General features: G+C 37.7%; 3 protein-coding genes and 1 long non-coding RNA gene across 5 annotated transcripts; 2 read left to right on the forward strand and 2 right to left on the reverse strand.

Moving 5' to 3' along the window:
• Positions 1–18,361: 18,361 nt before the first annotated feature.
• Positions 18,362–19,827, forward strand: LOC133792759 (SWR1 complex subunit 6). Its single transcript, XM_062230697.1, has 4 exons — positions 18,362–18,670; positions 18,765–18,867; positions 19,224–19,330; positions 19,447–19,827. The coding sequence occupies exons 1-4, from the start codon at positions 18,566–18,568 to the stop codon at positions 19,648–19,650; spliced, it is 519 nt and encodes a 172-aa protein (XP_062086681.1). The 5' UTR covers positions 18,362–18,565; the 3' UTR covers positions 19,651–19,827.
• Positions 19,828–19,872: 45 nt separating this feature from the next.
• Positions 19,873–22,436, reverse strand: LOC133792758 (laccase-3-like). Its single transcript, XM_062230695.1, has 6 exons — positions 22,306–22,436; positions 22,067–22,218; positions 21,689–21,933; positions 21,440–21,568; positions 20,384–21,337; positions 19,873–20,276 (listed from the first exon to the last, which is right to left on the reverse strand). Exons 1-6 carry the CDS (start codon positions 22,423–22,425, stop codon positions 20,146–20,148), a joined length of 1,731 nt encoding a protein of 576 aa, XP_062086679.1. The 5' UTR covers positions 22,426–22,436; the 3' UTR covers positions 19,873–20,145.
• Positions 21,183–22,815, forward strand: LOC133792760 (uncharacterized). The gene is made up of 2 exons (XR_009874275.1): positions 21,183–21,322; positions 21,497–22,815. It is a non-coding gene; the product is annotated as an uncharacterized LOC133792760 (long non-coding RNA).
• A 1,562-nt stretch (positions 22,816–24,377) lies between these two features.
• LOC133792761 (N-terminal acetyltransferase B complex auxiliary subunit NAA25) lies at positions 24,378–34,087 on the reverse strand. Of its 2 annotated transcripts, XM_062230698.1 has the most exons (19): positions 33,816–34,087; positions 33,356–33,512; positions 33,138–33,256; positions 32,925–32,999; positions 31,403–31,496; positions 31,176–31,294; positions 30,680–30,750; positions 29,973–30,114; positions 29,687–29,862; positions 29,175–29,377; positions 28,683–28,813; positions 28,501–28,577; positions 28,347–28,421; positions 28,057–28,249; positions 27,347–27,466; positions 27,116–27,254; positions 26,883–26,923; positions 26,390–26,644; positions 24,378–25,643 (listed from the first exon to the last, which is right to left on the reverse strand). In XM_062230698.1, exons 1-19 carry the CDS (start codon positions 33,960–33,962, stop codon positions 24,951–24,953), a joined length of 3,027 nt encoding a protein of 1,008 aa, XP_062086682.1. In that variant the 5' UTR covers positions 33,963–34,087; the 3' UTR covers positions 24,378–24,950. The 2 variants fall into 2 exon arrangements, with proteins under 2 accessions (XP_062086682.1, XP_062086683.1); XM_062230699.1 differs by lacking the exons at positions 33,356–33,512; positions 33,816–34,087 and having other exon boundaries at positions 32,925–32,995; positions 33,138–33,252.
• Between the last annotated feature and the right edge of the window lie 38,002 nt (positions 34,088–72,089).

The raw sequence follows: 72,089 nt of genomic DNA on the forward strand, positions 1-72,089 counted from the left end.
CTTTAGGAAAGAGATTGGCGCATAACTTGGATGATGACATGGTAAGGGTAAAAGTGGTTTTGAGATGGTGAAGCTTTCTCTAAGGGGGTTAGAGAGTCGGGTACCAATTATGGGACCTTCACATACATATCTATACATATATATATGTACAGAAAGAGAAGGACAAGCACGGTGATAAATTTCACGCCAAAAAAAAAAGATGGAATCACACAATATAATGTCAAATATTGTGAAATAAATGAAAGAATAAGTATATAAATGAAAGAATAACCACAATAATGACAATCACCCCCAACAAACTAAGATCGGTTTACTTAAGTTAACAATGAACACCCAACTTAATCAATTTTGGATATGTTGGGCTGCTAGTGCATGGTAGAACCCTAGTAGTGTGCACTTAGGTTTGTCTCACCTGTAGATGAAGCATATGCTCCTAGACACATAGGATCTATGAAACTTTCTCACCAACTCCAAACTTTCTCACCAATACCACACAAAGTCCAAGTGAAAAAGCATATTCAAAGTGGATATGCTAGAATAAGGTACCAAAATCTTTGTGGTTCAAGTAAAATTGTTCAAAAATTACATGACTACTGATAAACAATTGGTACAAACAATAAGTAGTAGTTTATCAGATTTTCATGGAATGTATTTAATTACCTTGTTCCTTAACTTGTGAAACTCTTATTTTGGAATGAACCTTGATTAAATTACAAGCCCTTCCTGGTAACTTATAAATGAAACCTGGGGAGTGAAGCTCCTTCTGCTGATTTCCCTGTTGGTTATGCCGAAACCACGTTTGAGTAAGACTCATCATCTTTCTCTCTCTCTCTCTCTCTCTCTCTCTCTCTATATATATATATATGTATATATGTATATAGAGAAACTGGCTTTTGCCTCATTTATTGTTAGGTTCAGGTTTGTTGTGGGAAGATTTGATAGCATTAATTATGCTATTTTTTTGTCCATCACGTCCTTCTTTGATGAGCATTCTCCATTAATTACATCACATAGTTTTACACTGGTTAATTTGCAGAAGGTTCATTTTATCAATTGAGTCAATAGTATTAATGTTTCCTATGGAGGAGCTGCCATTTTATGTAACTTAAAGTGATGTAAGAATTTTATTCGTCTTTCTACCATTAGAAAGTTACTTAGGTGTATTATATGCATGGTTGATTTTGGATTTAATTTTCCATATATTTTCAACAAGTCAATGAAGAAGAAGGGACATAACAACCATAATCAGATATTCTAAGGGTTCACATTGTGGTAAATTGAACAAGATTAAAAAATGGTTAGGTAACAGCACAAATTAAGATAGAGGTGAATTATTACGCTAAATCTGTAGGATAATATATATTCATACAAAGACAAATGTTAGATAATAAAACCTAGACATCCATGGCACACGATACATAGTCATACACACACACATATATATATATATGTATACGTAGAGAAAGAGAGAGAGAGAGAGAGAGAGAGAGAGACGATACACATAATATAACACGACAAAAGTGGCATGTAGTTTATAAAGAAGATATTAAACAGATGGAGTGGCCACCCACAAAAGAACATATCCATGATTGAGGTTTGGTTATAAGCACACAACCTCTGAGTCATTACACACTTATTGATATACATAAGCTATTAGAAAGACATCTTCTACAAGTACACAATATATTACTGAGTTGGTGGCTTTGGAGCTTGAGCAAACAATGTGTACATGGTGATATAGCTGTTGCGGAGTTCCTCGATGGCACATGCCACAGCTTCGAGGTCCCTTCTAACTAATGATTCCAACGCCAAAAACTTGGCCTTCATATCTTCCAACGTCCCCTTCATGGACTGCACGTCGGAGTTGAGTGTGGTGTTACAAAGGAGCTCGGCACATAACTGGTTCTGTATATCACTCCGCTCGGTGGCAATCCTAAGGTTTTCTTGTGCAATGTGGTTCATGTACTGCATTTGGTCTACGTTTAGCTCGTCAAAGTTTGGACAACGAAAAACTACAGGATTTTTGGAATTTGTAGGCTTCATTGTAGCTCCTCAATATGTTGACTTCAGTTTGTGATGTGATGAATTTCAAAACATGAATATGGGTATTTATATAAGACAAGTAGGAGGAGATGATGGGGTACGTGGATGGGGGTTACTTCTGGACAAGCTAAATTTGTTAATCCAATGTCATTTAAAAATAATGACAATTATACATCATTTAAATATTTTATTCAGTTAGAAAGGCATGCATAAGTGTAATATCACTAAATCAGTAGTAATGTGGCGCAAGTCAGAAGTTACATTTGGACACCTAATAGGAACGTGGTAAGGCCGAACTCATTACGTGTACCCTATTTCAGGAAAAGCATGTTTCGGGTAATGCCAAATTCATTGGGGAAACAGTTCACATTTGACTTTTGGTAGAAAATAATCTATTTTTAGACACTCCACACACAGGAATATGTCATAAATTTAAAGTTGGAGTAAGAGACATTTCACCAAATGATTTCATGAGATGAAGAATGATTGATTAAATGAAAAAGTGGGACCCGTGATATATATAAATATTAAACTTGGTTTGATTATTGGAGTACAATTTTTATTCCATTAAACCAACTAGTAACTTTTGGCCTACAACCCTTATATTAGTCAAGTTTGACTTGAATGTTGCGTGTGGCTTTAAGGGACATTGTTGTCTTTGGTGGGCCCACGTAATATTACTTCCATATTTTTTAACAATATATTTTCATAGATTTCTTTTAGTTATAGGGGGAGCTTGAATTTACATTATACTGTACCTATATCGGTGGTTATAAGTTTTCTTTTCCTCTTACATACTATTGATATCTAATTTTTTTTCCTTGTGCCAGGGGTATGGATTCTAAATCTTCACTCAATTCATGCAATCTTGAGTTCCTCCACAACTTTCCCAAAATGAAATTAGATGACGTCGACTGGGATGAATTCACTCAGTTTAAAATTACAAGCCTCCCCCCACAACCTATCGACTACATTAACGATCTGAAAAGGAGGTTGGAGGAGAAAGAGTATGAGATTTTCTCAGTTAATGTGGACAAGCGTCTTTTGGAGGAAATGAACAAGTCAATGAAGGAGAAGATTGTGTAGTTGGAGGTGGTGGTTGCACAAAAGACAAAGACATTACAAGGAATGAAAGATGATGCTTGGAACTCATTAAACGAGTCCAAGGCGGACTATGAAAGACTTTGGGAAGCAGTCGTACATTTGAAGACGAAGTCCATGAGTAGGTACCAAGAATATCTAGGGGAGAAAGTTAATCATATTGTGGGTGATTGCTACATACCAGGTGGTAGAGGATGAGGGTCCTCCATGTTACCCCTACTCCAATAATATTATATTTATTGTTTGATAGATTATTGTTATATTACTACTATTTTGGAGTGTTAAATTTGTGTTCGACATGTTATTCATGAGGAATAGAACTATATTGCTTTTTAATTAACTCTGTTTAAGTTATAACAATAAAATTTATTTAACTTCAAACTTGTTTCATTTTGTAAATCTAATATTTTTCTACCTCAATTTGCTACTGAAGATAGGCAATAATTGTAGTTGTCGTGTCCTTCACCAATTTGGGAGGAAATACTAGTAAAACTTGAAATGATGGCCTAGAAAAAGCATGGTGAGGCCATCCAATTGTGACTAGAAAATAGTACCACTCACTAATCTTTCAAGGTGAAGGAAAGTCATGGAGTGGGTGGTTGTAACATTATTGAGGTCATGAGGATTTACTTCTTGTCAGAAGAAACCATTAAAAACCTATGATACTACTATTGCCAAAATTTGTGGACAAAATATTTACTAGTATTGCCAATGAGTGTTACGTGTATGAGTTAGGGGTTAGGTGGGCAATTCATAATAATTTGAATAGGTTATGTGGGATTTAGTTACTATAACTTAGGTGGTAGAAATATATTTGTCATATGTGAAGTACAAAAGTGTAAGAAAGCATTTCTCTAACTTGACCATTTTAGGATTTACTCCATTTTTTTATTTACTGCATAAATCATGAATTTAAACTAATGACAATTATAAAAGTCATTTTAACATGGTGAAATATGGGCATTTCGAAATTTCTAAATAGTTTATTTCACTTCAATATAGATTTTTTTTATTTAAATGAACGGTACCATTAATGTCTAGCTACACGTATTTTTGGTTTTGGCCCAGATAATTAAATAAATGTGCACCGTATTTTAAGTTTTGTAAGATGTAATTTTTGGCTTTCCTATTTCAACAGTGAATCTATAAATCATCTTCTTACACATAGGATCTATTGTCATTAATCTTAATAAAAAATTTGAATAATGAATTAAATAGTGGAAAACTAATTAAGAAACCATGCCTACAGTGGCGAATAACAACCTAAATCCAAAATAATAACTATTTCAGCTATCCAACTTGAAACATAGTTAACTTTTGCTTATATATTACATATATTTTCTTAGTGAATAATCACTTATAAATGGTCATCTATTTTGTTTTTTTTATTTAGTGTTATATCATTTTATATGCAATCAATGTCATATTAAATCATGTGATAAAATGTGAATTGTCACACCTTGTGACATTGAGAGTTACCAAAGCGGTTCATATGTCTGTCTCTTTCACGAATCATATTTTAGAGTTACAAAATCAGATACAAAGTTGTAATTCCCCAATATGACCTAATAATGTGTAGATTGAGAGGTACACATTCATGTTTCAATTGCATAGAGTCATTATATAATATGGTTATTAATGACATGTTTTGAACTCCCTGGGTCTATCGAGATTACTAAAGCATGTGGGAAAGAATTTTAAACGTTTTTCAAAATCAAAATATTTAGAGGTGGAAACGGCCTTGCGGCCGCGACGACACGCTTCCCAGGCCGCAGCCTTGTGATAACTCTACAAAATAGAGTTATTTTACCACTTTTTATGTGCTAATTATTGCTTAATTCTTGAGTTTTTAAGTAATTTATTAAGTTTTTAAGTAATTTTGAATTTATTAGGTTTATTTTAATTTTTTAGATTTTTGTGTGTTTTTATAGTTATTTTGTTGTAAAATATTTTAGTTAATTATTTGAATTATTAGTGGTAAAAAAATATAGTATTATTGAACTTAAATGTAAAATATAATTAAGTTATAATTAATATTTTCAAATAATTAAATTGATTTATTTTATAATTGAAAATATTGTATTATGATTTATTTTATATTTATTTTGTAGGGAATTTATGCTCTTGAAAAGCAATGAAAATGATGAAAAAAGATGGCATTTTTGTGAAGAATAGCAAAGGAAATTGGCATTTTCCCAAGCAATTTGGGCCCATCAGCACAAGGCCCAATGCCAAGCTTCACCAAGCTCCTTCATTCCTCTCCATTACACTTCCTCAAGTCTTCCACGCCTGGCATCACAATCAGCATGCTCCAGCCATTTCATTGATTGATGCCACTCGAAGCACTCTTTCCACCATTCAGCCTTCACATGTGGCCTTGCTTCTCCATACCCATCTGACCATTTCCTTTCCAGCCTTCATCACCCAGCCGCATGAAGCCAAGACCCTCACGCCTGCCAGCCAAAAACCCATTTGCATGCTATGTTGTTCTTGAGCCCATAAATTGTCCAAAAGCACATTTGTCTCCTATGACAAAAATACCACTTTTTACCTCACTTTCTACACATTTTACCCCAAAACATCATAATTACACCATATAATTTACCCCTATTTGCCATATTATAATTAATTAATTTAATTTAATCAATTTAATTAATATAAATTGATTATTTTAATACCACTTTTTTGGCTATAAATAAGGGAATTTGGTGTCCATTTTGGGGAGAGGACTATACCAAAAACTCTACACATTTCAAAACCTCTCCATTCTCTTCTTCTTCTTCTTCTTTTTATTATTTTCTATGTATTTTTAGAGGAAATTTTGGGGGTTTCTCCTCCAAATTTTCCTATTTATGTTTGTAATTTTTAGTGTGTATTTGTTATTCTAGTTATGTGTTTCTAATCTTTTTAAGATTATTAAGGTGATGATGAAACATTTTGTAACTAGATAGTATTTATGTTGTATGTTGATTTCCCTTGTAATACAACAAAGTTTATGGATTTTTCTTCTACATATATTTCTTTCATCTTAAATATCTTGTATTTTAGATTGTTAGAACATATTTACACTTTGTTCTTCATTAGTGCATAAACATAATATTCTTTGTGTAAGATGTGTCATTAAATTGTACACATCCATGCTTAGAACAAAAATATTATGTTTTGCCTTATAAATAATGTTCATTGATTTATTTGTTATTTCATTAGATTGATTTACACTAAATGCTTTGAAATTATAATTTTGAAAAGTGAAGAAAAATCCTATCTTTTTATAAGGAATTTGTGCTTAAAATTATAAATCTTTTTGGAAAATGATAGTTTAAATTATTTTAACTATCACTAAAACTTGGGAATCAATATACTAATAAATATTATTAAACTTACATTTTGTGGATTCTAGTATCTTAATAAACTTTTCTTGTAACACTTATTGTCAACTCATTATTGCTTTATTTTTATTCTCTTAAATAGCTTTATTTTACAATCTCTTAGTTTATGTTCATAATATTAAAACTCATCAATCTTTGGAACTAGGTTAGAATTTATTACTTTTGATTTACAATAGTTTTCTTTTTTATTTTAGACAACTCCTTTGGGTTCGACCTCGTGCTTACACGAAAACTATTCTATAAATACGATTCGTGCGCTTGCGAGTATAAATATTTAAAACATACCCGCTTTGGGTCCATCACCTCGGAGTTAGTATCCAGCGACCGAGACAAAGCATGGGCCTGGAGTGGTAGAAGCGTAGAAGAATTTTTCAATTTTTTCCAATTTTTTTCCAATTAGAGTCGTCTTGGGTGCCCAAGTAAATAAGAAAAATTCATTTTAATACGAAAACCATGCAACTAAAATTTTTAATTCTTTAGTCCTTGTGTATATCCTAATTTCAGTACGAGTCTTTTACTCAGATTGTGTATAGCTGGCAAATGACTGCAGGGAAGGAATAGCTTATAAATCCAAGTATTATTTACATTAACGGCATGGTTCTCGTGTTGATTGTGCGAGCTTGGGATACCTAAGTTGAAAAGCGCGAGCTTTTAATATTTATGAGGCATGACCTCCATGACACAAGATCGATGGTGTATTCATCTTGTGGTAGATTGAGGATATGGCGTGTCCGCGGATCCCCGAAGACTCGGATGATTTATACGATCGTCTATGGGCAGCCTATGATTTTTAATGTCCCAGATATTAGGAATCTATATATTTCATGATCAAATCGTATCCTAATATAAATGGGAATATCTTATAATAAATTTAATATATATATATATATATGCAAATCTGTGATTAACTCATGCGGTTACCCAAACCTATCCAAGGAGCTTCTCTATAAATGTTGAGAATATGGGACAAGAAGAGGGATCATTATTCTGTAATACCAAGACTCTGTCAAAATTGAGAGAGAAAAACAGTAATAATATAGACTCGTGGACTAGGTGGATTTTAACCACTGAACCACATAAAAAAGGCCAGTGTTCTTGAAGAGTAATTTTCTTATTTCGGTTTTCCATTAAGCACTAATTTATACTTGTTATTTTCTGGATTCACTGTTGGCGAAAAACCGCGTTAACACCTTGCAATTAAAAATTTTCATTCTTTTGTCGATCTTGTTAATATTGTTTATACTTTGTGAAACATATTTTAAAAACAGAGTGTACAAAGACAAAACATATTTTATACACTAGTGTATGGTATAACAATTACATCACCTAATTATTAACAAAACCTACCTGCAAGAAGTAGATGCATCCTCCCACAAACTGGGTTGGTTTGGCACGAAACTGTCGAAGGCTTTTCCACAAATACTTGTACGACATTGAGGCCCAATTAACCCGAGCGACAGTTGCAATGTCTTTTATGGCAAGTATAGGACCTTCGAACTCCCACGAAATTTTTAGTCCCTTTTTCGGCATCGGAAAGGAGGAGACAAGGAACAAAAGGAAGTCTTGAATGAAAGAAATGTTCGTTGATTGGTTTTCTTTCAGTTTAACCTCTAGAACTAACATAGATAATCTTTCCCCCTTCTCATCGCCACTAACACTGTCCACTAAATCTTGAACTCTGTTCTTAACACCCATGGTAGCAGTAAAATTTTTACTATCCAACTTAAATTGTTTACCGTGGACATCCAAACACCCATCTTCAACGTTGAACCTGGACACCAACCATGTTATCAAATTTCTTCTAATAGTACAATCTTTCATCCCCAGAAGTGTGCCGAACCACATTTGTTTTACCACCTCTTTCTGTTCCCCATTCATATTGGAAAATTTTGAGAAAAGCCAATGAGGCAAGCATCTATAATCCAATTTCTTTGGATCAACCATTTCGAAATCCTGTCCAGCAGCCAACGATAACCTAACACAAGAAACATAAGTAAAATAGTCAAACAAAACTAAAAACTAATAATTACTTTTCAATATGGAAAACAATTCACCAATCAAATAATTCTACAGTCAATTCACAACATAAAATGCACAAACTAACCCTACAATAAAACCACTAGCAGCTTTTAAATTCCAAAAAATTTGTCCAAACTTGGTGCACCAAATTTAAAAAAAAAAACATCAATATAAATTGGAACCACAACTTCAAAGCAGACCAATAATTTGAGATAAAAATGAAAAACTGTGCATAACCATCAATCATGTCCAAAATAGTGTGCATTTGATAATAAACCAAATGGGGGAGAACTGACACTCGGGAGCCAGGTATTTCTTAATCTTTGTTGATGATTTTTCTAGACAGCTTTGGGTTTATATTCTGAAGAATAATAATAATGTATTTGAGACATTCAAGCAATGGAAAATGCTCATTGAAAACCAAACTAGTAGAAAAATAAAAAGGTTAAGAACTGACAATGGCCTAGAGTATTATGCATATGTGTTTACTGAATTTTGCAGGAATGAAGGAATAGCTAGACACAAAACTGTTGCTAGAACCCCACAACAGAACAATTTTGGAAAGGGTGAGGTGCATGATGTTAAGTGCAGGCTTACCTAAAGTGTTTTGGGCAGAAGCTGTCAACACAGCTGTGTATTTGATCAATAGATGCCCATCCACAGCTTTAGGATTCAAGACTCCTAAGGAAGCTTGGTCTGGACATCCAGCAAAGTATGAAAATTTGAGAGTGTTTGGCTATGTCTGTTATGCTCATGTGAGACAGGACAAGCTGGAACCAAGGGCTGTGAAATGCATTTTTCTTGGCTACCCGGAAGGTGTAAAAGGTTGCAGACTTTGGTGCATGGAATCTGGTTTTAAAAAATGCATTGTGAGTAGATATGTGGCTTTTAATGAGTCTGAAATGGGGTATAAGCAAGAGAGTGTACAGAACAGTTCAGAAAGGAACAATACTGAGAGACAAAGATCTCAGGTTGAGGTGGAGACTCTCAGATCCGATAAAAATGACACAGATCAAATGGAGACAACTGAATTGAGAAATGATGCTACTGAAGGTACAAGTAGAGGTCAAGAAATTCAAGATATTCATGACTACAGGTTAGCCAGGGACAGAGTGAGAAGGGAAATCAAGGCACCAGAAAGATTTAGATATGCAGACCTTATTGCATATGCTCTTAATGTTGCTGAAGAGGAAATAGAGAAACAACCACTGAGTTATAAGGAAGTTGTGAATAGCAAGGATAGCCATGAGTGGATTGAAGCAATGAGAGAGGAAATGAGATCTTTACACAGAAATCAAACTTGGGAGCTGATTGATAACACTGCAAAGCCCAGAACTGTAGGATGTAAATGGGTGTTCAAGAAGAAGGAGGGTATCCCTAGGGTTGAGAAGCCTAGATTCAAGGCTAGACTAGTTGCAAAAGGTTTTTCACAAAAGGAAGGTGTAGATTATACTGAGATTTTCTCACCTGTAGTTAAACATAGATCCATTAGAATTGTGTTAGTTGTCGTTGCTTATCATGACTTAGAACTAGAGCAATTGGATGTTAAAACTACTTTTTTGTATGGAAATCTGGAAGAAAGAATTCTGATGAAGCAACCAGAAGGTTTTGAAGAAAACGGGAAAGAGAATAAGGTGTGTTTACTAAAAAGGTCATTGTATGGACTTAAGCAGTCCCTAAGACAATGGAAGAAGAGATTTGATGAGTTCATTGTAAGTATCGGGTTCAAGAGAAACAACTTTAACACCCGTGTGTATCTAAATCATGCAAATGGTAGTGATATGATGTACTTGTTATTGTATGTGGATGACATTCTCATAGCAAGAAAGGACATCAAAGAAATTGATAGATTGAAACAGAAATTGAAAAATGAATTCGACATGAAAGATCTTGGAGCAGCTAGCAAGATTTTGGGGATGGAGATAAAGAGAAATAAAAAAAGTAAGATGTTGTATCTAACTCAAGAAGGGTACTTAAAAAGGGTTCTAGACAGATTTAGAATGATTAACTCTAAGGCTATGGTAACACCTTTGGCTCAACATTTCAAACTCAGTTTGAGTCAGAAGCCTCAAGATGATGCTGACAGAAACTATATGGCAGTTGTACGTTATGCTAGTGTTGTAGGATCAGTCATGTATGCCATGGTCTATACAAGACCAGATTTGACTTATGCTCTTAGCATGGTGAGTAGGTTTATGGCAGACCCAGGAAAGGAACATTGGCAAGCTCTTAAATGGATTTTAAGAGACATTAAGGGATCCATCACTAAGGGTTTGGTTTTTGGTGGAGAGAAACAAATCTGGAATTACCTGAACAGTGTTAAAGGATATGTTGATTCGAATTATGCTGGCTGTTTGGACACCAGAAAATCAATTACTAGGTACATTTTTACTATTTTTGGTACAGCTGTGAGTTGGAAGGTTACATTGCAGAAAGTTGTAGCTTTATCTATAACTGAGGCAGAATATACTGCTATAACTGAGGCAGTTAAAGAAGCTTTGTGGATGAAGGGACTGATTGAAGAATTGGGGATTCGGCAAAGAGCTTGTAACGACCCAAAATTACTAATAAGGCTTAAGGGCCTTGATTAGTGTGCCGGGAGGGCATAATTGGAGGTTAAGAGAATTAATGGTAGAAAGCATGAATATGGGTATTGGATAAGTAATGCGGGCCCTGTTTGGATGGTAAGGGCTTAATCGCAATTTTGGCCGTTAGGGCATAAATGTGAATGTGTGTGATAAATTTCTGAGACCACATTATTATGAGGGTAGATTGATAAATATATATACGTGTGCAGGTGTGTGCATTTGTAACTATCGACACGAGGCGGTCCTAGGGAGCAGGTAGCGGGAAAAGTCACAACGGGGCTTAATAGTTGACTTTGGATAAGTCAGTGATATTATAGGTATCGGGTGGTTATTTAGACTATCGGGTTATGAAAATAAATATATGGAGATATATTTGAGGTTAGAAAGTCTAAGCGGGAATATTGGGAAAATTTACTGTTTTGGCCTCGGGGACGGTTCCGGCACCCCGAGCCTTGGGAATTAACTTAGCAGATAAGATAAACTTAAGGAAACCCTTAGAGGAAAATAAACCGACTCTTTTCAGCTTTATACTCTACTCTCTCTCTCTTAAGGAAAAAACAAGGCAAAGGAACACTGAAATCTAAAGGGAAACAAGCTGGGAATTTCTGGAAATTGAGGCTGGATCTTTGGGGCTTAGTTCAAGAATCATCCAAGGAATAGAATCAACACCAAGGTAAGCTATAAGTGTGTTTAGATAGTTAAATTCTGTGATTATGCTGGGTTTTGAAGTGATTGTGGATTTTGACATTTAAGGGTTGAATTGAGGCTTGGAGCTTGGGAGTTAGCTCAATTTTATTTAGGGGATTGATTCTGCAGCAAAGGTGAGTTTGGAATTAAGGTTTTAATGTTTGAATTTCTGAGATTTTCTTACTAGTTTTGAAGTTCTTGGGTGTGAGAGTTTCATAAATTAAAATGAGGTGTTGAGGGGTTTTAGCCTAGATTTCTGCTGGGTTTTACTGATTGGAAGCATGCTAGAGTGTTGGGATAATTGAGTTGTGTTAATGGGATTTTTTATAATGGGTTTGGATGAGGTTTTGGATGTTAGAAATGGGGGAAATTCTGGGTTCGAAGGGAAGGGTCGCGGCTCTGTTCTGGAGCGCTGCGGCCCTAGCTTGAAGATGAGCCAAGGAGGCTCGGCCAGGGGCAAGCGCCGCGGCGCCCAAGGCAAGGGCCGCGGCGCATGTCTTCTTCCAGGAAGGGCTTAGGTTTTGTTTTGGTGCAAGGCCGCGACTAGGCTTCAAGGGCCACAGCCCTTAGATGTATACTTGAACATTTGGAGTTTTAAAGCATGGGAATCATACCTAAAGTGCTCGGGATCGATTTCACCACCGTGCTTGGTGGGATTTGTTTTCCCGGAAGCTAGTTTTGTACCCGAAAACCTATATGTGAATATTAATGGAATCCATTATCTTGGTTGTGACTAGGTAATAAGCTAGGGCTCGGGAATGGATCGTGCTCGGGGGTCGTCCTTTCTAATTAAAGCACTTGGAATCAAGGTAAGAAACTGCACCTGTGTATGTGGATAGGATGGGACTAAGCGTTCCCTATATTTGAATGTATTTTTATGTGATCATAATAAACCATGTGAATATGTTGGGACTAAGAGTTCCCTATAATCGTATGAATGTCATAAGGTGGTATTATGCCACGGGGACATGTGGTAACGGCCTAAGGGTGCCGAAATCCACACTTGCGCATATGGCGCGGCTCGGACACTGGTATCCGAGGATAGCTTATTAATCACTGAGCTCGGTTAAGCTGGCCGGAGTCAGTGGGCATGTCACTGGAGTTGGCCTAAGCAAGCCAAAGGCGGTGAGTTAAACAGAGGGTGCGGCCTGCGGGCATTAACCCTAGTTATTGCTTGATATGCGTTTATTGTGGATTATTGTCTGTGACTTAATGAGTATCTGGAGCTGGATTAATGATTATTGATCAGTGTGTTGCCTTGAGTGAATTTTATGGCTCGATGGAACCGAATAGTACTTTGTGGTTATTGGACTATTCTCTGTGAACTGTTAGCCGTTAATACTGTTATGTTATGATATTATGTTTTCTTGCTGGGCTTCGGCTCACGGGTGCTACATGGTGCAGGTAAGGCAAGTTGGCCATGGGTTGGAGAGCTCTGGGGGCGAGGTGTACATTGTCAGCTGCTCGGCCACTACGGACGAGGATTTGTACAGGAACGGGAACCTAGACTGTGTATTTTTCCATTAGAGTGGCTTGGTTGTTTATTTGTTAACAATAATTTTATATTTACGTTATTTAAACCTTGTTTTGGGATCCCATGTATCAAACATGTATTTTAGTAAAATTTAATCATTTATAACCAAAATTATTTTTAACCTAGCTTGTTATGCCATTAGTTACACATTATGATTTAAATGACTTGATTAGCAAGTCTTGCACTACTTCAAACACACAGTGTAACGGTCTTGGTTATCCAGGGCGTTACAGAGCTATGACAGTATTTTGTGATAGTCAAAGTGCCATTCATTTGTCAAGGAATCATGTCCATCATGAGAGGACAAAGCATATTGATATTAAGCTGCATTTTATTAGAGAGAACATTCAGGGAGGGACTGTTTTGATTGATAAAATATCTACAGAAGATAATCCTGCAAACATAATCACAAAACCTTTACCAAGTAGTAAGTTTGAACACTGCTTGGATCTTATTGGACTATAATGCAGCTAAAGCCCTTCGGGGCCAGGGGGAGTAAACTTAAGGCAAAGCTATTATCAGGTGGAGAATTTGTGGAAGTAATTAGAACCTTTGCCATATGTCATATTGTAACTAGCTAATCCTAATCTTGACAGTTAAGTTAGTTACTGGTCCTAAGCTTTATATATTTGTACTCTAGCTCATTATTAAGTAATGTAATTCATATTTGAGCGTGAGAGAGAAACAGAACAAGTTAGATAGTTGTTGATTTGAAAGAGTAGCTGGTAGTGTTTGTAACTTGAAGCTTGAAAGGAATAAAGATATGTGTTGCTCCCCGAGGAAGTAAGTCATTGCACAAGGACTAAACCTCGTTAATTATTGTCTTTGTTATTTTTTTGTTTACTGTTCTGGTTTTGCTGGTTTATCTGAGATCTGTTACTAAGGTTTTCTCTATTCTTGTGAGCTATAAAATTTTGTTCTTGCACAACAACCCTGGGCGACACACGTGCTACAATGGCCAGGACAAAGGGTCGCGATCCCGCGAGGGTGCGCTAACTCCAAAAACCCGTCCTCAGTTCGGATTGGTCCATAACAATTCTGCTATCAATGGTTGCCAAGTTTGATCTAGAATTGGAGCAAATGGATGTTAAAACTGCCTTCTCATATGGAGAACTGGAAGAAACCATTTACATGAGACAACCTGAGGGATTTATAACTGAAGGAAAGGAATACTTTGTGTGTAAACTGAACAAGTCCCTATATGGTTTAAAGCACTCTCCAAGGCAGTGGAATAAAAGATTTGATGAGTTCATAACTCGCATCAAGTTCAGGATGAGCAAGTTTGATAACTGTGTCTATTTCAAGTTTGCCTCGGATCATAATTTTGTCATTCTGTTGCTATTAGAATGTAGATGACATCCTAATAGCAAGCAATAACAAGGATGAAACAGACAAAGTAAAGGTAGACTTAAAAAGAGAATTTGAAATGAGAGATCTGGGTGGAGCTAAAAGAGTATTGGGTATAGAGATCAAGAGAGATAGAGACAAGAAGCTAATGTTTCTATCTCAAGAGATGTACCTAAACAAAGTCCTAAACAGGTTTGGTATGTCAGATGTTAAACCTGTCACAACACCCTTGTTCTAACAATTAAAATTTAGTATGGATCAAGCTCCTGAAAGCAAAGAAGATAAGGAGTTCATGTCTGAAGTTCCTTATGGAAATGTAGTAGGTTAACTCATGTATGTCGTGGTATGCACTCCACCTGACCTTGCATACTCAGTTAGCCTTGTAAGCAGATTTATGGCAAATCCTGGAAAGGCACACTAGCAGGCTCTAAAACGGATCCTAAGGTACATAAAAGGTGTAAATTGGAAAGAGTCTAATATATGGAGGAGTTGAGGGTCACTAGGAAAACACTGTTGTAATAGAGGGGTTTTGTAGATTCTGATTTTGCTAGTTGTTTGGACACTAGAAAATCCCTCACAGGCTATGTATTTACTGCATTTGGGACTGCAATTACCTGGAAAGCTAGTCTTCACAATATACTCTGCATTGTCCACAACTAAAGCAGAGTATATTGCTTTGATAGAAGCAATAAAAGAAGCTCTATGGTTAAGGGGAATAGCTCGAGAGCTGAAGCTGCAAGATCGAGTTATCACTGTCCATTGTGATAACCAAAGTGCTATTCACCTCTCAAAGAACCAGGTTTATCACGAAAGGACAAAGCATGTAGATGTGAAGCTACATTTTGTGAGACAGACTATTGCTGAAGGAGCTGTGTTTGTGAAGAAAGTCTCCACTGAGCATAATCCCTCTGATATGATCACTGAAGTTCTACCAAGCAGCAAGTTTTTCTACTGCTTGGACCTTATAAATTTGAAGTAATGTCAGCTAGTCTGATGTCAAAAAGGGCAGTCACTCTGATCTTTGCTTCGTTATGTAGCCAAGGTGGTGATTTGTTGATTAGTTGGTCCACATAACTAAAGCCTCTAATTCCTAAGCTTTTCTATTTTAAGCTAGTAGTTAAAACAATTGTAACAAACTACTAAAAATAGTGTGTTGTCCATTTCTAAAAACCAGTATAATAGCTCAGCTACTCTTTAGCTTAGGCATCGATTTTTTTTCAATTCTCTCTCTAGAAAAACTCTCTGTAATCTGAAATTCATCTTGAGAAAGAAAGTGAGTTGTAACCGAGATTGGATTGTGATCAATAAAGTCACTTTCATACTCATTTTTCTCATGATTTTTCTTTACTTGTTTGATTAAATTTCTAATTGCATTCTTAAGGTTTATTGCTTGAATTCAGTTCTGAGTTTCTTGTGTATCAATTCTGTGACACTTTGCACAACAAAGTCCAACCTCAGTTCACCAAATCTCAATGAAAAACCAAACCATAAAATTCAAACACAACTCCAAACAAGACCCAAAGTTCTAAACCATAAAAATTAACAATCTCAACAACCACCACTCTTGCGATTAAAATGATGCACTTGAGCAACAAAGAAAATATCAACGGTCTCATTCCAACGTCCACTTTAGAAATCTAGAACAATTTTTATTTCAATGACATACCAAGTAAAGAAAAATAAACTAGATTGTACTCTTAAATGTACAAACGCCAACTACAGTGCATTACTAACAAGTTAGCTTTAGTAACAGATCAAAGGTCGTTGCTTGGGTAACATGTAATTATCAAAAGCAAGATGCAGAAATGGAAAAATGGTATTTACTCAATTTATAATAAAACTTAACCACTACCATAAGTTGCTCCCATAGTGATCAATTTTGACATATGTACCTAGAGTGGGTGTGTGTGTCTTCAAGTTAATATTCCAAGCAACCAATAAAGGCGTGTCATTTCTTTTATCAGCATGCTTACATTCAAAATTTACAAATATTTAGATGACTTAATCCAAGTACAAAGTCCAAGTAAAAGCACAAACCTGGATCTTTAATACATAGAAATATGTGGTCAACAACAATAGATACGAGACAATGGCCAGAGCATTCTATGGACCTCTGCAACAGATTCAAACAACATAGTTCACAGTTCAAATAATAACTTGGGAAACAGAAAGATATTTTTTCTAATTGAATAAAGGGAACAAAAATATGTTGACCAATTCGATTAACATCTCTTCTATCTAGACAACGTATAATATAGTCATAAATCGGAGAAGTGCACCTAATCCTGCCACATTCTTATACATCAGCATCATGGTACAAGTTTCATACATTTAGTTCAACAAAGTTACATAACAAACTCAATAAAGCATAATTTTTTTTTAAAAAAATCAACATTATCACAAATTTCACTTACATTAGTTTTTCCAGCTATTCCTTCGATAAAGCGCTCAACACAAAAAAAACCTCGCTTTGCACCATCATCAACTTTCTGGTTCTTCTCTCTTCTGACCTTGCACCAAATTTAATTGAAAACCCACAACATAAAAGCCAAGCACAGCATAAAATACTTTGCCTAACCGTAACTCAAGCCCAAAATAGTGTGCATTTCACGGTAAACATAACAAAGCACAACTGATAAGTAGTTCACTCAAGTTTACATTGATATTTTTTCAAACTTCTTTTAAAAGTCCGAGCTTCAATCATATTACAACTAATCCTATATTATCATTTCACAAGCAACCCTATTGTACTCATCTCTTGTTTTTTCTCGGAACCATCTTACCATTCTCAAATTGGGCAAATCAATCTTCAACTTCAAACATAAAGTCCAAATTTTTTATTTAAAAAAAAAAACTCTTCCCTAAAGTCGAACACCAAATATCCCAACTTTGAAATTTTGTGTATTGCCATACAAATTACTTACTCAAAAAAAAATCAGAATGCATAATCAAGAAATCGGTTAGAGGAAACTCACCATGAATGGAACAACTACACGAACCCGAACACTAAAGCCCCAAGAAAATGTCGTCCTACCTAATAAACAGCCATTCGTTCAACCCAAAACCGCGAAGCTACTCCACTTATTCCTAACGAAATTTGGCTTCACAAAATGTGAATGATAACTCAGGGGAGGGAATGAGTGACACGAAAGAGAACATTAAAAAAAAACCCACCAACTTATCGACCAAGCCAACGAACGCCCCGAGCTTCAATTCAAACCAAGAACCCAACACAAATATTCTTCATTAGGGGTTTTCCTCTTCAAATAATGTCTCTTATCAAAGTCGGAGGAGGGGAATAACCTTGTTCGGTTAGTCGGGGGAGGGAAATAAATTGATTCAGTTTTCATAAGTTTTTTTGAAAAAAAAATGAAGTTAAGGCCTGAAAATAAACGGTAGCCAGTTAAAGGGTTTATATGTGGGGTATTTCAATATTTTTGCACAACCAAAGTCTTCAGATTAAATCTAGTCATTGAACACAAAAAATACGCACATCCAACGACTCGGATTAAGTCCTCCCAAAGTAAATGATGTACTTAAGAAGTGCCCATATATAAATATAATTGATTTTTTTTTTTCTTTCCTCGCTACCAAATAATATATGGTGGAAATCCATCTTAAAATATTTCTTCTAGCTATTAATTCTTTGCTTCCATACTAAATATTATTTTCCTCCCTCGCAAACGGTGCAAAGGTAAGAAAAATAGAAATAGGTTAGACTGAGACAGCGCATCGCCCTGAAGGTCGTAGAACTCAAAAACCCCTCGTATTTTGTCGTATTTCGTTCACCGTATTCTCCTTGCAATCAGCATCTCTCCTCAATCTCCGGCGACTTGATTGTGCCGGAATCCACCATTATGGACGACGACGTTTCGAACCCATTACGTCGCATGTCCAGCCGAACCCGAAAGGTCGCTCCAAAGATGGTTGCGGCGCTTGCTAGCAGTGACAACCGTACCCAGGTTTTTTTAGGGGAACACTCAGTTTGAGTTGTCTCTCTCTTATTGTCATCAACCAAGTGCAACTAAAATTTTGTGATGAAATCTGTCGTTTTAGGCAGCTCTGGCTCGGCTCGAAGCCTTGGAGAATGATAATGCCGGTATCGAGACAGTTGAAGTTAATGACGAAGACGAGGATTCTCTCGACGAAGATGATCAAGGTACTCCCTAGCCTATAATATTTTGATCTCTTTCATGATTTTTCCCCCATTTCACTGAAAATGCCCTTTTTCTGATTTGACATGTATGTTGATCTAACATGATTATTTCAAGCTTTAAAATTTCAATCTTTCCCCCATTTAATGGGTCTTGGTAAGCTATAACATAACTATTCAGCTCATTAATGGGGGAAACATTATGTGCTCTGTTGTTTGGGATTGGTTCCATTGCGGGTTGTTTGTTCTGAAAGACAGAACTTACAAGAACTTTTTTTTTGGGCAACAGCTGCTGCTATTGAAACATGTCTTGCAATGGCTGCAAGTATTTGTTTATTAAATTTCTATGACCTCTGTTGTAGCATATATGCAAAAGAAACAGTCCAAGAGCATGAAGCGCAAAACACGACAGGCAAAAGCTCTCGAAGCTAGGAAGGCTCCAAGATCATTTATTGAGCTCCTACATGAGGTGAAAGAAAGAAAAAAAATTGATATGCTGACTGCATATCCTTTGGTCTTTTTTTTTCAATGTGGCTTTCATTAATGGTGTTTTATTACTTTTCCTTGATACATCTTCTAAAACAGGCAAATTTGGAATCTTTACCACCTAATGTTCCCTCCTATCTAAAGGCCGCAGTAGGACCTCCAAGCTCAACCTCTCGCCGACATTACTGTACGGTTTGTGGTTCTGCTGCTAAATATACGTGTGTGAGGTGTGGTATACGCTTTTGTTCATGTCGTTGCCAGAATATACATAATGATACTCGTTGTCTTAAGTTTGTTGCTTGATTGCTTTAGTGGAGAATTTTGTATAGTGAAATTGGATGCTTAAATGTTGTTGGTTTGGATTTTCCATTGTCTTTTCCCTGACAGAAATGGCGTATCATTTAGTAATTACTTTATGGTTTTAAATTCAAAGTGATAACCTCTCCTTGGTCGCCTATAATTTACATGTTACTTTGATGATATCTGATGTTTGTTATTTTGAGCTGTTACTATTAAAAAGGAAGCTCGAGTGAAATTTTGTAAAATGTTTATTGCACAGATAATTTAATCATTTCCTTCAATCAAAGAACAAATTACAGAAACCTAGGAACACGACAAAACACCTATTTGAATTCAACAAAGTCTAATTCTGGATTACTACTCCAGATGAATACATATATTTTAATCTATAGCATTCATGTTCAGCATAATTTCTTGTAAATCAAAGCACACGAGAGAAACAACAAATCCTTCTGGTGGGTATGTTTGGGTTTTGAGTGGTGATTCCCTATTGATAATTTAACATCGAGGCAGATCTGCTGGGGGAGGTATCACGGACTGTAGTTGTCCAGAACCATTTTCAACTAGAAAAGCCATTGCCAAACCCAGGGCAAGATGAGCATCAAGATGACAGTGCATCAACCAAATTCCTGCAATAGAACAATGGGTGAGAAGTATTAAATTAGTGAGATTTCTACATGGCAGTGATGCTTGGTATAAAAGCACTTCTGCTCACATGACGATGCAAGAAAGTTACCTGGGTTATCAGCTACAAATCGAATGGCTACCCATCCACCGGGAGGAGTTCCAACGGTATTCCTCTGTGGTGGGTCAAAGAGGTTGAACCTAGCAGGATCGCTTTGTGGGTTGAAGTTGCCAAAACCTGATCCAACAATGTAGAAATGGTATCCATGAAGATGCATGGGGTGGTCTTCTGTTGTGACAATACTTGTGTCCTGCAAAACAATTTGTACACTGGAACCGTATTTCAGCTTGTAGAGCTTCGTCCCAGTAGATGGCTGCCATAGTCCTCGTGGCACATTACCTGTGTAATCAAATTGCACAGGGGGAACAGGTGGAAAGTCAGTGGTGAAGACACCAGGTATTCCTTGGTAGTAAGCCTGCATGAGAGAGGTCCTTCTTGGGAATACAAAAGAGACATTGTTCATGCTAGCAGCAAAGCGAGTCCCATTGGGGCCTTGGCAACGGGGGCTATTTGGATTTGAACAGTTGTTTAGTCCTAAACCCACTGTGAAGAAAAGGCTCACATCTATGTTCGTAGGAACTTCGGCCTTCGAAGGACTTCTGAGCCCAGTAGTAAAGGCCCTTGCAGTGGCTGTGTCGTTGAATGCTGGTAATTGTGGTAAGATTGGTCTTGGAGCTGGTTTCCCTTTCTTGCAAGATGCAGCCTTGTACTCAAGGATTGCCGTGGTGGTGGTGTTGTCAAAGGCAGCATTCATAGCAGTTTGGTAGGCGCGTGCTGCCAAGTAGTAGCGGGCCGGTGTCTGATCAGCTGTGAGGAGGACATCCGTTGTTTGACCAGGTCCTATCATAATGACCCGAGTATTGAAAGGCTTTGTGTAAATAGCATCGGCAGCCACAACAGTCAACTGGTGGTTGGCAACGGTAAAGAAAAGTTCTTGATTGAGTGCAGAGTTGATGATCCTTAGGAGAATTGTCTCCTTTGTATCCACAGGTATTCTCACAGTTTCTGCATTTTTAACTCTTTATAAGTTGTACATACAAGGATTATCTTCAGGTCCTAACATGGTAATTTAAGGTTAATTCTAGTTGGAGGTAGAATTAAGCAAACCTTTGCTTGAGCATGCATATAGATCACCAGGCTGACCATTCATTGTATATGCATCAGATACATTTGGTGCTCCTCCTGTGAATTGTGCCTGCCTCAGGACATCCATGGGGTTTCTGTTCCACCATTCCCCTGCAATTTCCACAATCACTTTATGAGATAGCTTTGCTAAGTTGAAAGAGTTTAGCAGTGGTAGAATCAATTAAGGATAAATAGTTTAAAACAAACAAATGATTGGTGTTCTATCATTACCAAGAAGAATTGGAAATTCTCTCTTGGGTGTAGGAAATGGATATGGAGAACCCAATTTAGGATAAATAATGAGAGCTCCATAAACAGTGGCTCTAAGCCATCTGCTGTGAGCATGCCACCACAATGTCCCCTCTTGGTCTATGATTGTGAACCTGTATGTGTAGGCTGCACCAGGTTGGATGGCGCACTGAGTGACAGACTCAGGCCCATCTGCCCATGGATTCTGCAGCTGTCGAATGCCGTGCCTGAAGTATAACAAGTTACAATAGTCAGCATCAACTAAAATTTAAAAGCAACATGAGGTGATGTAGGAGCAGCACACATGCATGAGTTTCATTAAGCTTAGTCTAGTTTGAGAATGAAAGGCTTAACGATTACCAGTGCATGGTAACATTGTATTGTGCACCGTTTACAACTTTGATCACCAGAGAATCTCCATTTCTGACTTCCAATGTTGGTCCCGGGAACATCCCATTGACTGTGATTCTATTACGGGTCCTGCATAGCCTCGTGATCGGTGTTTGTTGAACCTAAACAGGAAAGAAAAAAATTATCTTAGAATTATATTTCATTGCAGATAAAGGCTGAGTAAGAGGGTGATGAGTTTGAAGACATACAACAAATTGATGGTAGTGAGTTTCAGCATCTGCATAACAAGCTAGTAAAGCAAACAAAACAAAGATGCCAAGTAAAAAGCAAGACGACCAAGGCTTGAGACTGAGTTTGAAAGCTTCCATTGTTCTCAAATTCCTTTGTATAATCAAGTATGGTGCTAATGAGTATGTCTAGACCCATAGAAGAGCTGATACTTATACTATGATAGAGCCTAAGGAGGGAATACTTAATTCATTATTTGATTTCAAAGAAATTATAATAATAATGTACTAGAAATTAGGTTTTAAGTCAACAGTAACACTTGAGATTTTATGGCATCTTAGTCCAACCATAAAGGGGATTTGGTGCACCCACTCATGGCTTCTTCACTTGTTAATTACATGGAGATTACTGGGTTTTGGTTTATTTGAGTTGTATCAGCTTTGAAAATCTCCCATATACATGTAATTGTCATCAACTAAAGTTGCATAATATTTCAAGGCTCTTGTGGTCAAAAGCTTTAGAGACTTTAATCAGAAACTAGAAAGCTTTGCTTTCGCTTGATAATTTATCCAACTAAGTAACGTCGGTCGATAAAACTTTTATTTTAACTGATTTAACATTGACAAATGACTATCTAATGCTTATACTTTTTTTTTTCCTTTTGGATAATTCCAATGCTTTTTTTGACCAATTTAAAATGTCCTCCCATGAGTTTTGATTTGTAAATATATGCTTAATCAATTGTTAGCTCAACAATTCAAGCTCCTAAAACGGCATCTGGAATAAGAGCAAGTATTACTATAAAATGAAATTAATGTTTCACTATCAATAGTCTGATTTTTATGTCATGTTTGGGGCTTAATTCATCTGTAATTATCATTATGATATTAAATATATTGAATGGTAGGATGGTTAGGGTGAGGTTGAATTTTGGTTTGATTTGGTAGACAAATGAGAAAAGCATAATTTTTTGGTTTTAGCTGACCACGTTCCGTTATAGAATGGCCAATAAAATAATAATAAGAATTAAATCTGGCCATTAACAACGTTAATCGTACAAAAATAAACAAAGTTCTCATCAGCTCCGCTATCTTTAGTGGAGTTTGTTTCAACTAGTGATGTTATATAAAAGAACTTGATGTTGTTATATATATATAGCTTAGTAAAAATTGCATTGTCTAATGAAATATTTTTACTTATCATATAAACACAATCATATTGAAGATGTATACAAACTATATTTGTAGGAAAGGCACTTCATAGTAACTCAAGTGATTATATGCTTGTGTTAGATCTAATTTCGTGAGTTTTTATTGAGTTATATTAAGCTTTCTCTAGAAGGGTAAAAAAAAAGTATATACAATAATTATACTAAACTAAACGTTAACTCCTTCCTATATATGTACACTCTTGTCTTGAGCAAGACAGTAATACCTCTACTTTGAAATAATGTGTTTGAAAAAGAATTTAATACTGAAAGAAGAAATAGTTAGTTATCCTACACGAAACAAACTATTATTTTTAAAGAAAAAAGAAATTGGTAAGCCTCCAATCGAAACTTGTGAACTGCCTTGCCTCATAAAATAATAAGTCGCTAGTTTGGTATGTCAACAAAAACAATAATTAATTAGATTTTCATATTAAAACATCAATCAAGGCACTAATTAGCATGCAGAGCAGCTCACTTCTCTTTTCTATTGGCAATAAAGTAGTTTATAATTAACTTATATTATAATGAAGCAGATTTCACAGGTCAGTTTATAACAATTCATAATCAATGACTAGTACTTATTTTTCAAATTCCTAATAATATGAATTAGGTAACCTGCCGACTGACTTAAAGAACTATTAATCTTTTTTGTATCACAATCATACATGGTTTTTTCTTTTTGGTGTAAAACCAGTTTCTGCTTATATAGGCATTTTATACATCAAAAACAAAAAGATGGTCAAAATTTCTAGAAAGATATCTATACAGGTTCAATTTCAACGCTAGAATGATCACATTATTGGACTTTACCTTGCAAAAGTTATACTCTGTCATTGATTATGATAGTCGTAAAATAACAGAAAGAGACATCTGTAGAACAAAGATTTCAAACAATGTAATTTATTTTCTAATCATCTATAAGGCTACAATTTACCAAACGCATCCAATGATTGTGACATGATGTGTGGAAGAATAAATAAATGTTCATTTGGAAAATCCATGATTTTGACTGAACCAAAAAAAAAATACATTTGCCAAAATTTATGCTCAAATAATACAAAGCTTCGAGCCTAGATTAAACCTCACATCTCAAATGTAAAAACAAAAAATAAAATGAACTCGGCTTGCTTATTCTACAGTGCTACACTGTCAATCAAAGGGCAAACAAAAATATTAAAGTCGATGATTTACCAGCCAACATTAAACCTTAGATGCCAAAACACACCAGCAGTCTAATGATGTTTCGGTGTAGAGCAAAAGCGTAAACATGAACTCAATCTCCTCAACATCTTCCAAGCTGGACATCTTAGTCTTAAGATGGGATGAAAGCATCAAAAGATGAAACAAACAAAGCACCAGCTGGACATCTTAGTCTTAAGATGGGATGAAAGCATCAAAAGATGAAACAAACAAAGCACCAAGTGGTCCGACCTAAAAACATGAAATCCTAACTCTTTAGATTTGAGCTAATTGCCGTTTTAATGATTGTAGCATCTTGAATTTTGACTCGCAAATTCGAAGAAATTCAGCCAATACTGTGCATTTCCCTGTTACTATTTTTCTTGCAATATCGACGTGATTCCAAGACTTGAGTGCTTGAGAGATTCGATCACCATAGTCAATGTCATTTATGGACGAGACTAGAGTTTCTAGAATCTGGAAAACCTGGCCAGGGCCTTCCTGTCCTTTCTTCTGCAAACAAGAGAGGAAAGACTCCAAATTTTCATCCTCTGGCTTGTTGATCTGCTCTTTTACCCACTCCATAAGCTTTTCTAATGTACCACATAAGGAAAGGACCAAATCACGAGTATGAGATAGAGCTGGCAGATATGAAGGTCCAGTTTTCTTCTTCTTTTTGCCAGATGGAAGAGATGAACGAACACAGGATTGAATCACAAGACCATGCCAAGCAAAAGGCTCTGTAACCAACTGTGTCAGTACTGAAAGATTATTCCAAGGAGAGGTAATTGAAAGCTCTGTCAATTTCATATTCTCCAAAACATACTTCTCCAGCAAGGAATTTACAATTTGCCAAGTTTGAGGCTGACATCCATCTCCATCTGCCCGACCAAGTTCATGGGAACCCAAATTCCATGAATTCAAAAATACAGCAAAGTTCAACCAGTCAATCAAGTCCGAACCAAACACCTACAACAACACAGAGATATGTTAGTTTTACATGAAAATAAGCTCATACAATTAGAGTAAATGAACTCTACAAACCCAGTACCCAGACAGCTACACTACCTTTTCCAGTCATTAGTATATGTGACAAAAAAGAACCTTGCCTGAAATGTTTGCCACCAAATATATGCCCGGCTCAAGTCTGTCTTGGGGCAAATTCATTTAACATAATACAATTTCTTATGAGAGGGATTGCTTGGGTGATACAGCATCACCAAATTATACAAAACTTCTGCTATAAAGAGACTCCACATAATATTGGAAGTTTCTTCGTAAGATTTATTCTAAAAGTAACAAGGTGATATATAGAACCACTCCTGAACTTAAGGAATGGTTTTCAATGCCCACCTAAATATGAGCTAACTATTTCAAACAGGATTATGGATACGCAGAAAAGCCATGTTAAATAATAGTTTCATGAACCAGGATATTGATGGATGGCCTTATAGCATATCTAGAATAGAAGTGACAAAATCCAAGTGTAGATCTGATAGTACACTGCACGGCAATCATAGAGTTGACTGATAGTACACTGTACAAAGATTTTGATGAAAGTACACTACATGCATAGAGTTTATATAATTATAGTACAATGTACTCTGTACCAGCAGAGTTTACAATGATAGTACATTGTACTCTGTACCAGCATAAAATTAGATGATAGTACATGGTACAACAAGCATAGAGTAAGATGGGTGATGCAATCATACCTCAAAAGACTTTTGGCCACCAGAAACACCCAAAACAACTTCTATTGCACCACTGAGAGAAAACCCCAACATTTTTGCATAACGCTCAAGCAAAATCTTCAGTTCTGACGAGATTTTACTGTCAGAAATTGAACCGTTAACCTCAAAATTATCCTTGAGCGATGCCGAAGCACTACGAATAGACAGATAAACCATCCGAGGAAGAAGAGATTTCCTCTCAACAGCTCTACGTACTCTTCCTTCCCTTTCTTTAATCTAATTTTGGCGCCAGCACACAAGATAATTTGCAATTAATAAAATCAATAAATAAATATAAAAGCAAACGACCAACTATTAAACATATAGATTACTGACACAAAAGTAATTTCCTAGAGCAAGAGAAGACATGTCAAAAACAAGTTTTGGACTACCAAAAACTATGTCCAAATACGATTACTTTTAACTACCAAAAATTATGTGCAAGAAAGCGATATAGCTCAGTGTATATGCATACCGAGTTTTCTTTTGGGCAGTATGAAACTCCTTCAAAAGGGCCTGAAACAAATGATAATTTTCAAATATCTGAATAAAGGACATGTAATAGACAGGAAAAACCAGTCATAAATGCTAATTAAGAAAATAATGAATCTCAAATATTTAAGAGAGAATTTAGAAGAGAAAAATATATCCCTTCAAGTATGACAGAGAGAAACTTAGAATCACAGACAAACTGCATGTAATACTGACCCAAAAGATAATTTTTTTCTGTCGTTGGCGCCCACCACGGGCATGCCTGCATATCTTCATTAAAGGTCAAAGATTTGGATCCGATTTCATTAGAGAGTTCAAGGAAGTGAGCTCCACATTGCAAGCTTTCAAGGACAGCCTAAAAGTGATAGACAAACACACGCACAAACGCAAATGAGACGGTTATCAGTAGGCATATTATATGGCAGAAGTTGCAAAGCAAGTAATTACCTCTTCTTCTTCAATATTATCTGCATTCTGCTTTAGTTGCAGAATTGATGCTTCAACCCTTGCAACTAAGTACTGATTAGAGTGTTGAAGTCGTTCTTTGAACTGGACAAACTCAATTACCTGTAAAATACAAAAGTACGATTCAGCAGTTACACCCAATCCCACAGACGTGCATATCTATATAGAGTACATATTTACATTAAGGTGTTATTTGATTAAGTGTAAATGATGTACTCAAATAGTAATGATATAGAACAGTAAAAAGAAAAGAAAGGAATGTGTATTGAAATTCAAGGTAATAGAACTTCCTAGGTAATCAGGAAACCCAATTCTCTCCCAAAGAGCACAACACTTACAAAATGACTCAATGCCCTCCTCTACTACAGTCACACTTCCTATACCCCTTTGCAAATTCTCTAACCAAAACCAACACACCCCAATACAAATCATTACACCCTTTGCCACAAGGCATCCTATTCGGCCACTACCACATGCTTTCTTACGCCTAGTATATGTAATTCTTATGGAAGGCCTACCATGTCATTAGATCTAAAACCTTTTGCACTTGATATTTTGGAAGGGCAAATATGCTTACTTCCTAATGTCAGGTTTGATATGTATCGTTACATGCTTTGAAATAACATCAGGCCTTCCAAAATAAAATAAATGTATATATAATATAAAATCAAACGCTAACAAAATTCTTAGACCTTTGAGTAATTTCTATGGCGATAAGCAAGAAATGTCAGATCAGCAGATTCTCTGAAGTAGTCATCCATAAACTTAAGGTAGTCTTGTAACAGATTATTTAAATCCACCCAAAGGGGAGAAACCAACATCTGGGGTAAAATGTGGTGAGAAACAGTTTCTGTCAGAATATTTTTGACATCCAGCAATTTGTACCTAACAGAAAGAAGCTCCTCTTAATAGGTAAAGATGCTGCATAATAAGTCCAGATGGTGCTGAAGGAATAAATGTTATGTAAGTATAAATAACTAACCGTTCATGTGCTAATGAAATAGCACCCCAGTGGGAATACAAGTGCAACAATAAGATCTTGTACTGCCATACATATCTGCACATATAATCAAACATTGAAGTTGACAGATATAAAACTGATAAGCAGTAGTAACAAAGTGAATACAAGGTCTCACCTTCGGATATTCAAGCCAAACTCCAAGACCATAATTGCCTCTATAAAGTAGCCAATATTCCTAGTACGCCAGAATAACTACAAAAGCATTGTATGAGACTACCTTCAATAGTAGAAGCATGCAAATTTTGGAATTTGTAATTTCTTCATAGAAAATTTGTAGATGTAATGTGATCATGATACCTGAATTAATACATTGCACACCATGGATAACAGCTCTTCACCGTGCATACTCTCTTGTGAATCCAAATCCTTTGATAGTGGAAGGTTTTGATAATACATCTTTGCCATTTGTACAGCATGACCCTCAAGTTCTGCAGAAGAATAAATGAGGAGGAATTGAATAGACAACTAAATAACAGAAGTCACAATGTAGGAACTTTAACAATATACTAGGGGGAAAAATGTAAATATAAATACAAAATTAGGCTACAGTGGACTGAACATAGTGAGGATGATAGCTTGTTACACTAGTAACAAAATTTCTAACCAACCACCAGGTTTTATTTGACAACAGTTCTACAGCATATAATCACCACAAAGCAACAATAGCAGAAACTCCCCCCCTAGGGATAATAACACCAAGGAATTAAGTATATAAACAAATTATAATAATAAGAAAAATAAAAATAAATAAAGAAAAAACAATTCTTGAATGTTTTCGAACAAACGCACCAGTTACAGAAAGATCAAACATATTTCCAGCCAATTCTTGAATTTTGAAAAGAGTAATTGACTGCCCAAGCATTTTTGTTGGTACACTAGTAATGTAGTCAAAGCTTCTTTTCAACTTGTTCAGGAACTCCATCTTCTTATCAGGGCTTAAGACATCAAGGAAACTTTCAACATCTGTAGGGGAGCAGGCTAAGTGACCAAACCTGAGTTCAGACAATAACAAACATCATATGCCGGAATAAAAATCATAGTACTATAGTGTTTTTCTTATAGGAAATCATAGGAAAAACAAATTCAAATAAGTATATAACACCATTTTTTTTATCGCAAGCAACCAGACTAAGATCTGAAACAGTTGAACTGAAATTTTAATCAGTTTACAAGGCTAAAACTCAGTTATAAAGTTGAATGATAATATGTTAATGTTAGTAATGCATCAAATGAAGCATCCTTACGACAATAATGCACAACATGGAATAAAATGCAAATAAGATGTCAAATTTATATAGTACCTAACAAAATATTGCATCAAAAACTCTATTAATTTGTCATTATCCCCCTTTCCCTGCAAGTGCTTTCTCCTTTCAATTTCAATATTTGCCAGGTACGGACACCTTACAATGTTCTTATCAGTATCTGCCTGTAATTTTTGTACAAAAGCTAATGCCTTTGATATTCGAGAGTCAAACTGCAAATTCAATTTGCAAAAGAGAAATTGTATCAATTATTGCACCAAGTCAACACTTTAAAATAAATGAAAACAGAAATGGTAAATGACATTTGGATTTAAATACACACTGCTTCATCTTCCAAATGTAAAATCTTGTAATCAACAGATTTTGATGGATGAATTGGATCAATCAAGGCTTGATTGCGCCAGTAGCTGTCATCCTCCAGCAAACAGCCTAGATAATGTATGAAACACTCCCAATCGTCAGGGCTGTCAAATGAAAGAAACAAAATTATAGTTGAACAGATAAAAGGTTACACGTAAGTAAAGTCAATAAAAAACACGCATTAATAAGGCAATTGAATAACGTTGAGCTCCAGGCCAAAACAGAAAATATTTGTGTTACACTAAATCGAAGTATAACATCTTATATATGTTTATTTCAGTTTTTTCTTTTCTCTTAGATAAGTATATCTTCTATGGTTAAATAACAGTGACAACAATCACTGAGCACTACCATAACAAATCAAAGCCAAGTACAGCACAGTACCATACTAGTATACTATCATCAGCATATTATTCAAAGAACAGAAGGGTGGGTGGGGGAGGGAGGGAGGGAGGGGAGGGGAGCTAAAGCGCTGAATAACAAATATAAATATATATATAATATATAGAAAAATAAAACCCAAAAGCAATGCCATAAATACTCTCGAAATTGGCATAATTTGTGAACGCCTAGGCAATGAAATAGCCAGCAAAGAACTGCCATCAATTGCCAATGAATAATACTAACATATTCTTCTGCTGTAAAGTTTTTATTTTTTTACTACCATACCTTAGCTCTAAGATTTTCTGAAAAATATCAGCAGCAGCACTGTAATCACCCGCCCTAGCAAGTAGCCTTCCCTGTCAACTTGAAGTCAAAGTTCACAAGTTGGTAAGGATAGCAAATAAGGTTGTTGAGTATCATATACCAGGCTAGCACAAATAAGTTAAATTTTGAAGTGAAAATAATGTAGCAGAGACAGATAAAGGAAGAAAGAGGAGAAGTGAGAAGTGAGAGAAAGAGACAAGTTAGAGAGAGAATCCGAATAAGTCTGATTATTCTTGAAACAAGTCTTATTACAATGTTATTGTTAGGTCTTTACACAATCTTAACTTAACTCTGAAACTATCCTAATAATACAAAGATAAAACTCTTAATCCTAAAAAGATGAAAGATTTAATGTAATATGCTTCATAAGATGTAATGTAATAACCAATATTCACGAGTTCATGAGTAGGTGACAAGCCAAAAACATCAAACAGTGCAAATAAATCTTCTAAAGTACCTGTATACGTAGTTTATCAACTTCAATCATTAACAGAGATCCTAAATTCCCAGTGAGAATTTCCAAAGCATCCACATACTTTGCTTGTTGCTCCAATATAGAAATGTATACCATCAGAGCTGCACTAATTCAAGGTTTTAGCATATAATCAATTGAGCTGCACTAATTCAAGGTTTTAGCATATAATCAATTGACAATAGAACAAAAAAATTCCTGGTCATGAATACCTTCAGGCTCATGCAAGCTATGGGAGGCTACATGCTTCTTAATTAAACCTTCAGCTAAAAGTAAAAGCTTCTCTCCCCCATTTCCACAAAACACCTAACAAAAGTTAAATCATAAAGAAACAAGCAACTTGAGAGCAATTACATATCATAATCAAACCTCAATAACATATGATGTGGAAACCCAATAGAAACCGGTAATTCTATGTGAATTTTTAACAAAAAATTGTATACCATACTAATGTGCCCTCTAGAATTTATCCTGACCAAACCAAAGTAATGAGAGGCAGAAGCATATGTTGACATGTGACAGCACATGGATTTTCCAAAAAAACAAATTAATAGATAATAATAAGTATTCCATAAATAAAACACTCCACTGAAATATGTATGGTGGGACCATGGGGATCAAATATGTCAAGCTTGCGCAGCAGATTTAGAGAATATCTACAATTATTAAAAGAAATGTATACCCAGACAATATATATAATAGCAAACATGTCATGAAATAAACACCAAAATAAATTTATCAGGCCACCCTAAACCATCAAACAGAAGACTTCTGAAAAATTCTATGGACTGTGACCTTCTCAATTGCATTTATAATGATCGAGAAATAACTATTTCCAACAGCCTTGGCATTCTTAGCACTAATATCAAAAGTGTATGATCAAAGACATTGTAGTCATTATATAACTCTTACGTCCAAAATTTTATATCCTCTTCGAACATGGGATGGTGGTATTTTCGAACCAAAAAGTAGATCACACTGTTCAGCTGTTGCTACCATCAACAGGTTTACTCTTGACTTTGGACACTGCAGGTTTCCAAAAGCAACCAAACTGCAGATAAAACCTCTTAAATTTGACTGATCCTTAAGTATGTTGTGTCTGTGATCTCTGCACTTAGTGTTAAACTTGATTAACAATTTACTTATTTACCTACTTCTTTAACTTCACTACCCATGAAACTCTCTAAAGTCTTCCAAACCAGGGGGAGCACTGCCATTTAAGCCCATCCTCCACCATAAAGATCAACCCGCTCTTCCATTGACTCCATCCACTTAGGCACCATCACTAAGCCAGGAAAGAGGCTCTCAGACTAAATTGATGGGTCATAGAGCTAGACCAGACAAAGAATAGGAGCAAAGTACTGATATGAGATTGAATCCAAAACTAGAAAAAGAAGGTAATGCAATTTGAGTGGCCTAGATTTCCAAGAAGCTCAGCTCCAGTTCTCACACTAAAAAGTAATCATGACCTTACCCTTCCATTCCCTGCTTCAGATAGTACTAACAAAAGTAATAAATGCAAAAATATACCAAAATTCATGAGAGCCTTTACCCTTTGGTTAACTCTTTTGCCCCTCCTCACATATGTGAGCCAAATGGGATGTTTATCATGCGAATATGTTTTTGAACAAGAGACCACTATAATAGAAAGAATTAGCCCATCCACTGTGAAAGATTAGAAAATAAAACGCTGAGACTGGGACAACAAAAAAGAACAAAGAAAGTTAGGCAAACCTGTAACTGGATGCTACAAACTGCCCAGAGCATAAACCTCTCTTCACCAGCAAGTTTGTACATCTTGATAGCTGTCTACAATAAAATAAAATAGAACAAACAAAACACTTGTAAAGAACATGAATTCACCCCCCATACATTATCAAACAGACATCAAAACACATCAACTACCACAGATCACTCAAAAACTAAGATAAAAACAAGAACACCAACCTGTTGCTGCTTCACAAATGAGTACTCCCGAACATAGCAATTAAAAAGACCCATCATTAGTTCCAAATTGTTTGGAAATTTCCCACAAGCGTGTTCGTAACAGCCAGTAGCCAAGTCCACTAATTACAGCAGAATTATTTGATATAAGGAAACCATGTGGCCACTGTTTATATAGAAAGTTAAAAGACAATTCAAATCAGTGAGAGCTTAAGACTGACAGTGATCAAGGCGTTGAAACACAATTTGCAGCGTACTAAGAGTGAGGTCATCCATTAACATAGAGTCGTTTTTGTATAAAAGCTCTTTTGCATGTAAGCAAACAGATAAAGCTTCATCAGCTTTCCCCATTCTTTCCAAGATAAGAGCTTTAAGTGCCTGTGAAATCCACAAAACCAAGTGATATCAACACAATGGAGACCTCTGTATATCTAGCAAAAAAAAAATGGCTTACATCAAAATTCGAACATAAATTACACTGTACACAGTTTCATTGGTTTACTTCTTGGGATAAAATTCGAAAAAGTGGACAAATATAAAAGAATACGAACCTACACATCTAAATTCACACACCCCTTTCCCCAAGAAAAAAACATAAAATATTCTCAACCTTGCATAAATCATCACTCATTCTGAGAACTAAAATCGAAAAATATAATATGATAGAGGAGTTCGATTAACCAGAGCATAGGGTGAATTGGGGTTCTTAGTGAGAAGAGAGGTAGCGAGCTTGAGAGCATTTTTGTACTGGCGAGAATCAACGGCGTCCCAAATGGGTCGGACCCGGCGCTCCGGTATCCCACCAGCCAATCCGAACTTCGACGCCATTAAAGGCTCCCACAGTTCAAGTGAACGAGTTAGGGTTTTGATAGCAAGAAGAGAGAGTGATTAGCAGTGACGCTGATTATGTTGGAGGTAAGTACTTGTTCTCACTCTGGCTCTCCTATGATGGTTTTGAAAACACAGAAGATTTGTTCCATGCTGGAACGGAAAACCTAATACGACTGTTTGGATGCAGCTAAACCGGAATGATCTTACACTGCGCTCGGCTTCTCTAATCCCGCTCCCCTTTTTGTGTAATAAAACGATGTTTGGCAATGCGACTTTCGCGAGGAAAACCCGGAAATGGCCAATTTTGATTTTTTATTTTTATATGTTAGAGGGGAGGGAATTTTGTTAATTTAAGCAAACAAATAAGGGAAGTTTACTTGTTAAAAAAATTACAAAAATATATAAATTTAAAAAATAATAAAAAATATTAAAATTACAGAATTGGTAAAAAAATTACAAAAATATATATAGGGGCATAATTATAAAATTACAAATTATTTTTGTAAACTTTGCTTACAAATTTGTAGCAATCTTGGTTTTTTTTTACAAATTTGTAATTATATTTTACAATTTCATAAGTAATATTTACATATTAAATAGAAAATTAGAAAGAAAAAAAAAGTTAACAAAATTGTTACAAATTATTATTATTATTTTGTAATTTTTGTAAAATTTTATATTTTTTAAAAAAATTTAAAATTTCCAGTACTATGTATAATTCTTTCAACAAATAAGGCAAATTCGACAAACAATGCCCATATGTTACTAATACATAATGCATTGTATGCTCTATTTTTTTTTTCTTAAATTAAGATTCAATATATTTTTTGCTTGATTTAATGTACTTAATATTCCAATAATTAATAATTATTTGATTAATACAATCATTGATCAGACAACTTATAGTGAGAGCAGAATGCATCCTACATTTAAATGTACTCATTTAAAAATAGAGTCTCTATATTTTAAAAATATATATTTAAATAATTAATTTCTACTCATTTATAATCTTTTTTTAGACAAAATTACTTCTACTTAAAAGTGCATAATTTGCATTTAAATGTACGTGTTTAAATGTTGTGTTATCTTATTCTAAATATGCGTTTAATTTTAATAGTGTAAGATTTTATATCGGTGTTATGGAAGAGCATATGGTCCAATCCGGGTATACCAACTATTACTAAGTTTGAGAATTAAACTCATATGTTATTTGAAATTAGTACTTTTTTTATATAGTATATTTTTATTTATGTGGAAAACAATTAATACAAAAAGTTGTTAATTATTATTTTAAAAAATTCTATATGTATTTGTGTGTATATAAATTAAATTTAAATATTTCTATTATTTTCTAAATATATATCATTCATAAATTAATATAAAAATACTATCATAAGTTAAAGATATACTTATTGTTTACCGAGTTTTTTGAAAACTATAATTATTAAAGATAAAAGAGCTAAAAATAAAAGATTTAAGATATGCAAGCAAAGTTTTTTACGTGGTTGGGGCGCTCATGAGCCTTAGTCCACGAGTCTGTTGTATTAGAGCTTAGAGAGCTTTTGACAATAGAGCTTTCTGTAAGTTTCAGCAGAGTAATTACTTACAAGAGAAAAATCTGGGGATCCTCGCTACAGTGCACAACTGGTCCTATTTATAGGCAGTTAGGTGCAATGGGCTTGGGCCGGACTAATAAAGGCCCAATAGGAATATAATCATGGTTTGCTCGCTAATGGAAGCTTAATACAAAGGATGTTGATAAATAATACATATTAATCAGGGCCCATTAGGTCGGCTTAGGCGTGGCCAGGCCATACAGTTGTCAATAGTACATAACCTCAAACTGGTCTGCATGGGCTTTTAAGGGGATCCTAGGGACAGGATCTGTCAGAGTAGTGGCAGTACTATTTCCCAGTAGCAACATACATTCTGTATGTAACATCTTCTGCAGGTTAGTTGAGGAGACCAACTTCTGTATTTCTTGGGAATGTGTCAGCGTTAGGGAAGATCAATCTTGCCTCATCCAGACGTCTGATTCAGGTTCCTTTACTAACGTCCTGGTTCATTTACCGAGATCCTGGTTTGTTCACTAGGGCTCGGGTTCATTCTTAACAGGATTGAATTCCCAAACTATTGAGCTTGTCACCTCTATTTGCATCCCGAAGGATACGCGTAGGTTGGGACCAAGAAGATGAGTTGGGCCTGCATCTTGGTCTCGGTTCCCTCGTTATGGTTGCGCCGTCGAACACTGTTGGGCTTACTGACGACTGGGCCACTGAGACTTTCTTCTTCCCCGTTCATTGGGCTTAGGATGGGTCTTCGATCTCTTTAGGAGAACCCACGGACCCATTATGTTATGCCACATGTCCAAGGGGAAAACAGTGATAACACTTGTTATAATATTTATCTAAAAATATTATTTTATAAAAATTCTATATATTTCTCTTCTATATAAAAAATGTGTAGATAATGAAAATTCTTGGTTTTAACAGTTTGTTTTGTTAACTTTAACAAAATATTCTAAATATTTAATGGAATATACTTTTAAAACAAACTAAAATTACATATCTATTAATTATATTAATATAAATCAAATATTATAAAATATCATTATTATATTAATATTTATTATAAGACTACATATACAATAATTACATTAATATAAATCAAATTCAAATGTTATAAAATATCATTATTATAATAATATATAATACAAAACTAGATATTTAATGATTATATTAATATAAATTTAAATATTATAAATTATTATTATGATAATAATAATATATAATCTTAATTTTTTTACTAATTATATTAATATAAATTCAAATATTATTATGATAATAATATATAATCCTAATTTTTTACTAATTATATTAATATGAATTCAAATATTATAATAATATTTAATACAATACTAGATATTTAATACTTATATTAATATAAATTTAAATATTATAAAATATCATTATAATAATATATAATACATAATCTTAATTTTTATTAAAAAAAATTATCATTTATGTTTAAAAATATTATCATATTATATCTCTTCTATGTAAAAAGTGTGAAGATGACGAAAATTATTAGTTTTAACGGTTTTTTTGTTAACTTTAATGGAATATTCTAAATATTTAACGGAATATACATTTAAAAATAATTAAAAATAGATATTTATTAATTATATTAATATAAATTCAAATTCAAATGTTATAATATATCATTATTATAATAATATATAATACACGACTAGATATTTAATAATTATATTAATATAAATTCAAATTTTATAAAAACATTATTATGATAATAATATATAATATATAATCCTAATTATTTACTAATTATATTAATATGAATTCAAATATTATAAAATATTATCATAATAATATTTAATACAAAATTAGATTTTTGATACTAATTTTAATATAAATTTAAATATTATAAAATATCATTATAATACATAATCTTATTTTTTATTAAAAAAAATTATCATTTATATTTGAAAAAGATTATCATATTATATACTGTTACACCCAGATTTCGAGCCAAGAGAATTGTGACCTCGAAAGCTGGATTCATAATGAATGAACTCGTAAAGTCTGGAATATGTCCGAAATCTAAGCATCGAGCCTGCGGAGCAGAGACGACTTCGAAGATGATAGCCTCGAAATCCTCACAAGCTCGAAAGATAGACCCCGAAGTACATCTGTTCTCGGGATGGCCTCGGATCAGGGCTCCGAGCCTGACGCGCCTATGAGCTCGAAGTCATGTGGCCTCGAGAAGATGTTATAGCTCAAAAGTCAATAAGAAACCTGGGTAAATAGGGCCTTGGTGATACAGGATAATAACTTTGAATATCCTAATGAGTCATCTATAAGAGACGCGGTCTACATTGATTACTATAAATCTCCTACAATCAAGGGATATTATTTGTTCAGTTATACGCCCCCTGATCTTCAGGGGACGTTTCCTTGTATATCGGATTGCAGGCATTTAATGCCATTTAATTTATTTGCATATACAGAATAACTTCCCGAAATATGTGAGATAGTATTTTGAAATCTTCTCTATAAATAGAGAGGTCATGCACCATTGTAAAGGACCGAATTTTTGTGATCTTGAGGGAAAACTCTGGAGAATTCATCCTTGGAGAATTTTCAGAGATCATCTCAAGTTTAATAACAAAGACTCGTGGACTAGGCAGATTTAACTGCTGAACCACGTAAAAAATCTCGTTGGTATTTTCATATTTTTATTGGCCATTACTGATTATTGTTTTCGTGCTCTTCTTTCACTGTTGACGAAAAACGGCGTCAACAGTTTGGTGCTTTCATTGAGAGCCTTAAGCATTCAGTCCCTGAATAAGTCATGGCCACTAATAATCAGAATGCTCCTGAGGAGAATTACCTAAGACATCCTGGGAAACAGCCGATGGAAAACCCAGATGTTGAGGAAAGAAGCGGATCCACCGATTCTCGCGGACCACCCGCTCCGCCACGAGATGAGGATATGTATTACAATCCTGAACGATATGTTCCCAGTGTGGAACTTAAGAACCGGCAGCTGAAACAGCAGTTGGTAGAGGCCAACAAGCGGAATGAGGAGTTAGCTAGGATAGCCGCAGAGGCGCAGGTGGCTCAGCCCCCGCCTCAGCGTGAAAACCAAGCTCCTCCTCCTAGGGACGTGCATGTTCCTCCCCGCAGGCCCCGGGGGCGTTCGCGAAAGAATGCTGCCCCAAGAAGGCCGGCACAACCTCCGGCACCAGCAGAGCCATCCGCTCCCCCTAGGCCCCAGAGAAGTACTCGGGCTAGGGCCCCGGCTAATCCACCTGTGGAAGTACCTGCGGGAGTACCTGTGGGAACTGAGAACAACCGAGCCCCTGCAGAAGCTCGGACTCAAGTCCCTGGGAGCACACCGAATGCAACCAACCCATCTCGGGCAAACTCCGGACCGTCTAGGTCGTGAAATGGGTGGCAGCCACCGTCACCCATACGGTTCCCGCCGTCACCTATAAGATACCCTTCACCCCCTCGCAGGAATGCTCAACCAGTTCGAGATTAGGGCGAAAGGCGTGCGGGGAGGAGACAAGGAAACAGGGAAACTTTCTAGGAGCGGAGAGACGCCCTATATGAGAGAAGTCAAACATCTCGGTCCCACACAACAGAAACGAGGCGACACAGAAAAGATCCATCTCGAAATAACTATGCGACAAGTGTTACTAGTGACGACTCTGGAGATACCAGATCGGTCAGCAAGCATGATCGAGGTCGTAAGAATACTGGAAGCTGCAGGAATCGCTCTGACCTGCGAGAACACCTGAATTAAAGTTGGGGTAACGATAACCCGATAAACCCGGACCTGAGGGATCGCTTGAATAGGCGTCAAGACACCCTATGGAGGCGCGAGCCTGGAATTGTGATCGGCGACAACCGATTCCAGACAGTTCCCCTCGCGGACCCGGTCCAGGAAAGAATTGAACAGTTGGAAAAAGCCTTTAGGCTTTTGAAAAGCGAGCAAGGACGGGATCGATATGAAGATTCTGACGAGGAGCTTGAACTGTTTGCTCCCCATATTTCTAACACTCCATTTCCCCAAGGATTTCGGATCCCTCACGTTCCAACATTTGAGGGGAAGTCCGACCCATGTAGCCATCTAAGTTCGTTCAACACCATAATGAGAGCAAGCAACGTGGGTTACGAGCTCAGATGCATGTTATTTCCAGCATCTTTAACGGGACCAGCTAAAAGCTGGTTCGAAAAATATAAAAGATACTCAATAACTTCATGGGAGCAGCTGTCTAGAGACTTCAAGAAGCAGTTTAGAGCCATGATGGGGGTTAGGCCTGAGGCGTCAACCCTGACTAATGTTTGGCAGCAGCCAAGAGAAACTTTGAAAAGTTACCTTACGAGGTTCAATTTGGAAGTAGCCCGAGCTCGGAACATGGATGACAGTGGTCACCTAATGGCTGTCCAAGCTGGAGTCATGCCAGGGAATGCTCTCTGGGACGACATGCAGAGAAAACCTGTGAGGTCCATAACCGAGTTTAACAAGCGGGCACAGAGGTTTGTCAATGTAGAGGAAGCGAGGTCGACACTCAATATGACTTCCCAGCCTGCAACTACAACGATAAACATAAACTCTGCCCCAACCTCGGTGTACCCACCAGCTTCAACGCCTGCTGCAGAAAACCCTTCCAAGAGAAAAAAGAACAAAGGGAGTAACCCCGAGGCCGAAGGAGGAAAGAAAAAGAAAGGGGAGAGATATTTCTCCGTGTACAGAGTGTACACCGAGCTCAACGAGTCTCGGGAGAACATATACCTGGCCAATGAAAACTAGGTCCCCTTTAGGCGTCCGGACCCGATGAGAAATCAAAAGTCCAAGAGGGACTCCAGCAAGTATTGCCGATTTCACAGAGACACCGGGCATACTACCGATGAATGTCAACAGCTGAAAGACGAGATCGAAGGATTGATCTCGAGAAGTTACTTCAGACAATATGTCAAGAACCAGAGTACTAATCAGGCGACCACGAGCCAGAAAACAGCCGCGCCGCAACCCACGCAAAACAATAATTCTCGAGCTCGGGAAGAAGATAGGCCCCCGCCGATAGATGGAGAGGATGTAATAACTATCTCAGGAGGACCTCATCCCGCAGGAATGGGCAGAAATGCCCAAAAGAGATACGTTAACGAGCTGAAGACTGGGGACGGGTCTCCCTATGAACCCGAACCTAGAGCTCCAAAAAGTCAGAGGATTGAATCCCAACCAATAACCTTCACTGAGGAAGACGCGTCCCATGTCCAGTTTCCTCATCATGATCCGCTGGTCATCACTCTCCAGCTGGCAAATAAAAGGGTCCACCGAGTTCTCATAGACAATGGGAGCTCAGTTAACATTCTCTATAAAGCAACCCTCGAGAAGATGGGACTCTCCCTTCGTGACCTGAAAGCGTGTGCAACTACTTTATACGACTTTTCAAGAGAAGGGACCGCCTGCATGGGATCCATCGAGCTCCCCGTAACCTTAGGAGACTACCCAGTCTCGGCAACCAAGATGATGGAGTTCGTGGTAGTAGATCTACCTTCAGCCTACAATGTGCTGCTCGGGAGACCCGCCCTAGTTGGGCTGGGGGCAGTCTCATCAGTAAGGCATCTGGCCCTTAAGTTATCGACCCCTAGTGGCATCGGAACATTAAAGGGAGATCAATTAGCTGGGAGGGAATGCTACAACATTTCCTTGAGAGGAAAGAAACAGACGAGCGCACAAGCACTCGTCATTATTCAAAATAAAGACGGGACGGTCTTAGAAATTGATGAAGAGATCGATCCAAGGGTTGAGGAGAAAGCTGACCTCGAACCCTTAGAAGAGCTCGAAGAAATTCAGCTCGAGGAAACCGATCCCTCGAAAAAGGTGAAGGTTGGAAAACACCTCTAGGATGAGACAAAATAGCAACTAATTTGCTTTTTAAAGAAGAACCAGGATGTCTTCGCATGGTCACATTCGGACATGGTGGGAATAAGTCTGAATATAGCAAGCCACGCGCTAAATATAGACAAAAGCTTCCCTCCGAAGCAACAAAAGTGAAGATAGCTGGACGACGACAGAAAGAAGGCACTGAAGGAGGAGGTTGACAGGTTAAAGGCAAAACGATTCATTCGGGATGCCTTTTACCCTGACTGGGTAGCCAATCCGGTGTTGGTCCCAAAACCCAATGGGACGTGGCGGACCTGTATTGACTATTCAGACCTCAACAAAGCTTACCCGAAAGACTGTTTCCCATTACCAAGGATTGACCAGCTCGTGGATGCCACGGCGGGGCATGGCCTGATGTCATTCATGGATGCCTATTCTGGATATAACCAGATTCCCATGCATGCCCCCGACCAGGAACATACGAGCTTCATAACGGATAAGGGGCTATACTGCTATAATGTCATGCCATTCGGGCTGAAAAATGCTGGGGCCACATACCAGCGGCTCGTGAACATGATGTTTTCAGAACAAATAGGCAATAACATAGAAGTTTATGTTGACGACATGCTTGTCCAGTCTCAACTTAACAATAACCATGTTGATGACCTCAAAGAGTGTTTTGGCGTGCTCCGCAAGTATAACATGAAACTAAATCCTCAGAAGTGCACTTTCGGAGTATCTTCAGGAAAATTCTTGGGCTTTATTGTGAACGCTCGTGGGATAGAAGCCAACCCCGACAAGATCCAGGCCCTGATTGACATGCCCTCACCTCAAAGACACAAGGATGTCCAAAGTTTGACTGGCAGAATGGCGGCCCTAAGTAGGTTCATTTCAAAATCTACGGACCGTTGTCTCCCGTTTTTCAACCTTTTGAGGGGAGGTAAGAAATTCGAATGGACAGAGGAGTGCGAGCTGGCATTCCAGGAGCTTAAAAAGCACCTCGCCGAACCCCCCATCTTATCAAAACCTGAGACGGGAGAAGTACTGTACCTATACCTCTCCACCACCGAACACGCGATAAGTGCAGTACTCGTGCGAGAAGAAGAAAAAGTACAAAGACTCATTTACTACATCAGTAAAAGGTTACTGGGGCCAGAGTCAAGATACCCCCTGATGGAGAAGCTGGCGCTTAGTTTAATTCATTCATCTCGTAAACTCCGCCCCTACTTTTAAACGCATCCCATCCATGTGTTGACTGATCAACCACTTAGGCAAGTCTTGTCTAAACCGAAGGCTTCAGGTCGACTTCTTAAATGGGCGGTTGAGCTCGGACAGTTCGAGATCACCTACCACCCGAGGACGACCATTAGGGCACAGGCGTTGGCGGACTTTATAGTAGAATGTACTGGCATGACCAACGACGAAGTTATAACCCCGGCCCACGAGCTGTGGAAACTTTACGTCGATGGCTCATCCAATGAAAATGGATCGGGGGCAGGAATCTTTTTGATTACCCCCGCAGGAAGCAGATTTCATTCTGCCTTAAGATTTAACTTCAAAGCATCGAACAATGAGGCCGAATACAAGGCTTTACTGGTGGGGCTTCGTATAGCCAAGGAGCTCAAAGCTAAAGCAATACATTGCTACAGCGACTCCCAGCTCGTGGTTAATCAAATCCTGGGAGAATACCAGGCTCGTGGCACGAAAATGGCAGCTTATTTGGAGAAGGCAAAATCCGCATTGGAGCGTTTCGAATTTTATGCAATTGAACAGGTTCCCTGAGAGTGGAACTCAAATGCAGATGCCTTAGCTCGACTCGCCACCTCCGCTGAAAATGAAGAACTGAACGTTGTGCCCATAAAACGTCTCTCGGCACCTAGAATCAACGAATCGGAGGAGGAAGACGTGTGTATGATTGAATCCGAGCCTACCTGGATGACCCCGATAGTTGAATACCTCGAGACTGGAGCCCTTCCAAAAGATTGGAACCAGGCTCGAAAGTTAATGTATCAACTTCCCCGTTACACCATTGTAGACGGAAAGTTATACAGAAGGGGGTATTCCATGCCATTGCTTCGGTGCGTAACTCCACCCGAAGCTAAGAAGATCATCGAAGAAATTCATGAAGGATTCTGTGGAGATCACACCGGGGGGCATAGCCTATCCAAGAAAATCATACGCCAAGGATATTTCTGGCCTACCATTAAAACGGATTCTTTCGAGTACGTGAAGAAATGCGACAAATGCCAGAGATTCGCCACGATTCCTCGAGCTCCACCATCCGAGCTGACCATGTTGACATCCCCATGGCCATTCGCGGTATGGGGTATCGATCTCATAGGCTCTCTCCCAACAGGCAAGGGCGGTGTAAAATATGTTGTAGTCGCTGTGGATTATATCACAAAGTGGACGGAGGCTGAACCGTTGGCAACAATAACTTCCAAAAAGGTCTTGACTTCGTGGTAAAAAACATCGTATGCCGATATGGGGTGCCGAGGAAGATTGTATCCGACAACGGAACTCAGTTCGATAGCGACTTGTTTACCAACTTTTGTGAAAAGAATGGAATAATAAAGAGTTTTTCGTCAGGAGCTCATCCTCAGGCGAATGGCCAGGTTGAGGCTGTAAACAAAACTCTCAAAAGTTCACTGAAGAAAAAGTTGGAGGAAGCAAAGGGACGATGGCCCGAAGAATTGCCCCAAGTCCTATGGGGATATAGGACCACAACTCGAACATCAACGGGGCATACCCCGTTCTCTCTAGCGTACGGTTGCGAGGCAATGTTGCCTATCTAGGTCGAAATTCCAACAATCCGAACTCACACTTACGACCAAAACTCAAACCACACTCAGCTCAAAGAAACCCTAGACTTGATTGAAGAAAAGAGAAACGAGGCTCAGCTAAGGAACGCTGCCTACCAGCAACGAGCTACCAGGTATTTCAACAAGAGGGTTTGAGATCGGAAGTTCGGTGTGGGAGATCTGGTGTTAAGACGCGTATTTTTGGCAACACGAGATCCAGCAGCTAGTGTGCTCGTGTCGAATTGGGAAGGACCATACCAGATAGAGTTAGTCATCCGGTCCGGTGTTTACAAGCTAGCGAGATTGGATGGGAGCTTGGTACCGCGAGCATGGAACGACGAACACCTTAGACCTTACTACTAATAGTATAGGAAAAGTGTTGCCTGTAACCATGATTTTTCTATCTGTATTAATTTGTCTGCTTTCGAATTTCATCAAACAAAGATCTATTTCGTTCAATATGTTATGTCTCTTTTTGCAATCTCTCTTAATTTAATAACCTATGGTCAAACTCATAGGATATTAAGGGGGCATCATTGGTATACATACCATCAGCTTAAAAAATAAAATAACATAATAACCAGATGCGCGAGCTTAGATAGTTTGGACGTAACCAAATTATCGAAAGATAAAAACATTTGGGTGTAACCAAATGTGCGAACTAGGTTAAAAATGTAAGTGTAAATTACAAACCAAACACGAACTTAACAGGTTTGGAGCAAACCAGCTAAAACTAATCGACGATAAGTGGGAACTTAAACCTACTTCGAGATAAGTCGAGATTGAGGCTGGAATATCTTAAAGGAAAATAGTTTCGAACTCATAACCTCGGAGAAATAACCGAGGACAAGAAAAAGTAACTAAGCAATAAGATATAACTAAACCATTCGCATTACATACCATACAAGTACTTTCGGGTTCATGGTTAAAGTATTATCCGACCTTGATAAATAATGAGATCGGAAGCGGATAATTCGAGTAAACGATGCACGAATGCGTTGGGTTTCGAGCCTAAAATCCAAACTATGTTTATATGAATAAATAAACATAAACGATTCATTAATATAAATATGCAAAATATTTTGAACCAAGAAATGTAAAGCATATGTATCAATATAAAAATAAATTGTATCAGCCCTACGGGCATAAATTAAAACAATTACAAAAATAAGAGGACGTAGCCCCATGATAAGATTTCCCCGAGATCAGATTCAAGAAGGAGGAGTCTCCTTGGCCTTCTCAGCATCGGCAACATTGGACCCCTCAGGATGAATAGCATGACTATCCTCCTGAGCACCTTCGGAGGCGGCCTCCCGAGCAGCCTCTTCCGCCTCGAGCCGAGCATTCCATTTATCCAGAAGCTTCGCCTTGTGAGGACCTAAGAAACTGGTATCGAGGTCTTCGTTGTTGGCCCACATTCTGTACATGGCCGAATCAACTGCCTGGTCCTTCTTCTCTTTGTACTCAGCAAGGAGACGTGCCTTTTCACCCTCAATTATATCAAAGGTAGCGGCTTGGTCTTCTTCGAGCTTTTTGTTAGCCTCTTGGAGCCGAGCGTTCTCCTTCTCAAGCTCCGCGAGCCTGGCATTCTCTTTCTCGAGCTCCGCAAGCCTAGTGTTCAGCTTCTCAAGCTTGGACGCTTTGGCCTTAAGCTCCTCAGCTCCTGCCTCAAGCTTTTCATTCGCCGCCTTCAGGTCGTCACTCGCCTTGAGTTGAAGATCCTTTGCCTCCTGAGCATAAGACTTGCTCGAGTGGATCTCGTTATTCAACCTATAGTTGAGCTGGGCAGTAAAGGCAAGATACTGAAAAGAAAAAATCATCATTAACACCAGGACTGTGTAAATATAACTAAGAAGTAGAAGAAAACTTACTGCGGCAGCGAGCTCGATACTCTTCTCATAGAGGGCAGTGCAGTCTCGGGCATTGTTCAAGTATTGCCATTGAGGAGCCTCGAGACTGCTGAAGCTCTGGCCGATTCGGGACATAACATCTGAACACAGCATAGACCCATGGGGACCAGCCGCGTTGTCAATTACATACTCCTCGACGTGAGTAGAAACTGACAGCTTCTGAGCTCGAGAAGCAGAAGGCTTTCTGGGAGGGGGACCAAGTGATGGCTGGACCACTACAGGAAGTTGGGGCTCGGCCATAGTGGAGACACCGACCTGCGAAGTCGGCGCCACGGTGGAAGCACCAAGCTGCGAAGTCGTCACCGCGACGGAGCTCATAACAGGCGAAGCCGGGGGAGGAGTTTTCTCAGACCTCTTGGGGACCTTGGTGGGCTGGTCAGCCTTTCGCGACCCTGCCCTGGGACGCTTTCTCCTTTTGGCGCCGCCACTCTCGATGATGTTGTCAAGGTCGGAATCCATCTTGCCTGCACAGTCACGCCACAATGATAGAAGAAACCTAACTGGAACTCTCCCCCGAGCTCAAGTGTAACGCCCCAACTCCAGAGACCGCTACAGTGCACATTGCAAACAGTGCTAAACTCGCTAACCGAGTCATTTGGCCATAAATGTGTATCTAAGTGTGATTAGCGGTTTAGGGATTAAAAACTTTAGTTAAGATAAAACGTTTCATTAGAACGTTTACTGTATACATTGGGATCCCAAAAATATAATTTCAGAGTTTATTACAAGAAAGTGTTTACGACAGGCCGTTCTAAGCGGCAAAACAGGGTTCAGCCCTAGTTCCACTTTCAAACCTCGCCCAAGTATTGGTCGAGCAGCTGCATATGTACACATCATCACCTAAGCTCTCCAACTCAAGGATGGTCCAGCTTTCTTTTGCCTTTACCTGCACCACAAAGCACCCGTGAGCCGAAGCCCAGCAAGAAAACTCATATGCTCATATACAGTCATATCATGATTTCAAGTCATATCCGGCATGCCTCGCATTCATAGCTCTACTCAGCATGCAAATGTATTCAAATAGATGCTGGGGTATCCAGGATAAGAAATCCTAGCCTTCTGATTGGAGGACTATCAAGTCGATCCTAATCAGATGAGTGACTGCCAAACAAGTCACTAACCAAATGGAAGAGTGGCTGCTAGGTAAGCCACTAGCCTTCAAGCGCTTATAATATTCATCAAGTGAGTGTCGCAACACCTGAGATTCCGATAAACCATGCTGAGTGACCGACAAGCGAGTCACTAACTCAAATGGAAGGGTGGCTGTTGGGTAAGCCTCTAACCTTCAATAGGTTCTGGTAAACCATACTGAGTGACTGACAAGCAAGTCACTAATTCAAATGGAAGAGTGGCTGCTAGGTAAGCCACTAGCCTTCAATAGGTTCTGGTAAACCATACTGAGTGACTGACAAGCATGTCACTGTTTCAAATGGAAGGGTGGCTGTTGGGTAAGCCTCTAACCTTCAATAGGTTCTGGTAAACCATACTGAGTGACTGACAAGCACGTCACTAATTCAAATGGGAGAGTGGCTGCTGAGTAAGCCACTAGCCTCCAAGCGCTTATTTCATTCATCGACCCTCGGGGTCGGTCTGGCATTAATGCTCTTTGAGTCATTCAGTGCTGACAATCAATTAGACCTCATCTTTGATGGCTTGCGTGATACACGCTAAGACCATTCTGACTAATTAGTCAGTACCATGCACAGGTAAGCAATGCTATCAATGTGTATCATATGCCAATTATCCAAGTATAGGGCATTCAGCATGCTTACTAAACAGTTGCTAGCATAATTATGATCATGCACAAACTCAGAGACTCAAGCTCTGACCAATCTCATACTCATCATTCATGGCATGCCCTAATCACATGTTTCTCGTGCATCACATGCATCACATTTAATCATCCAGCATGCCTCAACAATAATCATATGCAAATGGGCAAGATTGCCAAGCATTCATTATGCTATCAATATTTACATTTAAACATTCAACATGCATCAATCATAACCATGCATGTCACATATGGGGTGCAATTTTCTTACCTTTGGTCCAAGCACAGGTTACCAACAAATGAGCCACAAGCACGATCCCGATTCCAAGCCTCTAGTGTTAACCTAGTCACAACCACGAATGGTGATCCAATGAGTTCAAGTTCTAAAACCAACCCTTGAACTAAAACTTAGCCTCCAAGACATCAATCCTCACTAATCCGGGTAGTAGGAATGATCCCGAGGCTTAAAACCATGTTCCCAGGGTCAAAGCACCCAAACGGGCTCAAAAGCCTGCCTGAGCCGCGGCCCTGGCACCCTGAGCCGCAGCCCCCAGCACCATTAGAAGCAAGCGACGAGGCGCCCAACCCAAGGGCCGCGACGCCCAGCAAGACAGAAAAGGCACCTGCTTCATCGAACAAGGGCCGCGGCGCCCAAGAACAGGGCTGCGGCCCAACTTCGGGGCAGCCATTTTTCCTTCGTTTTAACCTTTTAAAACCTCCCAAAAACATGTCTAAACATTCCCAAATCATCAAATCAAAGTTCCCAAACTCCCCAATGGTCCAAACCCACCAAAACCCGAGGTTCAAACAAACTAAAAACCCAACGATTCACAAAGTCCAATTCAAGCTTAAAAGCTTTTAAAAACTTAAAACTTAAACTTGAATTACCTCCGATTGAGTTGTTTCCAACTAAATCCTCTGGCTAATAAGCTTCTAATTCTCCTTAGGATTGCTATGCCTCAATCCTCGCTTGATTCCGAGTCCTAGAACTCAAGATACCTTCGAAAATGCGATCGGGAACGAAAAGGGAACTTTAGGGAGAGAGAACGTACAGAACGTTCTTTTTATTTTCTTAAAAGGTTACTTCAAGCTTAAGTAGCTTCCAATAAAACCTAATGCTCGGGGTCCCGAAAACACCCCCGGGGACGTTATAGTCAAAACTTCCAGAATTTCCCCCTGGTCTTACTAACTCCCAATTTATCACCAAATGTTAATTCCCATTACCCAATAACCCGGTAATGCTCTAAATACCCCTTGACTTACTCCAAGTCAAGCTTAAATCCCGTTGTGACTTTCCCACTAGCTTACCTCCTAGGATCGTCTTGTGCTGGGTAACCCTGGCATAACCAGATAATAACAAAGCACCACGCCCATTTCACATATATGCCAAAAATGCCCGAAATGGCCAAAATATGAAAATCACCCAATTAATCACAAATGGGTTCACATGCATATTTAATACACCTAAACATGCATATTATCATTAAATATCATAATAAAGCAATTATGGCCCTCCCGGCCTCCTAATCAAGGTCCTAGACCTTATTAGGAAATTTGGGGCATTACATCAAGCTCGGGGACCATGAAATTCCCCCATCTTCAGAAAAGGCGGGGGGAGTACCTTCCCTATACGTGGACGTCAACCTCGAAAGGTCCCTATAATCATTGGTCCCATATTGGACGGCTATCCCGTCCCACACCTCGTTCAGACTGTACATGGTATCATACTTCCCGAGCCAACTATCAAACCTATGAACTCGGTCGTCTACCCAAGTCCATATATAGAAGTGATCCCTATCATCTGGGCACAAGACTAACCTATTGGGTTGGTGCTTTAGTAAGGTAGGGGACCACATTCTCGAGCTAAGGATGACTTTACCTTGATCATCCGAGTCTGAACTCGAGGCTTCATCGTTAGCCTCGTTCCCCGATGGCGGGCTTTTTCGGCGAGCTGGGGGTGGAGGCCTCACCTCTCTCCTTGGAGGGAGGATGCCTGTGGGCAAAGGCACCTGCTCCCAACGATCATACTTTTTATTGGACCAGTCCGAGGTGGACTGGCCATCTCCCAAAAGCCCGCAAGCTTGGAGCTTACTCTCATGTAAAAGGTATGAGAGAGACCTCCTGCCGTAAGGGAGTTGGAGCAGAGTCTCTCTATGCTACTTCATTGCATCGTCGGGAGTAGGACGGTGAAAATTGGCTGGAAAATAAGACACATTTCAACTGAGTACGGATTTACAAATAAAATCCCGAGCACAGAGATAAAGAAGGTTGGAATACTTACGAATCTGTCTGAATGAGTAGCATCGAGACGGGGACAAGCCATCTGTCTAGAAGAAGGCTTTCTTAAAGTCAGGTGGATGATTAGGAAGATCCTCAAACACCTTTTTCTCTTTGGGGTAGCTCGAAAGATAGTAAAAGCCATCTCCTCCCCGAGCTTGGGAGGGGTTGCTTTTCAGACAGAAGAGGTATAAAATCTCTTGTGGTGAAGGTCCTTCCCACTTCAGCTCATGGTATAGCGACCTCAGGGCAGACATAACCATGTAAGAACTGGTGTTGAGCTGGAATGGAGCCAGCCCAACAAAGTCTGTGAAGTCCTTGAAAAACGACTTCAAAGGCAGTAACGCTCTTGCCTTCATATGCTCCTGGCTCCATGCCGCATACCTCAGCCTGTTGTCAGGGTTTGCATTCCCTGGAGCATAGCAGCTTCGCTCACTAGAGGTCGGAGCTCGACATCTCAAGGAGCTTGACAACCTGAGACCATGGAAGGCCAGGATATCAGTTACCTGATTTATCGAGGTAACTGAGCTCCAATAGTGCTCGGCCTCAAAGAATTCCATCCTCGGTTGCGAGGTAGAAGGCTCCCCCATGAGTGAAAATTGGAGCTCTCCCGGACTATACGCAACGGTCACTTTTAATTTAGGGTCGAGGGGAATCGGCCTGGGTCCAGAATCAGGTTCTGGATAAAGAGCTTCTCGAATGGTTCTCCTTTTCTTTTCTATAACCTCGTCAATTTGGCGACGATAATGAGCTCGAATCTCCTCCTGTTCGCGCGCGAGATCGTACTCGCGAATCAGATGTTGATTCTGAGCAAACAGCGACTCCGGGCTTGGGGTTTTGGGCGAGTAAGGGATTGCTAGCAACGACCCCTATCGTCTTTCCAGATTCTGTGACATCTAGCGAGAAAGAAAAAACGGTGAGGGCCATGCATGCAAGAGTTCAAGAATTGCGAGCTTGACAAGACAAGCTCGGAGCTTAAGAACGAAACAAGCTCGAAACTAAGACCCTTATTAAAGAGTCAGAACGTGTATTCTACGAGAAAAAGGAGGAGAGTGGATATAATTTTTTGAAAATCCCAAAAATCAGGGGAAAAAGGGTGGCGGTTATTCTATTAAGGTAATCTTGGGTATCGTGGTTCTTTAAAACCAAGGTTTTATACCCGATATCTTGGTGTGCAAGATATGTCTTTTAAAATTTTGAAACCCAGAAAAAAGATACCTTGTTCTACACCAAAACTGGATTTGGAACCAGTAACTTAAACCTAGTATGGAGACTTAAATGTGAAAATCTATCGGTAAAAAATTTCCTAGCGTATCATACTAAGAAAATATATCAGCGCATTCCCAGAAATAACATGAACAATATGGACAGAAACTGGCATAAAGGAAAACAAAAAGACAATCGGACACTTACACAATGATGGCGATTGCAGAAAGATCGTCGATTGAAGGAGAGGCTGCAGATATGAGCTCACGGTCTCGAACAAACTGGCGGTCCTCTGTTTCTTCGGCTGAGAAAACATGCACAAGCAAGAATTTCTCAAGGAAAGTTCCTGGTTTTGCTTCTTTCCTTTCTTCTGATGAGCGAAAAATAAAAGGAAGATTATGAGTGGGGTCTTCTATATAGATGGTAAAAGGGGATTAATCTGAGCCATTGAACAAAACCCTTGCAAAATCCAATGGATAGGGATTAATGATATGACGGTACCAAAAAGGTGGCAGACGAATGATCGTGGGCAGATTACCAAGGTACTCGAGTACCCTGAATGGGCAATACCCAACTGACACGTGTCCATTTTCAAGTATGTGACGGTGCGGTTCCCGAAGGAAGTAGTTCAAAAGTTTCCTTCTCATAGGATTCGAACAAATACTTTTGAGGGGGCAAGATGTTACACCCAGATTTCGAGCCATGAGAATTGTGACCTCGAAAGCTGGATTCATAATGAATGAACTCGTAAAGTCTGGAATATGTCCGAAATCTAAGCATCGAGCCTGCGGAGCAGAGACGACTTCGAAGATGATAGCCTCAAAATCCTCACAAGCTCGAAAGATAGACCCCGAAGTACATCTGTTCTCGGGATGGCCTCAGATTAGGGCTCCGAGCCTGAAGCGCGTATGAGCTCGAAGTCATGTAGCCTCGGGAAGATGCTATAGCTCGAAAGTCAATAAGAAACCTGGGTAAATAGGGCCTTGGTGATACAGGATAATAACTTTGAATATCCTAATGAGTCATCTATAAGAGACGCGGTCTACATCGATTACTATAAATCCCCTACAATCAAGGGATATTATTTGTTCAGTTATACGCCCCCTGATCTTCAGGGGACGTTTCCTTGTATATCGGATTGCAGGCATTTAATGCCATTTAATTTATTTGCATATACAGAATAACTTCCTGAAATATGTGGGATAGTATTCTGAAATCTTCTCTATAAATAGAGAGGTCATGCACCATTGTAAATGACCGAATTTTTGTGATCTTGAGGGAAAACTCTGGATAATTCATCCTTGGAGAATTTTCAGAGATCATCTCAAGTTTAATAACAAAGACTCGTGGACTAGGCAGATTTAACTGCTGATCCACGTAAAAAATCTCGTTGGTATTCTCATATTTTTATTGGCCATTACTGATTATTGTTTTCGTGCTCTTCTTTCACTGTTGACGAAAAACGGCGTCAACATATACATGTATATTTTTTTTAAATCATAAACAATGTTTTGGTTTAATTTTTCTTTTAATATGTTCATGTCATTCTTTTATACATAATATTATTTATTTATTTGAAATCTATATGACAATGATACAAATTTAATAAAAATAATCAATAAATTCTATAAATAAAACTGAGCAAAACGTGCATTGTACGTTGCTTGTATCTAGTATGTATTATAAATGTGAGTTTAATGTAATTTGTTATTTTTCATTAGATTTAACATTTTTTATATTGTTTTATAACACTATTAGTTTTAATATTTCTTAAATAAGGTAAATAAATTAAAAATAAAAAGTAATAAAGTTATCTAAATAAGGTAAATAAATTGAAAAAAAATAAAATTAATAAATGAGCAATAATAATTTCTCATCGGTAATTTAAAATTTCATATTAAAATATTTAAATTACTCTATCGATTATGTTTTCAAAACTGCTACACCCCAAATTTCGAGATATAAATAGTAGCCTCGAAATTTAGGCTCGCAAGAGTGGAAATCAAATATGTAAAAAGGTATTTAATTACTTTAAGATGCCATGTCATTGACTCCCGAGCATGCCATGTGAGCTCGAAGGCAAATGTCTTCTCTTAAGGATAGACTCAAAAGTCTGATAGATGAGGAGGCAACGTTATCGTTACGACTAAGCTTGAAACGTCATGCAGGCTCGAAAACGCATTAAGAAATAACGTTTTATACAGTTATAAATCCCTACTATTATAGGCTTAGTTGAAATCGTGTGTAAACAACCCTATTTTTAAGGGATATTTGTTTAAGTAATGCATTTCATTGTATTTATTTAAATTCATTTGTATTTCAAATTTAAATGAGATATATTGTAACTTCCCTAAAATTAAGGGAAGAATATTCTGTAAACTAGGTCTATAAATAGCCTGGATCATGGTCATTTAGGACTAACGCACAATTTTGTACTCAAAGTTATGTAAAATTATTTTATTATTAGGAGTATGTCCTAAAAGCATGTAAAAGACATTTATTATTTCGATGAATAAATAAATACAATGGTCTATTATTGTTATATTTAGATTATTAAATTATTGTTTGAATAATTTTTGTAAATATTAGAAAAATTCCATATTCATTATTGAGGATGTGATATTGTATTAGTATGAGAGAATTAAGATCACATGAATGAATAAAAATAGTCAACAACAAATTGAAGTTATGGAATTCTTTAATTGGGGTTGCAAGTACGGTTTACTGAGTATCATGTTGATACAAATAATCTAGATTCAGATTATTGTTGTGGTAAGACATGTCGGTAAATGTGCTTTATATAATATGATTATATATGACAGGGACCGATATGAATAAAAGTCTTTATCCAAAAACTATTTAATAATAAAGATTTGTAATTCATATCATAAATGATGATCATTTATAGATCAACCTAAATCTTGAGTGTTCATGAACTCCTGTTTATGTTTATTAAATCTTTTGATTCATTTGTTAAGGTCTCTTCATAGAATGAGGCTAATGACTTTTGTTTTGGAGATTTAATATCATGGATGGCTGGGAACATGTATCAACAATACGGAATCTAATCTTTCCTAACAGACCGTATATTGGTTCCCTTAAGGGCTAATGTAATGCCTCGAAATCTCTAATGCGGTTTAATGGCTGGATTAGTAGGCCGGGAGGGTCATAACTGTTTAATTATGCCATTAAATGATAATATGCATGTTTATGTGAATTATATTATAATATGATGCTAAATGCATGCATGTGGGTCCACATTTCATGCAGGGGTATTTTGGTAATTTGGCCCGTTGAGGGCGTAATTGTATATTTGTATGCATGTCGGTGATATATTGTTGAGGCCACATTATAATGTGAATTTGTTCGAGCTATTCGGCATGAGACGATCTTTGAATATTAGGTAGCGGTTTAGTCATAATGGGATTAAGTTCGAGGCTCGGGGTGAGTCTCGGGATGTTTTAATGATTAGAGCGTTGCCGGGAGTAAAAGGGTAATGCGATATGAATTATTGGTATTTGAGGATATCGAGAATAGCGGGAATTGGAGAGCGTTAATTATGATTAACGAAATAGGTGAAAGATGACGATTTTACCCTTGGGGAGACTTTAGAAGCTTTAAATGACCTAGGGGCATTAGGGTCATTTGGCTTAGAATATATATGGTTTAAGTTGGCTGTAGAAACATACAGAACAAAAACAGAGCAAGGTTTCCTCTTCCCGTACATCACCTTCCCTCTATCTCCCTTTGAGGTTTTTGGTCCCAAATTGAAGTATCAAGCTAGGAAATCAAAGCTTGGAGGTTATAGACTTAGTTCATCTATGTAATGCCCCAAATTTCCTAATAAGGTTTAGGACCTTGATTAGGAGGCCGGGAGGGCCATAATTGATTTATTATAATATTTAATGATTATATGTATGTTTACGTGAATTATATTATTATATGATGGTGGATGCATACATATGGGAGAATTTATTAATTATGAGGGTAATTTGGTAATTTGGCCACTGTGGGCGTAATTGTATATTTTGGGTGCATGGTTGTGATTAATTAATATAGCCACATTATAAGCTGGATTGGTTCGAGCTCATCGACATGAGACGATCATGAGATGTAAGTGTTCGGTCTAATCATAACGGGTTTAAGTTCGGGGCTCGGGGTGAGTCTTGGGGTGAAATTAGTGATTAGAGCATTACCGGGAATTAAAGGGTAATGGGATATGATTTATTGGTATTTGGGAATATTGAGAATATCAGGAATTGGAGAGCGTTAATTATAATTAACGAGATAGGCAGGAAATGACGGTTTTACCCTTGGAAGCCTTTAAAGGGGTTTATTTGGCCTAGGGGCAATATGGTCTTTTGACCTTAAGGATTTATATCAGCCTTGGGAGTTTTAGAAGGCTGTGGAAATATAATAAAACAGAGCCATCCTCATCCTCTCTTCCTCTCTCTCCCATACAAGCTTCTCCCTTCACTTTTCTTTGATTTTTGAGAGCCCAAATTGAGGAATTGAGCTAGGAAAACAAAGGTGGGAGCTAGGGAACTTGATTCAGACATTTAAGGGGATTCAAAATCGTGTTTGAGGTAAGTTTCAACCATTAATTTCTGGTTCATACTCTGTTTTGAGTTTTAGCTTTTGACTTGTGAATCACTTGTAGAAAGTTTGAATTAATGGAAGTTCTTGAGTTTGGGAACTTGGGTTTTGATGAGGGGGAGTTATGGGTGATGTTTGGAGGTTTAAATGAGTATTTGGAAGAGGTCTTGAGTTGATTTGAAGGGCTGGTTTGAGAGGAAAAACGCAGGGGAGTTCGCTGGTGCGTTGCTGGTTTTTGGGCTGTCAGGGTAATGAGCCGCGACCTGGCTTTTGTGTGCCGCGGCCTACGGTGGTTTCTGAGGCAATTATGCCTCTGTCAGGGGGATGAGCCGCGGCATGGCTATGGTGAGCCGCGGCCCATCAAGGCAGATTTGGCCAAAAATGAGTTTTTGGCCTAGGGATGCTAGCTTAAGGCCTCGGGGTTGATCCTAGTACCCGGTTAAGTGGGGATTGATGTCCCGGAGGCTAGATATTGGTTTGGAAACTTATGTTGACCATTTTTATTGATGGTATCTTATATTTGGTTATGACTAGGTGACCGCTAAAGGACTAAACGTTGATCGTTCTCAAGGGTCATTCTTTAAATTATTCTAGCTCGACTTTGAGGTAAGAAAACTGCACCCTGTGTATATGTGACATGCATGGCTATTATCAATGCATGTTGGTTGATTATTATGTATGTCATGCATGGCTACTCTTGATGCATGTTGGTTGACTATTAAACGTGACATGCATGGCTGTTATTGGTGCATGTTGGATTGCTGGATATATTGCATATGATGCATGAGAAACATGTGATTAGGACATGCTTTGTATACTAGGTATGATATTGTTCAGAGCTTGAGCCTCTATGGTTGTGCATGGTCCTAATTGTATTGGTATCTATTTAGTAAGCATGCTAAATACCTTGTTTATGGATATTGAACATGTGATATATGTTTGGTGGCATGACTTACTTGTGTATGACACTGACTAGTCAGGGACCGACTCTAAAGTCGAGAATCACGCATTGAATGGCTCTATGGCATTAATGCTAGACCGACCCTAAGGTCAATGAATCATGCATTGAATGGCTCTATGGCATTAATGCTAGACCGACCCTAAGATCGATGAATCATGCATTGAATGGCTCCATGGCATTAATGCTGGACCGACTCTAAAGTCGAGAATCGTGCATTGAGTGGCTCTAAGGCACTAATGCTAGACCGACCCTAAAGTCGATGATCACGCATTGAATAGCTCCATGGCATTAATGCGGGACCGAACCTAAGGTTGAAGAACTTATAAGCGCTTGCCTGGTCTACGACCAGATGACTATAGCCAAGGTATATGATCCCGGTGACCGTTTGTCACATGGCTAAGGGACGTTGTCCATAGTTTCGACTCTAGAGTCATGAGGAAGGTTATGTTGGTGACTAATCACCTTGCACCTGTCCTAATCAAACTTAAGAAAGAATCACTTATCGGTTAAGCCCTGGTGACCCTATCGTCACATGGCTAGAGGGAGCGATGCTCATTATTGTGACTTTTGGCTATTGTCACCTATTTGTTTGGACTGATAGTCCCGAATGGTTATTATGATTGTTGTTGATATTATATCATGCTCTATTGTGTTTTCTTGCTGGGCTTTGGCTCACGGGTGCTACGTGGTGCAGGTAAAGGCAAGAGGAAGCTGGACCATCCTTGAGTTGGAGAGCTTAGGTGATGACGTGTACATATGCAGCTGCTCGTCCGCCACGGCCGAGGTTTAAAGTGGAACTAGGGTTGAACCCTGTTTTGCCGCTTAGAACGGTCTGTTGTAAATATTTTCTGTAATAAACTCTGAAATTATATTTTCGGGATCCCAATGTATATATTAAACATTCTAGTGAAACATTACATCTTAACCAAAATGTTTGATCCCTAAACCGCTAATCATACTTAGTTACACGTTTTTGGCCAAATGACTCGATTAGCGAGTTTAGCACTGTTTACAAGGCACACCATAACGGTCCCTGGAGTTTGGGGCGTTACAATCTACTAAGGAGGATTCAAAACCAGCTGGAGGTAAGAAATTGTCCATGAGTTTTAAGTTATACTCTGTTTTTCTTTTAGTTTTCAGCCTATAGATTTTGATGTGGAAAGTTGGCATCAATGGGAGTTTTTGTGTAAGATTGATTGGGTTTTGGTGAGGGGATGATGTAGATGAGTTTTAGGGGTTGAATTGGATGTTTTGGTAAGGTTTGGGATTGGTTTGGAAGGTTGGTTTCAAGGGGAATCGCAAGGAGGGAAAATCAGAGGAGCTGCTGGTCTGAAGCTGGCGCCCCAGCGCTATGCGGGGCAGAGAATGGCCCTCTCTGTTTCTGGGGCAGCACCACAGCGCTGGTTGGCAGCGCCTAGGCGCTAGGTCAGTTTCAGGGAAAGTTATTTTTAGGGCTTGGGATGGTTTTTAAGGCTCAGGGGTTGGTTCCTTTACCCCTTTTGAGTAGATTGAGAGTCCCGAGAGTGAGGGATTGATCTCGGGAGTGTGGTTTAGATTATGAACCATTCATTGATTTACTTTATTGATGGTTTCTAATTGGTTATGATTAGGTAACCGCTAAGGAATCTAAAGGTTGATCGTTCTTATATTATTTCTCGCTCGAACTCGAGGTAAGAAAACTGCACCCTGTGTATATATGACATGTGTGATTGTTATTGAGGCATGTTGATTGATAAATGTAGACATGGATTTCATATTAAATGCTAGTGAATGTTGTTTACTTATATATGGTACTGACTAGTTAGGGACACTGACCTAAGAGTCAGAAACGGCATAAGCGTTCTGAACTCAGGACCGAATGAAGATTAGATCTAATCAATATCAGCGTTGAATGGCTCTAAGGCATTAACGCTGCACTGACCCTAAGGTCGATGAACTTATAAGCGCTTGGCTAGTCTAAGACTAGTTACTCAGAGCCAGGGCCTGAGGCTCAGGTGACCGTTTGTCACATGGCTAGGGAACGATGTTCCAGGGTTATGACTCTATGGTCATGAGGAAGGTTATGTTGGTGACTAGACACCATGCACCTATCTTGTCTAAGCTAGTGAAAGGTTCACTTATCTGTTAAGCCCCGGTGACCCTATCGTCACAAGGCTAAAGGGAGCTATACCCAACTTAGTGACTTTTGCGACCGTCACCTATTTGTTTTGGACTGATAGTCCTGAAGGATTATTATGATCATTGTTCATATTATATCATGTTATATTGTGTTTTCTTGCTGGGCCTTGGCTCATGGGTGCTATGTGGTGCAGGTAAAGGGAAAGAAAAGCTCACCCAACCTTGAGTGGAGAGCTTAGGTGGTGATGTGTACATATGCGGTCGCTTGACCACCACGACCAAGGCGTTCTCAGAGGAACTAGGGGGTTTACCCTATTTTTGCCGCTTGGGTTGGCGGGTTTGTAAATTTGAAACAGTAATGACCATTTTGAGTTGTAAATAACTTGTAAAATATTTTATGGGCCCATGAACAGTTTTATGTATTTAATAAATTATATCATTTCCTTTTTATTGACTTTCCACCTTAGCCTGTTAATAACACTTAGAACACGTTTTTAACCAAAGAACTCGGGTAGCGGGTCAAATTTCCGGTTCACCGTTCACAGTAACTGTCCTAGGGTAACCAGGGCGTTACAGTTAATTCTGGAACTGAATGATTTTGAGCTCAAATCTATAATTATATTATAGATTAATTGTTCACTAGTGAATTAATGGTACTTAATGAATAAGAAGTAAATTAGAAAGGTAAAATGGTAATTCTTCCATTCTAATTTATGAACTAATTAATTAGAGGGTTGAACTATTATAAGATGGTTATATCAATGGACAACTTAAAATAAGATTTCTGTAAAAGTATGTCTATAACATAAAGAGTTCAATTGTGAATTTATAGTAAAGAAATATCAGAATTAATGTGATGCCCCGGATTCCCTGTTATGGTTAATGGCTGGATTAGTAGGCCGGGAGGGCCATAACTGTTTAATTATGCCATTAAATGTGTTTATGCATGTTTATGAGAATTATATTATAATATGATGTTAAATGCGTGCATGAGAGTCCACATTTGTTTACAGGGGTATTTTGGTAATTTGGCCCGTTGAGGGTATAATTGAATATTGTTTGCGTGTTAATGGTATATTGTGAGACCACATTATAATGTGGATTGGTTCGAGTATTTCGACATGAGACGATCTTTCAACATAATTTAGCGGTTTAGTCATAACGAGATTAGGTTCGAGGCTCGGGGTGAGTCTCGGGATGTTTTAATGATTAGAATGTTGCCGGGAGTAAAAAGGGTAACGGGATATGAGTTATTGGTGTTTGGGAATTTTGAGAATAGCGGGAATTGGAGAGCATTAATTATGATTAACGAAATAGGTGGAAGATGACGATTTTACCCTTGGGGAGATATTAGAAGCTTTTGATGACCTAGGGGTATTAAGGTCATTTTGCTTGGGTTATATATATGTTTCAAGTGGCTGTAGAAAGTTATAGAACAAAAAAAAAACAGAGCAGCTTCTTCACCATCCCGTACACCCATTTCTCTCTATCTTTCTTTGAGGTTTTTGGTCCCAAGTTGAGGTGGCAAGTTAGGAAATCAAAGCTTGGAGGTTGTGGACTTAGCTCATCATCTTAAGAGGATTCAAAACCAGTTGGAGGTAAGGAATTGTCTTTGAATTTCAGGTGTACTATGTTTTTCTCTTATAGCTTTCAGCTCTAGAATTTGATGTGGAAGGTTAGAATCAAGGGGAGTTTTTGGTGTGTGTATGATTGGGTTTTGGTGAGGAGGTGATATAGGTAAGGTTTAGGGGTTGAATTGGATGTTTTGGTAAGGTTTGGGATGTGTTTGGAAGGTTGGTTTCAAGAGGAATCGCAAGAATGGAGTTTTAGTGCAGCTGCTGGTCTGAAGTTGGCGCCCCAGCGCCAGCCCTAGCGCCCCAGCGCTACTCAGGGCAGAGAGCAGCCCTCTCTGTTTCTGGGACAGCGCCCCAGCGCTGGTGGGTGGCGCCTAGGCGCTAGGCCAGTTTCAGGAGGAGTTGATTTTAGGGTTCGGGATGGTTTCAAGGCTCGGGGGTTGGTTCCTTTGCTCCTTTTGAGTGGATTAGGAGTCCCGAGAGTGGGGGATTGGTCCCGGGAGTGTGGTTTAGTTTGTAAACCATCCATTGATTTATTCTATTAATGGTTTCTAATTGGTTATGATTAGGTAACCGCTAAGGAGTCTAAAGGTTGATCGTTCTCAGGGGTCGTTCTTTTAATCGTTCTCACTCGAACCGGAGGTAAGAAAACAGTGTATGAATACAGTTGCACCCTGTATAGGTATATGACATGCATGGTTTGATATTGAGGCATGTTGGTTGACTTATGTGGACATGGATTGCATGTTAAATGCTAGTGAACACTGATTACTTGTTTGAGACACTGACTAGTCAGGGACCGACTCTAAAGTCGATGATTACGCATTGAATGGCTCTATGGCATTAATGCGGGACCGACCCTAAGGTCGAAGAACTTATAAGCGCTTGCCTGGTCTACGACCAGATGATTATAGCCAAGGTATATGACCCCGGTGACCGTTTGTCACGTGGCTAAGGGACGTTGTCCATAGTTTCGACTCTAGAGTTGTGAGGAAGGTTATGTTGGTGACCAATCACCATGCACCTGTCCTGAACAAACTTATGAATGAAACACTTATCGATTAAGCCCTGGTGACCCTATCGTCACATGGCTAAAGAGAGCGATGCTCATTATTGTGACTTTCGACTGTTGTCACCTATTTGTTGGACTGATAGTCCTGAATGGTTATTATGATCGTTGTTGATATTATATCATGCTTTATTGTGTTTTCTTGCTGGGCCTTGGCTCATGGGTGCTATGTGGTGCAGGTAAAGGGAAGGAAAAGCTTGGCCAGCCTTGAGTGGAGAGCTTGGGCAATGTGATGTACATACAGGGCCGCTTGACTGCCACGGTCAAGGAGTTCTCAGAGGGACTAGGGGTTTACCCTATTTTTGCTGCTTAGGCCGGCGGGGATTGTATATTTGGAACTGTAGCAACTCTTTTGTAATACAAACTACTTGTAAACATTTTAAAAGGCTCATGAGCAGTTTATTTACTTAATGAAATGTACCATTTCTTTTTACTGGTTTTCACCTTAACCTGATAATGATACTTAGATCACGTTTTTAACCAAAGGACTCGGGTAGCGGGTCAAATTTCCTGTTCACTGTTCACCGTAACTGTTCTGGGGTAACCAGGGCGTTACAATTAATAAATTAACTATAATGATTAAAGAGTTTAATTATTTAGTTTTTATTTATTGGAGCTTAATGTTATAGGCCCATGGTCCCCGAAATGGCTCAAACAAACACTGACAAAAATAAATACAAAAATGGGCAAAATGACTTATTTGATAAGTAAAGTATTTTTCTATGCACTAAACATAATTATTGTATAATTATGTGTAATTAATTAATTATTTGATTTAACAAAAATATAATTAATTTTGAATTAATTTATTTTTGGGATTTTTTGGTATTTAAATAATGATGAAAATTTGAAAAAATCACATGCCCTCCCTGGCATGAGGTGGACGTGTAGCACAGTGCACAGTCACTGTGTTACACGCACAAGAAGGTTCTGGAAGAATCTTGTTTCAACAATTTTAGTTACTTAAATATTAAATAAATAATGAGATATTTTAATATGATTCAAATATTATTATTTAAACAAAATCTGTTAACTAATTAGTTATTTTTAAATTGTTTAAAATAACTAGGGATATTTGCGGCAATAATCCCTATGTAGTTAAGTTTGTTGTACTTAAATGCTTATGTAAAATTTTTGGCGGCAATAATGCCTACCATTAATGTTTTGGTGCAGCCGTTGGTCCCTAAGCCATTAGGGGTATACAGGATACACGTGACACGACCCGATTGGGTTAAATTATTAAAATTTAAAACAAAAACAATTAATGTTTCTGTTTTTTAATTTAAACAAAAAAAAACTAACCATTAAAAATATAACCAAAAAAACTGATTGTCTTAATAACTAGTTCTAAAACTAATCTAAAACCAAAAAATCTAAAAATTCCATACCCAGAAAAATGATCGAAGCTTTCCCCCCAACCTCACCCAGACGATCGACCCCCGACAGTATAACACTTAAACCCACTAGAAGAAAACTTCTAATTCCTTCGAATTGGGGGTTAGGGCATCTTTTGCATTGGGTTAATGGAGATTGAAAAAAATTGCCATTGTCAACCACCAAGGCTAGTGGTAGAAAGAACGGCTTGGACAAACAAAAATCCTAGGCGAAGATTCAGAACATGCAATAAGTATCGGGTAAGATTGGTCTCCATTTGTTTTTGTAATCTGATTCATTAAATAAATGATTATGGATGTTCACTACAAACTTTGTATGTTTTGGTCAACTCATATTCATGGTGGGTGTAATTTCTTTGAATGGATAAACCCTCCCATGTGCCAACGAGCAAAGGTGGTCATCCCTAGACTACTAAGAAAAATTGGTGTCCTTGAAATTGAAATCACATCCCTAAGTATGACAACTGACATTGGAAGTCATCGGCAATGCAGTGGTTCTTCAAATGGATTTGAGACACAATCTCACAACCTTCAAAATGTTGGAAGAGAAAGCTGTGAAAGTTGTGCTGAAAGCAGGGGTAGAGTAAATGATGGAGGTCGAATGCAGTGTTACTACTTTTTGAATACTATGTATTTTGTTGTAATTATATTGGTTGTGGTTATTTGGGCTACAAAATCAAAGTAGAATTCGTTGGTATTGTTAGTTTATTTTTGGGTAATCTTCATGTGCAGTATTGGCAATGACAAAGCTATTGCACCTTAGGCATTGATTTGTAATGAATTTTGTTGTAAAATGAAACCCTGAATCAATGTAATCTATCTTGGTCTATTTTGAATTCAGTATTCTAGTTTATGTATCTGTGAAATAAATATGATCAACAACTAGTTACATTCATTACCATAAGAGATAGGTACAAAAATATAGGCATAAAAAGCCAAATGTATCTGATCTGTACATGATCAATATCATGGGCAACATGATCCTGTCATGACTCAAAAAACAAATATGATCAAAAGGTGATCTGTACATGACTCAAAAAACAGCCGTCAACCACAACATCCAAATACCAACTTTACATAACACATAACAGACACCAAAATACAAGATTCGACCACTAGTTCAAAATAAAATCAAAAGATGAAACTCCTTCCAGTCAGACAGTATCGGGTTGATCATTCTTTGCACCACTAGTTCCTCATTTAGCATGTTGTTTCAGTCTTCTTTCCTTCCTTAAAAGTGTGGCTTCAGTTGGTTTCTGCAGTGGTGGACGACCTCGCTTTTTGACCACACGATTCTAAATATAAGTTGAACAAACAAATATTTAGCTCCAAATTCACAAAACAATGATAAAGCAACGAATCAATGATAAAAATTATCTAGGAAGAGAAGAAAGCATAAAGTTTATACCTCAACCACCTTAGCAGATTTGCATGTTTCTCTCCTGTGGCCTATTTTCAGAAAATTGCTGCATGTTTTAACTTCTCCAGTTCTTCGAGCTTTCTTTAAATCAGGTGGAGGTTCATCTGTCTCCCTTCTCCTAGCTTTCTTAGGTCTTCCAGGCAGCTTCGTCTCAGGTGGTGGATCAATTGGGTTGAGTCCTGTCTAAGGCCACATATCTGGACTAGGCATAGGATGCACACTTTGTTCATATGCTTTTTGTAATGATTCTTTTTTATAGAATCCGTGGTCAGACTGTGTACCTGATCGCCACCACCTCCTAGGGTCAGACTGTGTACCCATCTCTATCTCAGCTTCAACATCTTGCTCAAATTCTTCCTCCTCCAATATGAAATTTTCATCAGTTTGCTTTCCTTTCTCTTTTCTATCACGCTGAACTTTGTCTTAGCTCTCCTCAGTTGTATTTTCCCTCACATCAGCTTGCTTTCCTTTCCCATTTTTGTCACTCTGAACCGGTTCTTGGTTTTCCTCAACTGTATCTTCCCTCACATCACCAATATCACCCTCTGAATTTGAAAGCACAACCACCTCTGGTATTTGGTTCTTCATATCACTTTCATAATCCATGTAGTCAAACTCTTCTTCATATTCCTCTTTATCAGGTTCATCAAAGTCAGCATCCTGAAATTCCTCTGAATATTGATCAGCATAAAACTCTTCCTGTTCCCCATCAATGGTTGCATCAACAGGGATACCAAAAACATCTGCAGGGACATCATAATCATCTGGTAGTTCCTCTATAATACATCTTTTCAGAGGAGGTAAAGTGGTAGCAGGGACATGTTTAATAGCTTCTGAATCTTCCTTCCAATCTAAAGGTCGAACTGTTTCAGGAAAAAGAAGATATATGTCAATCTTTGTAGCCCGATTCCTCTCAATATCCTCTACAATTCTTAGCATCTCCTTATCCCCTACCACCATGAAGCCCATATTAAGCACATTTCCTATTGGTTTGTACATAAAACCCACTGGAAGTTTATGTCCTAAGTCCAAGATCATTTCATCCAATTCCATCCTAGTGAAGTAATCAGTATCCACCCAATCAACATAATCAACTTTACCTCCTTCATATCTTATATTGCCGAATGGAGTAAACCAGCTTCCCTCATGGTGTATTGCAATAGTGAAGATGTTAGTATGACCACCTGTTAAATAAAGACAACTCTGGTTTAGAATACTGCCCTAGTCAACAAAAATAAAAAATGATATGTCAACACTTCACACACACACAAACCGAAACACAATATAGTTCACACACTTGAAGAGCAACATAGTCCACCACACGATTGAACCATGGACCACAACAACAAAGATTCCCTTCAATAAACAAAGCATATATTTCAATGGACCCCACTCTGTCAATTGTATGCACATGCTTCCCAACAACAATTTTACCCAAATTTAATAATACCACCTAATGTAAATCAACAAAACTCTCACCCCCAAAAATTTTTAAAACCGACACCCTTCCCCGCCCAAACTGCTCTATATAGAGTATCATTATCATTCTCCCCAAAAAATTGTAAAAACACTTTGAGAAGAAATGAAACCCAGTCAACAGGTTCTGTACAAAAGAAAAGAACTCACCGTAGTCGGGTGGTTGTTCCTCTGGTTGTCGAATGGTCGGCATTGTGGAGGCAAAGTCGTCGTCGTCTCTTCCATGCTGGGGTCGATCATCTCATCGATCATCGGGGGGAAAGCTTCAATCGTTTTTTTGGGTATCGAATTTTTAGATTTTTTGGTTTTAGATTAGTTTTAGAACTTCTTATTAAGACAATCAGTTTTTTTTGTTATATTGTTAATGGTTAGTTTTTTTGTTTTAAATTAGAAAACAGAAACATTAATTGTTTTTGTTTTAAATTTTAATAATTTAACACAATCGAGTCGTGCCATGTGTATCCTGTATACCCCTAACGGCTCAGGGACCAACGGCTGCACCAAAACATTAACGGTACGCATTATTGCCGCCAAAAATTTTACATAAGCATTTAAGTGCAACAAACTTAACTACATATGCATTATTGCCGCAAATATCCCAAATAACTAATATTATTTATTTTTAATATATTGGATATATTAAATATAGGAGATCAGTTTTTCAGAGCGATACTTTTCAGAGATAGAAAATATATCGTGAAATCTCCCTGAGATAAATAGAACAGTGATACAAGCATAGTTCACTGTTCTTCACAAATTTAGGTCCAAACTTTATCAAATCTAATGTGTTGAGAATATCTGATAAATATATTTTGCCTATTGTTTTGTATAACGAGCCCACACTCGTTCTTTGTGTGTTGAGAACATTTTGGAAGATCTTGGTGTGAGATCTCAAGGATTTTTACCGTACAAAAAAATAGCAGCAAGGAAGGACTTGAGGTAATTTTCTATTCATATCTTTGATTCAATATATATATATGTATGTGAAGAAGTAGATCTAGAAATCTTGTGGGGTTAAATTAACAATTTTGATTGTTGTTCCGCTGCGTATAATCTCTGATTTGATCTATAAAAACCAACAAATGGTACCAGAGTGATCTTCACACACACACATATATATATATATTGAATATGTGTGGGTTTAGTTGTATGCATTTATTTGTTTATGATGAATGAATGGATGGCTTAATATGAATGAATGCATGAGAATGTTGAATCATTAATTGTATGGTGTTTTTGGGTTAGGATTTGTTTATGATTAGATCATTGTGTAAGCCATTAAGGGGCATAGGATTTATGTAATTTTATTTGGTTTTTGAAATCATAAAATTGTAATTCTGATCACACAAAGTCAAAACAGAACCCGGGATTCAGAATTCAGCCACCGTTCCTCCGAGGCCACCCTCTGAGCTGCTGCCAGGGACGTCGTACGGACGGGTCCATACGGATCCGTACAATTCCATATAGTGGGCCTCGACAACACCTTCAAGTGTCACGTGTCCCCGTCTTACTAGTCCAGATTTTTTTTATGAAATTAATCTGTTATTTTTTTAATTTTTAAAATGTTAAATATCCTATTTGTTAGAATTTTGATATTTAAATAATGAGATATTTTTGTTATCCTAACAAACTTTTTGAATATCTTATTTAAAAATTTATTTTTTAAAATAACAGATTTTAATTAAATTTATTTACGTTTTTAACTAAAAGTTGCTTTAATTAGAAGGAAAATAAAATTATGATTATTTAAAAGTTTTGTTTTAATTAATCAAGATAATTAGAAAATTGTTTTCTTATTATTATTCTGGACCAACGACACATATCCTACCGAAAGTAAAGTGAAGAAGCCCGATGGAGATCAAGGTGAATTTTATTTAATTTTAATTTTATAAAGAGGTTGGAAAATTAGAAATACCCAAAAGCACCCGGTTCAACATTTATTGTTTATTTATTTAAATAATTGTTTTCATGTGATTGATAATATGTTCATGCTTTTTGTGCCATACATAAAAAACCCACACAGTTATTATCATGCATCTCATTGGTAGAAACATGATTATTAGGATTGTATTATATGTTTATATGATTTGTTTTGCGAAACCAATTGCATATAAATTACTTAGTTTTATTCTTTGAAAACTTGGTAAAATATCACACCGTTTTTTTTAAGTCTTTATGACTTAATTTCTTTAAACCAACTTTATTTTAAAATTATTTTTTAGTAAACTTTAGATGAACATAATTGGTAATTTAAAATTGGATATGGACTTAGAAACTCGCTTTCTTACCAATTTAATTATGTTCATAAAGTTTAAAGAATATATAATTAATTAGGTTAAAAACACTTATATGAATAGTGAATGGGAGAGGGTTGATAACTCAACATAACCCGTGAGATATGAATAGTGCCTCGCGACGGCTTTGTTTCCGTCCCCCTAAGGAAGGTGTCTAGACATGTCAATAGCAAGGTTATATTTCTTACACAGATAGGAACTAATGATGTATTTTAGGTTTGATCGACCCTAAGGCGGCATGTCTTAAGTTAAGTCATGAACTCCGAAATAATGAGTTACACTCACAAAGTTATGATTAAGCTTTTGCAGTGGATAATCATAATTTGACCAAACTAAGCGGTACTGTAATGTTTAAAAGAGAAAATAATGAGTTATTTTAAGTTTTAAACAATAAAGATAGAATGTTTTATAAATTCTCTAAGATTAGTTTGACCGACCCTAAGGCGGCACTTTAATTGTTAGAAAGTTTTATCGTGAAAATTAAACTTTATTTTATGTATTTTAATTGTGCTCATGCATCACGTTTAATTTCTAAAACTTTGATATTAATTTTTCTAAATATATTAATATTTGTATTTATTTATTCATTCCCAGCAAAAATGTCTATTGGTGAATTACACACCGATGCCTTTCTCAAATCCTTGGTTTTTGAACCTGAAAATATGCAACACTGGTTTCGAGGCATGTTGACCATTTTTTCTTATAAAAATATGATGTCAACCGTCTGTAACAAACCTCCAACGGAACTACCTTTGGCTACTAGCTATGAAGTAGAAGAAAAATATGTAAATTGGATGAAATCCGATCGGTTGGCACGTTATTGCATGCTTTCAACCATGCCTGACGAAACAAAGGAAAAATATATACACTATGACTCAGCACATGAGATGTGGCGAGCAATGACAGAGGAAGTCTTTGCTAAGTGTCATCGTTTATATCAAATGAAAAAGGTAAATAAGATTTACATATATTTTTCAACTTTGAATAGTAGATTCAAATACTATGAATATCATATTCAAATTTTTGGATAGTAGATTCAAAAATATATGCCACTAATCTATTTTTCTTTTGTTTTTCCTTTACAGAATCAGAACCTTGAAAATGAGGAAGAGTTTAATGAGGATTTTGATAGCAAGTAAAGAGATGGACAAGTTGGAGAGTAGTTTTATTTAGTAATTTTATTGTTAGTTGAACAATTTAAATTTCTATATTTTGTTTTAGAAATTTTAGATTTCTTTAAACAAAGAAAACTACAGTCTAGAAATTTAGTTTATTATTAGTAATTTTGATTATTAATGTTTGGAAACTTATTTCTATTTTTTGCATAACATTTATTTCTTTTATTAATAAAGTAGTTATTATTTAAAGAACTTATCTATTTACTTATTATGCAAATGCTTTGGGATAAACAAAATTTACATACTTATAATGAATGACAATTTTTTTATAATTCTGAATTATTTAAAACAACTAATCCTAGATCTATTAAACTAATTCTGATAGTGAAACATATCTGTGACACTTGAGATTGGGCCATATTGGTCTAGACAGAATAAATAGGCTTGTAAAGGATGATCCTTTAAGAGAACTATCTATTGGATCTCTCCCTGTTTGTGAATCCTGTTTAGAAGGAAAAATGACCAAGAGACCTTTCTCTGCTAAAGGTTCAAGAGCCACAGAACCACTTCAGCTAGTACATACGGATGTTTGCGGTCTACTTAATGTACAAGCAAGAGGAGGTTATGAATATTTCGTCACATTCATTGACGATTATTCAAGATATGGATACCTATACTTAATGCAAAGAAAATCTGAAACTTTTGGAAAGTTCAACGAATTTCAAGCAGAGGCTGAAAAACAATTAGGTAAATCACTAAAAGCTCTTCGATCTTATCGAGGAGGAGAGTACTTGGATTTTGAATTCGAGGACCATATGCGTGAGCATGGCATTCAATCCCAACTCACTGCACCTAGAATGCCACAACAAAATGGTGTTTCAGAAAGATGGAACAGAACGTTATTAGATATGGTTAGATCAATGATGAGTTTCTCATCATTACCATTGTCATTCTGGGGCTATGATTCAATGTGCCCTATACATATTGAATGTTGTTCTATCTAAGTCTATCCAAAAGATACCCATAGAATTATGGAATGGTTGTAAACCTAGTTTATACCATTTTCGAATTTGGGGGTGTCCTGCACACGTGCTTAAAGGGAAGACCGGAAAGTTGGAATCACGCTCTGAAGTGTGTATGTTTGTGGGATATTCCAAAGAGACTAGAGGTGGAATTTTTTATAGTCCAAAAGAAAATAAAACATTTGTATCGACAAATGCAACTTTTCTTGAATATGACTATGTTAATAACCATAAACCTCACAGTAAGGTTGTTCTAGAGGAGATGATCTCAAATGAAGTTGCAAAGTCACCAGCAACAACTAATGATAAAACAACAAAAGAAACCATAATTCCTGTAACGACCCAAAATGACTAATAAGGCTTAAGGGCCTTGATTAGTGTGCCAGGAGGGCACGATTGGTTTATACGTGAATTAAGTAGTTTAATGCATGATTTTGTGATAAGCGTGCTTGTATGATTATATGAACATATATGAAATGCATGTTTATGAGTATTAATATGCATGTAGGCCCCGTTTAGCTTAAAGGGGTATATTTGTAATTTTAGCACGTTGAGGGTGTAAATGTGATTATATGTTATAATTGTGAGGACCACATTATTATGTGGGTATATCTGCAGCATGCGACTTGAGGCGATCCTAGGGAGCTAGTTAGCGGGAAAGTCACAGCGGGACCCAATACTTGGCTCGGGGCGAGTCAAGGGGTATTTTGGGTATTGGATGATTGTCTGGGTTATCGGGTTATGAAAATAAATAATTGGAGATATATTTAAGGTTAGGAAGCCTAGGTGGGAATACTATGGAATTTTACCATTTTGCCCTCGGGGACGTTTTTGGTACCCCGAGCCTCGAGATTGATTTAGTCAACTAAGGATAGACTAAGTAAAATTAAGAAAATAGTAGGATAAGGCCCAAACCGACCCTTTTTCTTTCTCTCAGCTTATTCCCATCATTTCTATTATTCTCTCAAAGAAGCTAGTGGAGCCAAAGGCAAAGCTTGGTTGGAACTCAGAAAATTGAGCTAGGACTTTAGAGATTAGTTCAGGGTTAGCAAGAGGATCTAATCAAGGATTGAGATAAGTTCTGAGTTACATCTTTGGCTATTTAATTCTGTAGTTGTGGTTGGATTCTAAGAGTTCCCGGGTTTTGATATTAAGGTTGAATTAAGGCAGAAGACTTGGGGGATTAGCTCAGAAATTTCCTGGAGGATTAGTTCTTCAGTAAAGGTAAGCTTGCAATGATAGTTTAGTGTTTGAATTCTGTGTTTTCTGAGTTGGTTTTGGTGTTCTTGAGCTTATGGGTTTCAGAAATTAAAGTATAATTTTAGTGAGCTTTTAAGTTAGGTTTCTGCTGGGTTTTGCTGCTGGAAGCATGTTAGAAAGTTTGTGATAATTGAATTGTGTTATTGGGATGGTTTAGGGTGGATTTGAGTGATGTTTGAGTGTTAAAAATGGTGGTTTTTCTGGGTTTGAAGGGCTGGGTCGTGGCCCTGTTCTTGGTGTGTCGCGGCCCAATGGAGCAAAGAGGAGCCAAGAGGGCTCGGAGGCAGAGGCAGGCCGCGACGCCTCAGGGGAGCGCCGCGGCGCGTGTGTGGTTTTCCAAGGAGGCCGAGCCTTTGATTTTGAGGCGGGCCGTGGCATGGGTTCATAGGGCCGCGACCCTTAAGGGGATTTTTGGCCTTTTGGAGTATTTAAGCGCGGGAA

Source organism: Humulus lupulus, chromosome 7 (genome assembly GCF_963169125.1).
Source record: "Humulus lupulus chromosome 7, drHumLupu1.1, whole genome shotgun sequence".
Taxonomy (NCBI): Eukaryota; Viridiplantae; Streptophyta; class Magnoliopsida; order Rosales; family Cannabaceae; genus Humulus; species Humulus lupulus.

Excerpts from the sequence above, each read along its gene's own strand:
- LOC133792758 (XM_062230695.1), bottom strand. The coding sequence starts at position 22,425 with ATGGAAGCTTTCAAACTCAGTCTCAAGCCTTGGTCGTCTTGCTTTTTA. Across the intron at positions 21,569-21,688 it reads AGAATTTCCAATTCTTCTTG|GGGAATGGTGGAACAGAAAC; the intron begins GTAATGATAGAA and ends TGGAAATTGCAG. Across the intron at positions 21,338-21,439 it reads ATATGCATGCTCAAGCAAAG|AAACTGTGAGAATACCTGTG; the intron begins GTTTGCTTAATT and ends TTAAAAATGCAG.
- LOC133792761 (XM_062230698.1), bottom strand. The coding sequence starts at position 33,962 with ATGGCGTCGAAGTTCGGATTGGCTGGTGGGATACCGGAGCGCCGGGTC. Across the intron at positions 30,115-30,679 it reads CAGAAAATCTTAGAGCTAAG|CCCTGACGATTGGGAGTGTT; the intron begins GTATGGTAGTAA and ends TTCATTTGACAG. Across the intron at positions 29,863-29,972 it reads TACATTTGGAAGATGAAGCA|TTTGACTCTCGAATATCAAA; the intron begins GTGTGTATTTAA and ends TTGAATTTGCAG.
- LOC133792759 (XM_062230697.1), top strand. The coding sequence starts at position 18,566 with ATGGACGACGACGTTTCGAACCCATTACGTCGCATGTCCAGCCGAACC. Across the intron at positions 18,868-19,223 it reads TCTCGACGAAGATGATCAAG|CATATATGCAAAAGAAACAG; the intron begins GTACTCCCTAGC and ends CCTCTGTTGTAG. Across the intron at positions 19,331-19,446 it reads TTATTGAGCTCCTACATGAG|GCAAATTTGGAATCTTTACC; the intron begins GTGAAAGAAAGA and ends CTTCTAAAACAG.